At 42.4% G+C, this 71,702-nt stretch overlaps 3 protein-coding genes across 5 annotated transcripts in view; 1 reads left to right on the top strand and 2 right to left on the bottom strand.

The window, feature by feature from the left end:
* Mttp (microsomal triglyceride transfer protein) overlaps positions 1 to 6,040 on the bottom strand; it is a 40,083-nt gene extending 34,043 nt beyond the window's left edge. The window contains exon 1 of the mRNA XM_027395801.2: positions 5,916 to 6,040. Within this exon, the coding sequence (XP_027251602.1) occupies positions 5,916 to 5,976 (61 nt within the window). The 5' untranslated portion in view covers positions 5,977 to 6,040. The remainder of the gene's footprint in view (positions 1 to 5,915) is intronic.
* Positions 6,041 to 17,592: 11,552 nt separating this feature from the next.
* Positions 17,593 to 32,363, top strand: Trmt10a (tRNA methyltransferase 10A). Of its 3 annotated transcripts, none has more exons than XM_027395803.2 (8): positions 17,593 to 17,722; positions 20,566 to 20,769; positions 21,612 to 21,774; positions 22,873 to 22,944; positions 25,259 to 25,333; positions 27,417 to 27,566; positions 29,212 to 29,317; positions 30,704 to 32,363. In XM_027395803.2, exons 2-8 carry the CDS (start codon positions 20,585 to 20,587, stop codon positions 30,958 to 30,960), a joined length of 1,008 nt encoding a protein of 335 aa, XP_027251604.1. In that variant the 5' UTR covers positions 17,593 to 17,722; positions 20,566 to 20,584; the 3' UTR covers positions 30,961 to 32,363. The 3 variants fall into 3 exon arrangements, with proteins under 3 accessions (XP_027251604.1, XP_027251603.1, XP_035306768.1); XM_027395802.2 differs by lacking the exon at positions 17,593 to 17,722 and adding an exon at positions 18,309 to 18,441; XM_035450877.1 differs by lacking the exon at positions 17,593 to 17,722 and adding an exon at positions 18,327 to 18,465.
* A 3,923-nt stretch (positions 32,364 to 36,286) lies between these two features.
* On the bottom strand, positions 36,287 to 54,218 carry CUNH4orf17 (chromosome unknown C4orf17 homolog). Its single transcript, XM_035450731.1, has 8 exons — positions 54,086 to 54,218; positions 49,921 to 50,124; positions 47,067 to 47,131; positions 42,676 to 42,819; positions 41,001 to 41,082; positions 39,172 to 39,379; positions 38,898 to 38,923; positions 36,287 to 36,474 (listed from the first exon to the last, which is right to left on the bottom strand). Exons 1-8 carry the CDS (start codon positions 54,216 to 54,218, stop codon positions 36,287 to 36,289), a joined length of 1,050 nt encoding a protein of 349 aa, XP_035306622.1.
* Between the last annotated feature and the right edge of the window lie 17,484 nt (positions 54,219 to 71,702).

Genomic DNA, 71,702 nt, shown 5'->3' with positions numbered 1-71,702 from the left:
ATTTGTAATTATTTAAATTTTTATGTTTATGGGTGGCTTGCCTGCATTGATGTACACCAAATGCATACAGTGCCCAAGGAGGCCAGAAGAGAGCATTGGATATGCTAGAACTGTAGCTAAATACAGTTGTAAGCTACCATGCGGATGCTGGGAACCAATCCCAGGTCCTCTGGAAGAGCAACAAGTGTTTTTAACCAAAGCACCAATCCATCTTTACCACACCATAATTAATACATTTTTAAATCCAACAGCTGTGTTGAAAAGTGTTAGTCATCAAAAAGAAAGTTCTTTCATTTGTGTACTTGCTGCATTTAAAGAATTTTTTTTCCTTTGTCATTTTCTCTATACGCTTAATTAGCAAACTTGTCCAAAGAACATTCCAGTGGTGGTTGTGGTGGTTCATACCTATATTCCCAGCAGGAATTAAAGGATGTGGAGATGCCCAGGAGTTTGAGAGTAGCCTGGGCTATATAATGATTCCAGGCAAGCCTAAACTACATAGTTGGTTCCATGCCAACTAAGCTACAATGTGAGACTGTGCCTCAAAACCCAAAAGTAAGTAAATAAAAATAAAATAAATCAGTACCCAGGTATATTATTGTGCAGTAATCTTTTTTAAGAAAATTGGAACATTTAAGAGCCACCTATAAATAAGTTTAAATACTGTGCCTGAATAAAAGACAACTAATTACATAAAATCTTAAGATATGCTTTAATTTGGACAGGGGGTTTAATATCAAATAGCATGGAAATCAGTACTGGGAGCCAAAGACCCCACAAAGTAGACATTCACACAGTTTCCAACTCAATTTAACTCGTTTCCAAGACAAACAAAGGGGAAGGATTAAAGTTTTCTTAGAAAAAGAAGTTTATAATCACATAAGCTGAACTTGTATGTTTCCTGTGTCACTCACTGGCTGTAATCAAGAAGGACTCAGTATGTCTGTTCTTCCTTAGAGTCACTGGGATTGATTTGTCAGTGACCTCTAGCAAGGGGTCTTAGCTTACTTTCCCCTTAAGAAGTATGTATGCAAATATCCAGGTGTGGTGGTGCATGCCTTCAATCCCAGCACTTGGGAAATAGAAGCAGGTAAACCTCTGTGAGTTTGAGGCCAGCCTGATCTACATCAGCTTCTGCCCACCCACCCCATGCAACAACTGCATAGTCTCCAGGAAAAAGAGCAACACAATAGCCTCAAGATTATGTGTGCTGACATTCATAAAAATCAAGTAAACTCAGCCTTATTCTGTTGTTTGTCTGTCCATTTTGAGACAGCGTCTCATTATGTAGCCCAGGCTGGCCTAGAACCCTTCTTTCTCTTTCCTTTTGCTCTAGGTGCTTGGATTAGAATGTTGCACCACATCTGGCTCTGAGTTGGGCATTGCTATCCTTCATTAGATAAGATCACACTATTTGCCCAGGGTTACTCAGGTAATTAAACATGGTGACAAGATGGAAACTACAACTATCAGCTCCTAAAGATCACGCTCTTACTTTTACTAAAAACCCCTAAACTTTTAGATTGATTTCTCTTTCATTCTTAGGAAAGGAACCAGGATTCATTCTTTCCTTTAGCAACGATGCTTAGAGAAACTCCTAGGCTATGCGCAAGTTTCTAGAGTCAACTACCATGCCAACAAACAAGAAGACAAATTTTCTCCCCTTATGGAGCTAGTATTTATGTAACAAGAAGCTAGAAAATAGAATATAGGTAAATAAGTGTATGAGGAAATACCACAGAATGGCAGGCATGCAACAGAGACAAATGTAACAGGAAAGCTAATTGGTAGACCTCTGTGAGGCAAGGTCAGCTTTAGACTGGCCATGTGTACATCTGTAGCAAGTCACGCGTCTCTGCTCCTCCCACTCCGTTCTCACAAAGAACAGCAAGTGCAAAGGCCCCGAAGAGGGCTCAGGGAGATCCAAGAGCCACAAGAAATGGAATTGTCTAAGTAAACAACACAGCAGAAGATGCTGAGGTTTAATGGGTGTCTCGGGCATCAGGGAGACTCGGGACAAGTCCATGCACGTGGAGTGTGAGATGAGAAGCTGAAGGAGGTTTTTGACCTAATTCTAGGTTCCATGATCTGGCAAAGGTTCAAAGGGAGGACATGGGTTTCAATAGGAATCCAGAAGAGGCAGGTGACAGATGAGTGTGAGCGGGCCTCACACAAAACTAAGTGCAAACATCAAGTCAGCCAAGACTGAGGCAGGAGATGCGGAAGGAAGATGGAGTTAAGAAGACCTAGAAGGAGACAGTCTAGAACTCTTTCAGCCTCCTCTTTTCCCACTCTTTTGGACTCTAACTGGGTGCTCTGCAGCAGTTCAAACACTACTTTGTGGCCAGGAAGGATATTTTGGACTCGTGTGTGTGTGTGTGTGTGTGTGTGTGTGTGTGTGTGTGTGTTCTATCAAATTACATTTAGGGCACAAAAGTACTGCATGCTGTCTTATCAAATCCTCACAGCAGTTGTGAAAGATAAGCAGTACAGGAGAGCTGACAAAGACTCACTCTAAGTTCAACCCCCACAACCTGCACACAGTGAAGACTCAGAAGTTTAGGTTTTGTGAAAGCTTTCAAAACTATTACACTGATGTTTTCTAGCTTCTACTTTACCAATAACAAGGAATCAAGGGACACATCAGCTCTTGACTACACTGGGCCACTGAAGCTCAGAGCAGGATGGGCCCAGCTCTCCCTCTGCTTCTCCTACCTCTTTCAGCAGGCCTCAAGTGTCTGTCCTTTCCATCAAATGCTCAAAGTTTAAGAGAGTCCAATGGTCTAGACTGTGCTCCAGTGTTACTTGCCACTCTTCCCCAGATCTTTCTCTGTTTTTGTTCAGGGGTCTGGCAACACTGGACATCCAATATATGAGTGACTGTGTTCCTGTTTTAGGCTTGGTCTTTAGAATAGACATAATGGCATTTTTGTTCCAAAAGTTGAGGCAGTGTAATAGCACTGCTAACTGACTTAAGCAAGGAGGCAAACAGAGGTAAGTGAGAGTGAGGCTTCAGGAGATGTTTCAGAGGTAAGGGAAGAGGTAAAAGAGTTCAAGAATCTGGCAGCAAGTATCAGGCAGGAGAGACGGGATGTGATTAATGCAAACAGTCTACAAAGGAAGGTGGGGTCAGGGACTGAGTGAAGACCAGAAATGAAGAAGCCAATATGAAGGATAGAGGTGACAAAACAAACAGAAAGTAAAAGCCCTACATTAAAAAACAAAACAAAAATCCCAAGTCAGCATTGAGAACAGATCCATTATTACCAGCTACAATCAATAACAGCCAGGGGAAACTTGGGCCTTAGAAGTTCACACTCAATAAATCAGACTGACCTCCATATTATCCTTCATCCTAAGGTTAGTAGGAAGGCAGAGCCAGCTCATGTCCTTTGCTGGTTAAATATCAATCGTGAGGGCACAGAATCTACAATGAAATCATGATCCTCTAACACCAAAGGCTACTTACTCCTTGTAGATGGAGAGAACGGAGTCCTGTATTATGTGTTTGTGATATTTAGTATAAGAAAGTCTTCTGAATGAAATGAAGAAACTCATGCAAAAAAGCATAAGCTCTGGGCCCCTCACTTGCCCAGGGTCCTTGTAAGACTTTGGAAGGGAAGAGGGTCTGAGCAACCTGTAGGCAGTCCTTATCTTTTCTCAGTAACCTTTGTAAGCACAAGATATTTTTGTAGTGTTTCAGCAAAGACGGCCTCTCAGTTGCACAAGCTTTCAGTTCTGAAAACCTGGATTTGTCACTGAGCTTGTACACAACAAACTGTCATGTTCTAGGCCACATTTTCCCCATGCGCAGGTGGCATGCCTGTGTACTCCTGCTGCTGATGTGTGTGTGTGTGTGTGTGTGTGTGTGTGTGTGTGTGTTTGCTGTGTTTCCTTTACAGAATGGGAATTTAAAAAGAAGTCACAGTAACTACTATGTCTCCATTATTTTTTTTCAAAAATAATCATGATATGGAGTTCCATAGTCTACTGTTTAAATGATATTAGACAAACAGTAAAACACTGCCTTCTAACAGTTCCAAGTCAGATGTGGTTTACAAGTTTTTGTGTTTCACCAAAGGAAGGGTTGTCTCTTAAACACTACTGATTTTAAAAGTGCTGAAAACAATCCCTCTAGTGTAAGAATCTATTTGCTCAGGTGAAATAACTGAATTGTAGCCCTCTCTATCTTGCTGTAGTAACAGCTGTTCCTCTTCCCTGTAGAAATTTCACACACACACACACACACACACACACACACACACACACACACTCACACACACACATACACACACACACAATACACACACACACATACACACAGACATACACACAGACACACACACTCACACACACACACACACTCACACACACACACATACACACACACTCACACACACACATACACACACACACATACACACAGACATACACACAGACACACACACTCACACACACACACACACTCACACACACACACATACACACATACACACACACTCACACACACACATACACACACACTCACACATACACACACACTCACACACACATACACACACATACACACACTCACACACACACACATACACACACTCACACACACATACACACACTCACACACACACATACACACACACATACACACATACACACACACACATACACACAGACATACACACAGACACACACACTCACACACACACACACTCACACACACACACATACACACACACACTCACACACACATACACACACACTCACACATACACACACACACTCACACACACACACACTCACACACACACATACACACACATACACACACACTCACACACACACTCACACACACACACTCACACACACACACATACACACACACATACACACACACATACACACACACATACACACACACACACAAGCATCTCGAGACAAACTTCACTTTATGATCAAAAGTCACATTTACCCCAAACAAATTTTTACAAGTTTGTGTGTGATTATTTTATGTTACTCAGAGTTCACAATACTCCAAGTTACCCCTACCATAACAGGTTGCCTTTAGATCAATTGGTTTTAACAGTTATCTCTTTATGAACTGTAAAAAGTGACATCTTTATACAAGGCAACAATCAGAAGGCCAAAGAGTTCATAGCTGGTGGATTCATAGATGACCTATCAACACATTTGAAACACCACTTTGAAACCATTCCTTGTGAAAGGCTTTCCTCCATTTTTTTTTCTGATGTTATCAATTCATATGTTTTTAAAGTGAGTTTCATCTTAAAACAGAAACTGGTAACACTATTTTTAAAGATGTTTTATTTCTTAAATCCATATCATATAGCTTTATTTTCTTTAATTCACTGACTTGGATTATTCTATGCCCCTTGAATGCCAATAGAATTCCATACATGCTCTACCATTTCATTCATAATTCTTTGGCAATCAAATGCCTTTTTTTCCCCCAATTGGGTGCGATTCTTCTTGCTGTCCCATTGCTAAGCAACTGGAAGGAAATTTCGGGACTGGGTTTTTAAAATCCCATTTTACAATTCAAATGAAGGCACTGCATTCTGTGTGTCTGTCAGCAGGTAACAATAGCTCAACTCTTTTTCCAGGAATAACAAACCGAAGCTAGAAACACACTTGTCTCGGGTATGGCGGACTGAAACAAAAAGGGACCTCCACTCTCGTAAAACAGAGCCAGAAATTGATGTTTTTTCATTTCCACTTTAGTCACTTACCCCCAAATATTCCAACCTTATATACTTTCAAAAATTGCGTAGTTAGGAACTCTTTACATACACACACACACACACACACACACACAGAGAGAGAGAGAGAGAGAGAGAGAGAGAGAGAGAGAGAGAGAGAGAGAGACTCAAGTTTAGGAAAAGGATACACACACTTACCTTTAACAGAGGCAGAGTATGAGGAAAAGAAGCAGAGGAAAAGCACTGCTAGGAGAATCATGCTGCCCGGCTCCCTTCTGCCACATCCACTTCCCAGGAGTCGCTGAGAAGTGGACTCTTCTGGTGGCAGCCTGCAAGGAAGTGACCCTCTTCAGAATCTGCGACAACAGTGTTTATCTATAGGGGAAAGGTCAGATTCCAAACTCCAAAATCAGGACCTAAGTTCATGGGAGGGCTGACTATTAATGATTAAACATAGGTGGGCTATAGTTTTTGGTCTTTCACTTTTAAGAAATGTGTTTCATTCAATTAGGAAAATCAAGGAAGTTTTCATCTTGAGAGCCAAAGTAAACCAGTCCATAGTCCTACAAAAGCATAAATGCGGAAGCATCAAGGAGCTATGCCAACAAACAAACAAACAAAAAACCTGACTGTGATACTTTTCTGCTCAAGTACAGAATCATCACCAAAGCTAGAACATTAACTGCCTATTAGAATATTTCCCTATTTCTAATAAAAACGTGGTGAAGTACAATTAGCCCCAACCCCACTGAACCTGACTGAACTAGAACAGAACACATCGTTAATAGGGGTTTTTTGTTGTTGTTGTTTGGTTTTTTAAACGGTTTCTCTGTGTAGCCCTAGCTGTCCTGGAACTTACTCTGTAGCCCAGGTTGGCCTGGAACTCACAGAGATCCACCTGCCTCTGCCTCCTGAGTGCTGGGATTAAAGGTGTGTGCCACCATCACCTGACTTATTCTTTAATTTTTATACTGCTCATAAACCATTATAAAAATCACTCAATTTTATAACTTAAACTAAGTCATACTGCTACTGATAAAGATAATATTGTATTAGGTCTTCTATCCTGGAAATGTGGCTGATTGTTCTTAGTATGTGAAACTACAGAGGTTGGAGCAAACCAGAAAGGCCACCATTAATGTGTTAGTAGGCCAACTGAGGCCACCAGAGCAGGTGGCATGGTATGTCTGTGGAGGGGAGGTAGAAGAAGAAACTCTGGTACCAAGGGTTATTGGAAAATACTATGAAAAATACTATGAAAAATACTCATGGCCATGTTTTACGTAGAAAATGGGTTCTCCCCTAACCTGGAGCTTAGGTCTTTCAGACAACTTAGGTAAAAGATAGTAAGCAGTAGGGCTGCAAAAGGAAATGTAAAATTTAAAACTCTCCAAACTGAAGCATTTCATTTAAAGTGTGTTTTCATATGCAAAACTGAAAATTATTTTAATCTCCTCATGAGAGTAGAACTTCATTTGTTATTACCAGTTTTCCTGGGGCTGCACAGAAAAGGGTAGTCTCTCTCTCTCTCTCTCTCTCTCTCTCTCTCTCTCTCTCTCTCTCTTCTCTCTCTCTCTCTCTCTCTCTCTCTCTCTCTCTCACACACACACACACACACACACACACAGCTTTTCAGGAAAAATTTTGTGGATATCAGGTGTCCATATACAATGAAATTGCTTGGTACTTCCTTTTTTCAATCAAGACCTATTTGTAATCTTATTCTGGTGTGTAAGAACTGTCTTGTATTTTCATCTCAGAGTCACAGTTGCACACATTTACAGCAATCGTTAGACTATGTGGTGTGTGATACGTGTCTCTTTGGGTAAAGTTCTAGCCGTTGTCAGGTGGTTGTATCAGAGTCCAACCAATAAAAGGCATATCACTATTACCTAATCAAGGGAGTGCTGTTTCATTTGAGCATTTGATTCCCACTAGAATGCACTACATTTAGTAACCATTCAACACAAGACGTGCAATAGGCTGCTTCTGTTGGTCATAGCATCATCCCTTTATATTTGGCTTATATTTCTCCTTTTACAAAGACATTGGAGAAGACGTCTCGTGGTTGTTTCACTGAGATGAACTAAGAATGGCATCACTTCCATACTCAAGAGAACTGTGTAAGGCACACAGCACTAGCCTTTGTTGCTCTGCCACACAGAGCAAACCGTGTACAGCATATGTGAGAGACGTCTCCTAAACTCGCCACCTGTTTTGCATGGCACATAAAGCAGGAAAGAATGACAGCCCAGAATAAAGTAAAAGCTGGCATCAATACTATAGTTTATATTTGGCCATCACAACAGTCATTTCCTCTTGGCTCAGGTTAATTGATAAAAACTACTTTAAAGAACATAGAAATCTTTGCTTACCTAAAAAACACTAAAGTTGGGATTACACAAGAAATTGAATTTTTGAACGTGGGATGAAATTGGTTTTGTTATTAACTAAAGGGGATGTCCTTTCATAAGACAATGACAATTTAATGTGGAAGTTGATGGAACCCTTGTTTCTGTGATGGGCACTCCAGGCAGACAATACAAGAGATGCTGATCTGCCCTAATCAGCACAAAGGCAGATAATACATTTCAAAACCCCTTTGGTGGTACCCAGCCCTGCCACACTGCCAAGCTGCTTGGCCAGTGCGGAATGAAATTAAAGATGGATGGCTGGTTCCAAAGTACAGGTGTGTTGTGTTGAGTATCATAGGTTGCATAGGTTGTTAGGAGTTAACTTATTTCCCTAGATTAGAAGATAGATGAACTTTAGTCCACTAAAGGTTAGAAGGAAATGAGTTATCCTATTTGATATAGATGTGGCAAGTCAGGATGTGTGATAGCCCTAGGAAGAAAAGCCTATCTGTGTCATCAGAACATTTTGCTCTGTTCTTAAAAAAGAGTGTGATATGGGAGGGAGGGAGGGACGGAGGGAGGGACGGAGGGAGGGGGAGGGAGGAAAATTTAGGACACTTGAAATTACTCCTAAAATCTCATACTGTTTTGCCAGTCAGTGGTGGTGCATGCCTTTAATCCCAGCACTTGGTAGGCAGAGGCAGGAGGATCTCTGTGAGTTCAAGACCAGCCTGGTCTAACAGAGCTGGTTCCAGGACAGCCTCCAAAGCTACACAGAGAAACCCTGTCTCTAAACCACGCCCCCCCCAAAATATCTCATACTGTTTCAGTGTGATGGCATTTTTAATTTAGTAAGGGACTTAGCATTTTGATGGAATCCTGAGAAACATACTTCATTAAGAACATTCTTTCATCCCAAGGCACGCTAGAATATATATATATATATATATATATATATATATATATATATATATTACTAAATAGTGTATATATACATATATATACATATATATACATATATAACTATTTTAACAAATGTTATTGAAGATTTTGTTAAAATAAAGATATATTAAATTACTAACTTCAATGAAAGTAAAATTGAGACTTAAGCATGAGACATTTGGAATCTAAGATTAAAAACATAGTCATTTTCAAAACAGAATTAAGTAAACATACATAAACACATATACACATATTTGTCAATAATCAGAAAAACCTTGTGCATCATGCTAACTTAAGAGGATTCTAATACTACGTCTGGTCACTCAGAACTGGGTTAACAGACAGAAGAGAACTTGTAGAAATGATTTCAACAGATGAGTATAAAGAAGATAAACATTTAATTTTGATAAAACAATAAAGAATAAATAACAATACAATTTCATTGCCCTTTTAAAATGGAAATTTTAAGCCTAAATGTTGAGTATAAGTACAAATTTCTTGTAAAGGTCTACATAATATAATTCAATTACATTTACAGACAAATTATTTATAGAGCTAAACAAATGAATTCATTTACAGCAGAATCAGAAGCCAATAGTTTTGAAGCAACTACCAATGCATAATACTTAAGATATATTACATGTATATAATACTTACGATACATTAAGATATAAAACACTTAAGATGGGTCAAGTGGTGAAGGACAGAGTGCAGGTAAAGGATGATGCCTGAAGACATCCCCCAGGACTTCTAGAGAACCGTGTTAACTCAGTAGCTGTCGTAGAACAATTCTGTCCTCCAGTCCTGGAAGTCGGAGCTTCTCCAAGAGCACCTCTGGGCTGAAATCATGATGTGGCATGGCGTACCGCTTTCCGAAGACTTTAGGGGAGAATTCATTTCCTTGTAGCTTCCAGCTTTTTGGGAGCTGCCTGTGTTCTTTGTCTCAGAGCCCAATCTCTACACCTTCAAAATCAGCAGGAGTGGAGTGAATCCTTCAGGCTCAGATCACTCTGGCCACCTCTTCTGTCTGCTTCTTCCACTGTGTATCAGGCCTATGTGGATAACCCAACACAGTCTTTTTACTTGGGGTCATCTGATTAGTGACCTAAATTAATCTACATTACTAACATGGATGCTTTCTGCTGATTAAGACATGCGCACTTTGGGGGAGCTATTTTTTCTTCCTATCATAGATGCAGACATCAAATAGATTTACGAGGCTCTACAAACTTCAAGCAGAACGATATCACACGCATGCATGCCTGCAGAGCACACTGGCTCAGGAACATCATAATCAAAGTGCAGACTAACAGATATGTGAAGGGCCAGATAAGAAGATAGCTCTCCCTAAAAGGGTAAGATAAACAAACAGACAAACACATAATTATTGACACCACCAATGAAAACCGACCCCTTTGAGGGTCCAATGACCCTTTCACAGGAGATGCAGATCAGATATTTACGTTATCATTCATAACAATAGCAACATTACAGTTATGAAGTAGCAATGAAATAATTTCATGGTTGGAGGGGTCACAACACAAGGAACTGTATTAAAGATTCACAGCACTAGGAAGGCTGAGAACCACTGTCTTAGAATGATGACTTCAATGTGCAGAACAAATAATATTAATCTGCAGTTTACACCTATCACAATTATCAGCATAGTATTCTATACTGTGTAAATAAGCGTTTTAATCCTAAAACAGAAGTAAACATGTTTCCCGAAAAAAGGAAAAAGATCCCTCTAAAAGTTATCTTTAAAAATTTTACTTCAGGCAAGATATGATCGCACCCACCTTTTATCCCAGCTGCTTGGAGGCAGAAGCAGGGGATTGTCTGTGGGTTGAAGGCCAGCTTTGTCTACATAGAAAGCTCTAGGCCAGCCGAGGGTATGCATAGTAAGGCTCTGTCTCAAAAGGAAACAATCTACTTCAGCAGAAGATAGTGACCCTAATCCAAAGTTGGAAACTGAGATGAAAACAAAGAAGTGGCCACTATGGGAGGAAACACACTCTTTAAATATTAATACTTTGTGGAATTGAACTAATCTTAAAGTATATGAAAATAACATACAATATGTCACATCGTGATGGGGTAACTGTCCTTCTGTATGCTGTGAATGTGTTTCTCTTATTGGTCTAATAAAATGCTGACTGGCTAGTAGCCAGGCAGGAAGTATAGGCGGGGCTACCAGACTAGGAGAATGCTGGGAAGAGGGAGGCAGAGAGGAGCCGCTGGAGAGACTCCACCAAGTTGCTGAGGAAGAAAGGGGACCTGGCATCACTGGTAAGTCCAAGACCATGTGGAAATACATAGATTAGTAGAAATGGGTTAATAATTAAGAGAGATTGAGCCAGGAAGAAGCCCAAGTCATTGGCCAAACAGTTTATGATTCATGTAAGGCCCTGTGTGTTTATTTGGGACTAAACGGCTGTGGGACCAGGCAGGACAGAAACTCAGTCTACATCATCATTTTGTGACACAGCAAAATTTCAGATGTTTATTCAATGACAAGAATCAGTTCAATAAATTAAGGTTCATCAATTCAATATGAAGCCATTTAAAAAGCATGCAAGTATGTTCATTCATAGACCTACTGTAGTTTGGAAGTAGATTACTAAATAGCTAATACAGATAATGAGATAATTTCCTGCTTAAATATAGATAGAGATGTGAGCACAAAACGGGTTAAAAGAATATACACCCAAACCAATAATTATTACTAATTATTATAATTATTCATATTTTGTTTTTCATATCTTACCTATATTTTCTTATATTCTGTATATTCTAGTCTATTTTTTGTTAGACTCACAAAATATAACTACAATAGTATATTGATTTCACATATAGGCTGCATCTAATTACATCTAAGGCTAAGGTTTTACATCCATAGGGTAGATCTAATATTAATAATCAAGTCGTTAACTAGAAGCCATACTATTCAGATTCCATTTGTTGTTTTAGATCTCTATTTTATGTATATATGTCTGTGCCTGAGTATAATTGTCTGTACCACGTGTGCAGGAGCCCTCAGAAGTAACTAGAATTAGTCACGAGCTACCTTGTCAGTGCCTGCCTTTGATGATCCTTTCCCCTGTTTCAGTGTCCTATCCAGGGTACATTACATTTGATTGCCATGTCCCCTGGGACTCTTCTTGGCTGTGACAATATTGAGGAATCCTCTTCGGTACTTTGTAAAATTTTCTCCAGTTGGAAACTTTGGAATATTAACTGTGGTTACTCCGGTAGAAGACCACTGCATTCAATGTTTTTATCAGATTGTTTGAGATGATCAATGTGATCTGTCAGTGGTATGGTTAATCCGAGTCCAGGACTGATCACTGCTGACAGAATCCTCCATGTATAATTATGCTTAATTTTTATTCTCATTCTTTATTCTGGACTCTTTGGAAGAAAGTACTATGCTCTAACCCTCTCTATAGAGGGAGCTATATTTCTCCCTAGCAGTGGAGTAGTGACATGAATTATTAGGGTTTCTTCTGGTATGCTACTTGTCTTCTCTTGCCCAATTACTTATTTAATCCTTTTCATTAGAACTCAGATACTTTAGACTTTGAGACATAGCCCAATACTACTTTACTAATCTTGCTTATTTTTTATTCACTCAGAGTAAAATGCTTTTTTTTTTTCTTATTCAGAGTTCTTTCAGGTGATTTAGGAAGATGGCTTAGTCTGTAACATGAGAATTCACATCCCCAGCATCCATGTAAGCAGCCAGGCATCGGAGCACTCAAGTATTTTCGAAAACTCACAAACACCCACACCCACTATACATGTGAATACAACCCTCCACCCGGTCCCATACACACACACACACACATCGTGAGTTCTTTCAATTCCACTGATGTGTTCCTTTGACATAGCCCACATTGATGTGTTAAGGTTTGGATTTTTTTTTTTTTTTTTTTTTTTTTTTTTTTTGGCATTCGTAGGCTACATGGGTGGTAGGTATCCATGTTCTTAGGGTCTTGAATCTCCAGCACATGCGAACATCTCTGAATTTACTTGGATCTTGAGTTTTCCATCAGTCTTTCAGATTTCCTCCTTTAAACTCTTTACAAATTTATTAGGTTTCTATCTATGTCACAAGGTGGGAGTTAGCAGTTTTAATTTCAAGATCAGACTGTACATTGCTGGCTCATAGACCAACTGGATTTTGGGTGTTGACTTCTTGTCCTAAAATTCTGCTATAATTGCTAATTAGTGAAATGAGGATTTGGGAAACTTTTGTTTTGTTTTTTATATAGATAGACAATCATGCCATCTGTAATTTTCTTGTTTTTCCTTTTCCGATTGTATTTCACTGGCTAGGCCTTTGGGCATGCCTTATGCACACACTTTTTAATACTCATTCTTTTCTCAACCACCACTTTCTTCAAATTTCTTTCTCAAAGCAGTCTATTTCTTAATTTTCTGTATTGTTCATGTTTTATCACTTAAAAATGTCTGCATGTTTACTCTGAAATACTGGAGGATAGCTTTATCCCTCTATCTGCGTCATTGTTCATTTTGTATTGCAGCACCTTTAAATGGAACCCAATCATAATCCTTTAGTGTAGTATTCTTACTGTGAGTGAGCCTATGCCATGGACCTGGGTGGAGTCAGAGTGCAACTTTCAGGTGTCAAGTCACCTTCCTCCTGAGGGTCCTGTAGATTGAAGTTAGGTCCTCAGGCTTGCCAGCAAGCATCCTATTCACTAAGCCATCTTACCAGCTGGGCATTATCTGTACTTTTAAGGGGGGGGGGCTTTTATAGTCTCAAGACTACAAATACCTTCTGTCAATTTCGTAAAATGGCACACATGTCCTGGTGTCACCATCTTTATCTCTGCTCTTCCTTCACTTGCATCTGGACTTTTTTCTTCTTCCTGCTGTCTGGTCCTGTTCAGTTGAGACCCGAGCAGTGTCTTTAAGGTGCTGGGCTTAGCTCCAGAGCAGTGCCCCCTATGCAGATTTTACTAATTCCACAGTGGCAACTTCAGAGCTTTTCTGCTGATTCTTTTACACTCACCTCGGATTTGAGCTGCTGGACCACCTGCCAGGCCAGTTTTCTTGTTGGCATCAGGTAGTATCCCTTACTTTGCAGCAAATGCTGGGCAGGTAGTGACCCTCCTGTTCTCGGGGCTTTCAGATTCTTTTCTGCCTAGTTACAGCCGTCAGAGACAGCTGGCCACACTAGATGCTCCTCTTGTTTCTATGAGAAGATTCAGGAAGTCCACAGGTGTTCCTCCCTAGGCATCGTCCCAGCATCTTCAATGTTTATGAATTACAAGGTACTTTAAGATATCTTTTAAATTTTTCCCTATTCTCTAATTCAATCAAAGTGCCAGTTGAAATAAATATAGTTGAGAAGTTATTTCTTCTTTTTAGATACCTTTCAAGGCATGTTTTAGATTTGATTCCATTTGGGCTCTTCAGTCTAAAATTATTCACAAGTGCTACTCTGACCCCCACCTACCACTCCCAACTTGCTGGAGTACTCAGACTTAAAGTCACAACTAGACTGACAAAAAATGAAATTTTTAGTGACTTCCCAATGTGGCCAAACATACTGAGAAGCTCATAACTGCATTTATTACCATGTTTTGTGCCCTAAAATTCTGTTCTCTCTGTAGCCGTCTTCTTACTTGACAATCTGTGGTCCAACTTTAACTGGCTGCCAATTGTCTGAAATTGGTGCACAGATTTGCTCAATATTTACTTGTGATTAACTCACATCAACTCTTTTTTTTCCATAAATGTAATTGCATACATTTAAGGCATACAACATAATGCTATGGGCTAGATATGAATAGTAAAAAGGTTGCTATGGTGAAGCAAATTAACACATCCATCATTTCACAGTTAGCCAACTTGTTTTGTTTCCTTTGTGATAAAAGCAGCTAAAACCACTTCATTAGTATGAAAATAATATACAGAACAACTCCATGGCCAGCAGTCCTCGGGTTACACATTTACTCTCCACTCTTATTTATCTTACCTGTTACGATGACTCGTATCTTACCCCCTCCCCCGCAGAGCTTCCCCTTCCTCCTAACGGCTGCTTTACTCCCCATTTCTGTATACTTGAATATTATTTTCCACACACAAGTGAGAACACAAAATACTTAAGCTTACTTGACAGCACAATGACTTCTAAGCTCATTCATATGGAGGCAGATGGCAAGATCTTGTTTTTCAGGGCTAAGAGTTCATTATATACATTTACCAGTTTCTGAATCCATCCACTTGCTGACTCGGACAGATATCAGATTCCCTATCTTGGTGATGGGGATTGCTACAAGGTACATAGCTGTGCAGGTAGCTAAGAAGCAGGGATATGATTTTCTCAGTTTTATGCATGTAGCACTATTTTTAACTTCTCTAGAAACCTTTCTGTCATGGTTCCTCAGAATTTTACACAGCAAAGCAGTGTCAATACCTCCAAACCAGATTTCACACAAATTCAACTTCTGACTGCTCTTTCAAAACCTAAGGTCTGCTATCACTGGGGCCATATTGCCACCTGGAGCTTGTACTCTGATTAAAAGGGAAACGCCCTCTCAGGCTTCCCTGCAGGTATCTTCTCTCCTTTGTTACACTCCTGATTCCACAGATATAGCAGGCTCATGACCAGTAGAAACCTCTTCTGTGGGCTCAAAGTACAAACACGTACTAGTGGGTTTGAAGTCTTTCTATTTAGATGCCTGCAGATCCCCCACATTCTACATATATTCAAATCCAAGCTTGCTAATTTTTTTTATGTCCAATTTCCTTCTAGTGTTCTCTAAATGGCCCAGTTAATGGAAGTGTTCTACTATCGTTCAAATTAGAAGCTCTTTATAACTACACTGTCTCCTTTCTTCCTTATTCTACCCATTGCTTTTCACTGTGTAAAACTATCAGGGCATTGGTGGCACATGCCTTTAATCCCAGCCCTCGGGAAGTAAAGGCAGGTGTATCTCTGGGAGTTCGAGGCCAGCCTGGTCTCCAGAGTGAGTGCCAAGTTAGGCTCCAAAGCTACAGACAAACCTTGTCTCGAAAAAACAAACAAAACAAAACAAAACACCATCATCACATTTTGGACTTTAGTTTTTCACTGTTCCCAGCATTGTAAATTCTTTACATTTGGAAACTGCTTACTTTCCAAGATGTCGAAAAATTGTAAGATCTCTGAAACCATGTGCTCAAGAACCATGTGCTCACTTGTTCCTTTGTATCGATAGGCATCTTAAATACAGAGTAACTTCTGGAGCCCCAATTCCTTTAGGACAGAAATAATCATTTAGTTATCATTCCATAAAATCCTAAGACAAACTCATGACTGTTAAATAAGTTAAACAGGAGTCTTATAAATCAATGACAGCTTCATACCACATGACCTTATCTTAAACTTTTTATATGTTTCTGTTTTTCTGCAGTTTTTCCTGGTACTTTTTTTTTTTAAAGCATACTTCAGATTGATCCTGCAACTACAAGATCAAGTAGCTAAGTCAAAATTTGCTGACATCATTAAAATGAGGACTTTCTCATAACTTAAAAAAAAAAAAAAACACCTTTTAAATATCGAGGATGCTAGGCATTACCTCTAAAAATGTTTCATTATTTATAAAGCAGATCCCACAGGGGCAACTGAACAGCTGCTGAAAGATTTGGCACACTACTACGCCAGCCTGAATCTAATGACCTACATGTGAAGGGCTCCATATCCAATTACTAATCCTTCCTCAGCTACTCTCTGCCCTGATATGGAGGCAGCTGAAAAAAGATGTCCTATTAACAGATCACAAATGGATCCAGAGTTTGTGCCAAAGCTCAGTTAACAGAAATCCCTCAGACTTGAGAGATCCACAACAGAATCCCGGCTCACATCCCAAGTACAACTGGAGGTTTTAAAGCAAGGCTTCAGTTTTTCCAGGACATTTAGAGATGTCTGAGCCTGTAATCATGTTCAAAGGTCAAGCATCAAGAAAAATCCACAGCACGGTTCTTTCAATTCTGAAAGGTCGGATGACTTCTATTCAAAAATTTGAAAATAGTTTTTAATCTCCAAATTACATCAAAAAGGGCAAATTAATTTTTAAAGAAGTCAAGCTACATAACTGAATATTTTTTCCCCTCGGTTGACTTGGTCTATATTTAGCAAAAAGATTATATAAGGTCAAGTATTACAAGCGATATCCCTGGTGCTTTGCAAAATAGCATATTAAGACTCCCAACGTCAATGCATTTTTATTAAGAACCTCACTTTAAATTTTTTCCACTTAGGAAAAACACAATGTGTTCTTGGTAACTTTTTCCTATGTAAATCAGCAATCATTTGGGCAACAGGTCATCGTCTCCACACCGAGACGAGCATTTCTTCTGTTTCGTATTTTAATTTCTTTAAGTGGGGCTGTCCTCCTTTCCCGATGGGAGCGTAGACGCGAGTACAAACTCAACTCTGGCCAGGTGGTAGCTGCAACCTTCCTAACAAAACCCAGGTCTTGACCCCGCCCCCTAAAAGCCCCTCCTCCCTCCCCAATTTAGGCGTTTGTAATTGGCGCAGGTCGATGACGTAAGCCGCAAGCGCCGTAACCAGGCGTGCAGCCACCGCCTCTGGGAGTTGAAGTTTCTGAAGGAGGACTGGACGCGTGGAGCGGCGGGCACCTCAGCAAAGCTTTCCGACCGCAGCCCGGCGTTCCCCATCGGCCCCGCGGCTCGGTAAATATGGCACTGCGGCTGTCGCGCGCGGCTGCTCCTCCTTGGTATCCTTTCGGATGGATGCTCGAGGAACGCCAAGCACGCCGCCCTCCGCCGCAGTCAGGGCTTCCGGAGGAGAGGGCAGAGCCTGGGAAGTGGTTGCCGGGTCTCCGGGGAAGTGACGTCATGGGGCGCGTCCCCCGCCCCTCCCCGCGGCCTTCCTTGCCGCGGCCTGATTGGTCACCTGGGGCCGCGTTCGCGGACGCACGCACGCACGCACGGCGGGCCTGTGTCTGAGCGTGCGCGTGCCCGGGGCCGCGCGGGCCTCTCGGTTTCGGTTGTCGGTGGGGGTCGGGGCCGGAAGTGGGGCCGGAAGAGGAGTGCGGGGCCCGGGGGCCGCCGCAGGGCTGCCGCGTTGTCAGGGAGCGGGCCAGGTGCCTTCCCCGGGCCGCGTGCCCGGCGGCGGGGGGAGGGAGGGAGGGAGGGGCCCGGGGGCGGCGCCGCAGGTGCGGCCGAGCCTCGCGGTGAGCGGAGGAGGAGGAGGAGGAGGAGGAGGAGGAGGAGGAGGAGGAGCAGCTGAAGATCGGGAGCCGCACGTGTCGCTGAGACGCTCGGTCCCCGGGAAGAGAACCTTCAAGCCGCGCGGGGCTGCCCTGTGTCAGCCGGCGTCGGGACGTTAGGCTGGGCTTTGACGATGTTTGCTCTCGCCACACCAGGCGCCCTGAGCCCTCGCCACTCAGGTCCGCGCTGTGTGACCCCGTCTGGTAACCTATATCCGTGAATTAGCCGTCCTTAAAAGAAAAGAAAAGAAAATGGTGCTACAGTAAAGTTCCACTCGCACGTTGCAGGCTTCCTCTAACATGCTCTTACAGACTTGCTTCACTGGGCTTAGTGAATGAAAGTGTACCCTGGGCAACGCTGCCGGTCGGGGAGACTCGCGCCAAGTGTCCCAAACCCCAAAGTATGCTCGACAGGGCCATGGTCTGCATAACGGATAACTGCCGCAAATTCGCACACAGTGCTGTCTGTTGTACGGTAGACAGTCGGAGAGGAAGCTGTCTTGGTAAAGTCTGGCCAAAATAAGACAGCCGGCCAGTATTTTATCTGCATTTCACGCATACGTGTTTCAGTACGCCTGGCTCGTTTAATTAAAGCGTAGGGAAGTCACCCAGCACCGTGTTTTGAGAATCGCTAAAATAAATTAATATTAGAACTAGGTCGTGTTTCCTTATTTTTGATAGGCTGTTCAGAAATGTCACCATTCTGTGATAGGTCAAATTAAATTTAACTTGAAACGTTTAGATGTGAAAGACAGAGGCTTCCCCCTAGTGGAGGTGAGTCATAAAACGAGGCTTTTGTAAGTCTCACAGTTCAACATGTCCAGATTTTCCAACAATATAGAGAACTACTGAAAAATATTGCCACCGATAAACAGAAATTAAAAATTTGTTTCATAAAACGTTTTCCTTTGAATTTTAGTTTTGTTTTTAAGTTTGCATGTTTAATGAGTCTTGTTTTTCATTATCCCTATACATTTTTGATTTAATGTCTTCAGAGCTGGCTGTCAACAGTGTGCAGTCTGCATGGTCCCTTCAGAACCCCGTCACCCTCAGGGTTTTAGGTTACTAGGAAAAGTTGCTGTTGGAGCTAGGTTTGAGTCATAATGTATTTAGCTTTCCTCTTATCAGCAGGTTCAGTTCTGGCTGGTATGGATAAAGATGCATGTGCTTAGACTTAAATGGAGACTTATTTCAGTCAGCCCTAAGAATTTCACAGACTGATGAATCAATTTTCATATTTTGCTTTTACCCACAAAGTGGATTATAGATATACAGTGACAATTATTAGAGAAAGAAGACTTTGTATCATTAAGTTATCAAATGTCAATGAACAAAAGTTGAAGATGTGTGTGTGCTTTCAAAAATAATTTTATATAATATGAATATTAGTATTTGTTTTGATACTCAGATTTAAAATATAGCCATTTCCATTTATTAATAAGTAATTTTGGAAATAGTATTTTTACTGACCACTTAATATACATAACTGACCTTATAGAGTATATGTAATTGATATTATAGAGGAATCATAATTTATTGACTTTTTGCTGACACTCAAGTAAGTTCTGACTTTTCACAATTAAAAATAATGCTAGAATGAATGCAAATTTTAGTGTATATTTCTGACTCAGGATTCATTCTAAGAAAATAAATTGCTAGATCAGAACGTGTCCCAGTTTTTGCTGTGATAAAACACTGACCAAAAGCAAGGGAAGGAAGGGTGTCTCTGGCTTATGCTTTTAGCTCACATTTCATCACTGATGGAATTCATGATAGGCTCTCAGGCAGACACTGTGGCTTATTCTTAGTTAACATTTTATATGACACAGGACCACTTGCCTAGAGATGGCACTACCCACAGTAGGCTGGCCCCTTCCATATCAATAAACAATCTAGACAATCCTCACAGATATGGCCACAGACCAATATCATCTGGGCAGTCACTCCATTGAGCTGCCTTCATGTAACCCCGGGCTGTCAACGTGGCAGCTCAAGGTAGACAGGACAGTATCGGTGTATTACAACTCTCAAAACATAACTTGCCTTTTGGAAAAACTATACAATGACCCTCAGTAGTACGTGTAAATACCGTTTCTTCAGTCCGTTGCCATTACTGTCAACGAATGGTATTTAATTCATGTACGTGATAGTCAAAGATCTTTGCCATAAATGGAATTTAACGATCTAAATTTGTATTTTTATTACGGATAGAGTTTAACATTTGTAGGCATCTCTTGGCCATTTGGGTTATTTGCTTTGTTTGTAAATAACGTGTTCATGTAAAAAAGAAATGTCACTCTCCAGATTTTCAGAAACAACAAATATGTCATCTGAAATGCTGCCAGTGTCTGTTGAGACTCCTAATGTGGAAAAAGAGCCAGGCGTGAGTGAAGGTGATGAGGAGAGACACAAGCCAAGATTAGATGCAGGGACTGAGCCAATATCTAAGCGACAAATGAAGAAGCTGATGAAGCAAAAGCAGTGGGAAGAGCAGCGAGAACTGCGCAGGTTCGTGCTTCAGAGTGTGCCCTCTGCGTGCTTCGGAGTGCCCTGCACCTTATTCAGGGGTGGGGTCTCGGGGCCTGTTCATAGTTGTCTTCCTCACAACTCAAGTTAGGAAAAAGTAAGATTTCGCATGCGATTAGCTAACAATGAGTGTCTGTTAAAAGCACACATGCTTCAAATTGTGACTTCGCTTTCTGCAATACTGGTAATGTGAGTCTCCGCATCTTTTCTCCCCTAACACTGCCTGAACAGCAGGACACCTGTTAGAACAGCTGAGACAAGGCAGCCGGTATCAGTGTCCTAGATACGGGATAAAACAACAACACAGGAAGGTCAAACGTTGGCCTGACATGGATGTGGCTAAAACAGGTTTACATGAAAGCATTTAGGCTGCAGCCAGGTCTCTTGCCAAAATTTATAAGAGAGTAGAAAAATGTTGGGCTTTTCTTTTTGTTATTTTAGTAAATTTAGTGAAATTTTCTCTTTAATATTTATTCCCAATGATTATTGAGCTAGAAAATCATTTAGTGGATGAGTTATGAAAGTAAAATTCTTCTTAACTCTTTAAGTTTTTCTTGGGCATAATATAGTATCAGTAATGAAACTACTGAATAATATATTCAGTTATTCATTAAAGAAAGCCTTATATTTGCAAAGTCATGTCCTCCACATATAAAGTTATTGCATGGAGTAAATAAAGTTGCTACTATCTGACTCTTTTCTACCCACGGAAGAGAGATGCTTCATAGGACCATGACTTTATAAACATAGTTGGTTTTTTGTTTAATTAGAAGTCTTGTGAATGTCTAAATACACAAATAAAACATTTTGTTTACTAATTTTAGGGAAAAACGAAAAGAAAAGCGCAAGAGAAAGAAATTAGAACGACAACATCAGCTGGAATCCGGTTCAGATGGAAGTGACAGGAAACGCATTCGAAGAGATGGTGTTCATAGCAGCCTCCGCCTTGTCATCGACTGTAGTTTTGATGATTTGATGGTGCTAAAGGTATTATGAGATCTCTGTATGTGAACTAGGTTGAATCAGTCTTATTCTCTTATGTAGTATTACAGATAGTATTAATATATTAAACTACATCTTAAGGCTTTCCAAATCTCTTACTCCCAAATTAAGTGCTGTGTGTGATACATGTATACATACTTATGTATATGTCTGCATGTGCATAGAGACATTTACTCATAATTAGATAGTAAAACTTTGTAACTACATGTTAGTCATAAAGATCTATGGAGTTACATGATACACATGTCTGTAACCCTATTACCCGGGACACTGATGCAGGAGGATCTCAGAGTTTTAGGCCAACCTAGGATATATAGCACATTTGAGGCAAGCCAAGGACTATTTCGTGAGATCTTGTTTTAGAATTTATTTTAAAAAAGTCCGTAGCATGACTGGAGAGATGAGATGGCTCAGCAGTTAAGAGTACTTGCTGGTCATGCAGAGGATCCAGGTTTGGTTCCTAGCACCCATGTGGTGGCACACAACCGTGTGGAACTTCAGTTTCAGTGCTTCTGACCCCCTCTTCTGGTCTGTCCATGGTGCACAGGCACATACCCAGGCACGCAAACACACACAAATTTTGTTTTAAATGTTGCATTTTACCAGTGCCACTGGGGTAAAGTGTAGAAATAGCAAGATCCTAAAAAGAAGGTTTTGTTGTTGTCTGTTAAGACAGTGTTAGCTAGCATTTTGAATCGATAGAGACTTTAAAGGGTAAAAGGCCAGATGAATTATAGAACATTAACTTTACTTACAGTCATTTTGTCAGTATGTAGGAAAGTCAAATGAAAACTATCACAACAGTGATAGTTTGAGACAGGGTTTCTCTGTGTAACAACCTTGTCTATTCTGGAACTCACTCTGTAGACCAGGCTGGCCTTAGACTCACAGAGATCCGCCTGCTTCTGCCTCCCAAGTGCTTGGATTAAAGGCGTGTGTCACAGCCTCTCCAGCTGTCCTTCGATTTTAAAAGAAAGATTTTTGCCTACCTAACCATTCCTTCTGCTTTTTCTATTCCTGTAATACCACAGAATGGCCTTAGGTGATTTTGATAACTGTTTTTTACATTATGCAATTTTATAGGATATTAAGAAACTTCATAAGCAGATTCAACGATGCTATGCAGAAAACCGGCGAGCATCACACCCTGTGCAGGTGTGTATGAAGGGAAACTCAGTTTTCTTGGCCATCCACCATGTTGCCCTTACACGAGAGTCTTAGAGGTTTCTTGTATCATGTTTATGTGATCATTTTTTTTCCTACAAAAATACTTTGAACATGAGTCACCAGTCTTGTACATTTCGGTGTCTGTTCACTGCTGTGTGGTTGAGCATCTTTGTTTTAGGACGTGTGCATGTCTTCACACCAGGTTCTCAGCTCTGACTCCTTCCAGCCACGGGACGTGGGGAGGGAGGGAGGGAGGCTGCCCCTGTACCGATGTGTACAGCAGGGCCTCTTAGCTGTGGGTCTTTTACATTTCCTCTTGAGCCTCTGACAGTTCTGAAAAGGATTTCTTAAACTTAGTTGGGAGTGATTGTGGAGAGTAGTTGACTGCTGCTGTGACTCCTTCCTCAGACATGGAGAACCAAGAACTTCCCGTGTGTACTGTGCTTAGATGTGTTGTCTTACCACATGGAGTAGTATGGACTGTGTTTTCATATAATTCTGTACCTGCCTCAGTAACAGTCTTTATATATACATATACACACATACATAAATATATACATATACACGTATGCACACAATTATACATATATATGTATATATACACACATGTAATTTTTTTTTCCTTTACAAGGCCCTCAGCATCTTTGATTCAGGTGTAAAGTAGGTGTCAGGGAAGGCTTTACAGCAGCAAAACTACCAACAATAATAGTGGCAGCAGCCCCTCCCCCCTGGGGTGGGGTGGGGATAAGAACCTGAGGAAAGGGAGGGAGTTTGCAGCATGATCCTCAATGGCAGACAGATGACAACTTCTGAGCTAAGAAGTGGGAAGAAAATGTGGGTGGGATGCCACAGCCAGTGGGTTAATACAGGCCCTCTCTGCCCCCTAGTTAACACAGCCCTCTCTGCCCCCTAGTTAACACAGGCCCTCTCTGCCCCCTAGTTAACACAGGCCCTCTCTGCCCCCTAGTTAACACAGGCCCTCTCTGCCCCCTAGTTAACACAGGCCCTCTCTGCCCCCTAGTTAACACAGGCCCTCTCTGCCCCCTAGTTAACACAGGCCCTTTCTGCCCCCTAGTTAACACAGGCCCTCTCTGCCCCCTAGTTAACACAGGCCCTCTCTGCCCCCTAGTTAACACAGGCCCTCTCTGCCCCCTAGTTAACACAGGCCCTCTCTGCCCCCTAGTTAACACAGGCCCTCTCTGCCCCCTAGTTAACACAGGCCCTCTCTGCCCCCTAGTTAACACAGGCCCTCTCTGCCCCCTAGTTAACACAGGCCCTCTCTGCCCCCTAGTTAACACAGGCCCTCTCTGCCCCCTAGTTAACACAGGCCCTCTCTGCCCCCTAGTTAACACAGGCCCTCTCTGCCCCCTAGTTAACACAGGCCCTCTCTGCCCCCTAGTTAACACAGGCCCTTTCTGCCCCCTGGTTAACACAGGCCCTCTCTGCCCCCTGGTTAACACAGGCCCTTTCTGCCCCCTGGTTAACATAGGCCCTCTCTGCCCCCTGGTTAACACAGGCCCTTTCTGCCCCCTGGTTAACATAGGCCCTCTCTGCTCCCTAGTTAACACAGGCCCTCTCTGCTCCCTAGTTAACACAGGCCCTCTCTGCTCCCTAGTTAACACAGGCCCTCTCTGCCCCCTAGTTAACACAGGCCCTCTCTGCCCCCTAGTTAACACAGGCCCTCTCTGCCCCCTAGTTAACACAGGCCCTCTCTGCCCCCTAGTTAACACAGGCCCTCTCTGCCCCCTAGTTAACACAGGCCCTCTCTGCCCCCTAGTTAACACAGGCCCTCTCTGCCCCCTAGTTAACACAGGCCCTCTCTGCCCCCTAGTTAACACAGGCCCTCTCTGCCCCCTAGTTAACACAGGCCCTCTCTGCCCCCTAGTTAACACAGGCCCTCTCTGCCCCCTAGTTAACACAGGCCCTCTCTGCCCCCTAGTTAACACAGGCCCTCTCTGCCCCCTAGTTAACACAGGCCCTCTCTGCCCCCTAGTTAACACAGGCCCTCTCTGCCCCCTAGTTAACACAGGCCCTTTCTGCCCCCTAGTTAACACAGGCCCTCTCTGCCCCCTAGTTAACACAGGCCCTCTCTGCCCCCTAGTTAACACAGGCCCTCTCTGCCCCCTGGTTAACACAGGCCCTTTCTGCCACCTAGTCCAGGGTTGCTCAGGGTTGATGACAATTCTTTTTTCTAAATCAGTGACAAATATTTTGTCTTGCACTGGTCATCTGGTGAGTGATGAGGGAAGTAAAATACTGAACTAAACTGATCATTTTCCTTCTTTTTTTCTGCTTACCTCAGTTTTATTTGACAAGCCATGGAGGTCAGCTGAAGCAGAACATGGATGAAAACGACAGAGGATGGGTCAATTGGAAGGTAGACAGCAGCCCCTCTCGTGATGCCTCATCACCTCTAGGCCCTTGAAAGGCCTCTTTGTTTTACCTGAGTTCTCAGTAATGGTGTGTGCCAAACCTCTGTGTCATTGCTCTCATGTCTAGAGGTGTGCGCCAACCCGTGTGTCATTATAGCCATGTCTAGAGGTGTGCGCCAACCCCCTGTGTCATTGCTCCCATGTCTAGAGGTGTGCGCCAACCCCGTGTGTCATTGCTCCCATGTCTAGAGGTGTGCGCCAACCCCGTGTGTCATTATAGCCATGTCTAGAGGTGTGCGCCAACCCCGTGTGTCATTGCTCTCATGTCTAGAGGTGTGCGCCAACCCGTGTGTCATTATAGCCATGTCTAGAGGTGTGCGCCAACCCCGTGTGTCATTATAGCCATGTCTAGAGGTGTGCGCCAACCCCCTGTGTCATTGCTCCCATGTCTAGAGGTGTGCGCCAACCCGTGTGTCATTATAGCCATGTCTAGAGGTGTGCGCCAACCCCCTGTGTCATTGCTCCCATGTCTAGAGGTGTGCGCCAACCCCGTGTGTCATTATAGCCATGTCTAGAGGTGTGCGCCAACCCCCTGTGTCATTGCTCCCATGTCTAGAGGTGTGCGCCAACCCCGTGTGTCATTATAGCCATGTCTAGAGGTGTGCGCCAACCCCGTGTGTCATTGCTCTCATGTCTAGAGGTGTGCGCCAACCCGTGTGTCATTATAGCCATGTCTAGAGGTGTGCGCCAACCCCGTGTGTCATTATAGCCATGTCTAGAGGTGTGCGCCAACCCCCTGTGTCATTATACTCATTTCTAGAGTTACTTGGGGGAGAAGCTGAAGAGCAGAATGAGATGTCTGCTCATTTGTGTTTATTCTCATAAGTCTTGTCTGCTGTTAGAGCCACTTCTTTATAAAAGAAATACCTAAAAGCCTCATTCTAGAATTTGAAAGTGTCTCTATATCTAAATTCGTGCTGTTCATTTTGTGACCAGTAGCCAAACGTGGCTGTAGACTCCTGAGATGTGAGAATCTGGATCATGAATTGGCGTGCTGTAAATGTGAGATGCATGCTGAATTAGAAAGTGGGCGTGAGGACATGACATAGACATAGTATGTTAAAATATTTTAAAGTTAATTTGTCTATTTTTAATTTTTTAGTGTGGCTTCTAGCAGATTTAAAATTATTTGTGATGTATACTTTCCCTGTTTTAGGTATTTATAAAGGTGTGGCCAGTTTGGCTGGGTACTGTTCTGTTCTGAAGGGTGCTATGTTGTGCCTGTACATGTTTGCTTACTGTTTGCGTTAGGCTCTCCCAGTATACAGCTTTCCCCACTGGCGCCTACTGATCTAATAGTTGCTTTCAATGAGAGCAGACATTTGCAAGAAGATTATCCTTAGCAAGTCTTTTAGGTTCATGTCTCTTTTCCTAAGAAATAATGAATATGTTAAACAACCATACTTTATAGTTTGTGTCTTACCAAGCTTATTATTTACACCCTCACTTTTCTAGAGAAATACAGATTCAGTGACTTCCAGTTACTCAGATACCTCTTGAGGCTAAGTATAGGAATCAGATTTATAGCATACTGTTTTCCAGAAAAGAAATTATATTAATCAGTAGCATACAATTTATGTGTCTACTTCACTTGATTTTCTTTAAAATTATTGTATAAAAGTCAGGGACTGAAAAATCATTCAAGCAATTAATGTGACTTGAAAAATCTGGGCTGCCAGCTCTTAGTCTTGTATCCATGAACTGACAAAGAAGCTTCAGACACATTCAATTCATTAAATTGACAAGCAGTTTCCTTTGGATGATTGACATAGGAGGTGTCAATCCAATAATTGGAAAAGGCATTTCTTGTCTGGAGAACAGTGTGACCAGAGATAAAATGAGCAAGATAGACTAGTGCCATATTCAGGAAAGAGTTCTTAAGTTAAGGAGTTTGGAGTTGACTCAGGATTTAGCTTTACTCCAGACAGTTTTGGACAGGTATCTTTTGGGAAAAGAGGATAATCATTTTTAGCCAGCTTTTGCAGTATCCTGCTAATTAATACACGCATTCTCCTTTTGTTTTTAAAGGATATCCACATCAAATCAGAGCACTATAGTGAACTAATAAAAAAAGAAGACCTGGTTTATCTGACGTCAGACTCTCCTAATGTGTTGAAGGACTTAGATGAGTCAAAGGCTTATGTGATTGGAGGGTTGGTGGACCACAACCATCACAAGGTACTGTGCTCTGTGCCCACCTACACCTGTGTCTCAGATAGTGATGACGTCCTCATGCTGGACGGTCTCTCTTGAGCACCTGCCACTGTGCTGGTGACCTTACTTGACCCTCCCTGCAGCTCAGTTGTTTTCTCCATGTCACAGGTGCAGGAATGAAGAAATTAAGCCTAAAGTAACCGTGGTGGGTAGCCAAGCAGATTACTGGAAATGACCAGATTGCTGCAGAGTCTGCGTGTCTGTCTAGGCTGTGCTGTGTTGCCGGGGGCGCTGATGCTAATGCATTGCTAAGCCATTGAAGTTTATACCAATCTTTAAAAAATAGGCTTTAGTTTGTTTTATGTGTTTGAGTGTTTTGCCTGCATGTGTGTCTGGACCTTTGCTTGCCTGATGCCCTTGAAGGTCAGAAAGTGATGTCAAGACCTCAGGAACAGGAGTTACAGACAGTTGTGAGCCACCAGTGGGTGCTGGAAAGTGAGCCCAGTGCTGGAAGAGCAGTGCTGTTAACCACTGAGTCATAGCTCCAGCTCTGTAGCAGTTTTTAAGTATATGATTCTCAAATTACTTTTTCTTTACTCATCTCATGTTTTATACAGATAAAAAGTTACAGAACTGCACTTTCTGAAGAGAACATTTTTGTGTACTTTGCAACATGTTCAGTTCATCCTATTTTTCTGAGGAAAAGGTATTTTTCTCTAAGTAAAGAAATATTGTCAGCACAGTATATGAAGGAATTGTGTATTCTTTTGCAGCAGTGTGCATGTAGAATTTCTGCCATGTCACAGGTGACCACATCTGCCTCACCAGCGGTGGCTGCATGGCTGTGGAGCACCAAGCTGTAATACAGCAGAGAAACTGGATTTTTTTTTTTTTTTTTTTTTTTTATTGTGATGTTGAAGTTGCCAGGTGTGGCTAGCCATTGGCTGAACAACTCTAGGGCAATGAAAGACCTTCTTGTCAACCTTTTTGTTATTCTCAGTGGAAAATTCTAGCTTATATGCACAAACATATTCTCTGCTCAGGTTGTGTCTGTTCCTCTAATAAAACAGCTTTGTCCTAAAGCCCCTGGGCTTCTCTCATCTTGTCTCCCCGATATGCTAAGTACTTGTTGAGAGACTCAGCTTACACTTCCTGGATGGTCTTATGAGAGCTTTCATCTGGGATAGACATAAACTTCAAGCATTTTAAGTTTGAGAAAATATAAAATTTCTATCTGCTTTGTAGTTGATGGGAAGGGAAAAATAAAACAGAAGAACCATTGAAATACTTTTCACTCAGGGTTTCATTTCTTTGCCGTTTTTGTGCCTCAGTGTATGATTGAAACTGAACTTCCTTTATTGATTTTATTCTCACAGAAAGAGTGATGGCATTTCTCTCTGGATTCAGTCGGAGAGTTTAACACTGTGAGAAAGGGGGTTAGGGAAAGAGAATAATCAGAAAACAGATCTGCTGGATTCTTTGTTCTGCCACTGAGAGTTTTCCTAACTGCTGGGAACTTCGTGTCTTCACCTCTGTGGAGGGAGGTGGCTGTACAGGGCTGGAAGTTGTCTCCTGCCGGGACTTGATGTGCACACTGCAGCTAATGTTAGACCTACCCTCTCCTAGACTGTGCACCGTCTAAGTCCCGGTCCGGCATCTTTCTTTTCAGGGACTCACATTTAAGCAAGCGTCCAGTCATGGAATTGAGCATGCCCAGCTCCCTCTTGCAGACTTTGTGAAGATGAACAGTCGAAAAGTCCTGGCAGTTAACCATGGTAAGCTGTGGAGGTGACTGAAGGTGTGCCGGGGTGAACACTGATAGAGACAGTACATTCACATTTGGACAGATAGAAAAGAGAAGTCCTTTGTTTATTAGAAGTGAGAGTGTGTACTCTAGGAAGTTTTGAGAATTACAAAAGTATAAAGACAGCTGTATTCTCATGACTCGCAGAAACTTGTTGCTAACTTATGGGTGAGTTTCCTCCCAGTTCTTCTCCTGTGGCAGGGCACTGTCAGCATTACGAATCTGGGGACCCATCTTTCTCATCTTGTCATAGTTTCCATGGGATTGATTATTAGTGACCATGTCGTAGTCCAGCCCCGTCATTTAATCATTCACTCATTGTTGAATATTTTACTTTTGTATTTTTTTTTTTGCTGTCATGAATAACATTGTGATATACCACTGCTTAGATATAATTCATTTTCTTAAGTTTGTTTAAATTATAACTAAAAAAATCCTTTAAGACAGGGTTTTGTTATGTAGATTAGGCTGGCCTTGAATAGAGAAATCCACCTGCCTCTGCTTCCATCCTGAATATTGCGATAAAAGGAGTGGGCCACCAAGCCACCCAGCTTTAAAATTTTTAAGATTTGTTTTTACTCACTGTGAATGAGTATTTTCCCTGCATGTATGTATGTATGTGTACCAAGTACATCTCTGGTGCCTGTGGAGGCCAGAAGAGGGAATTGGATCCCCTGGAACTGGAGTTATAGGCTGTTATAAACAGCTGTGTGGGTTTTAGGAACTGAACCCCAGTCCTCTGTAAGCAGCCAGTGTCTTAACCACTGAACAAGCTCTCTAGCCCCTTTATTTAATTTTTTTTAAGGAACAATTTTAGTCAGTATGCTACAACTTATAGCAGTCTTTCTGGGGTTAGAGAAATTAGATTACTTATTTAAGGAACAAATTTCTTTGAAAACCTTTGATACCTTGTGGAAGTTACTTTTCTACAAAATTATCTCAAAAGCCCTCCCATAGTGTGGTGACCCCAGGGACAGTATGGTTTCCTTTCTACTAACATGAAAGCAAGAGCGGAAAGTGGCAGAAAGCTCCTTGGAGTGATTCTTTATAGGGAAGATAGAGGAAATGAGGCCGAATGCTACGTCTGTGTTCTAGCTATGTGTTGGTACACAGAGAAGAATAAGTGACCCTGATGAAGAGTAGGATGGGACTTCAGGTGGGGCTTAGGAGGAGAAACTGAAAGAACGTAAAGACTGAGAGCCATGGGGCAGTTTGTCCCTGATAGCCCAAAGGAGGAGGCGGTAAGGACTTTGCAGTCGTTAGGGCAAATAAGCACAGGGGTCACAGTATAAGGAAGGCAGTGTGCAGCATCGTGGTGACCCAAGTAAGGAGTGCCTGCCATTTGTCCTTGTCACAGTGTTTGAAATTATCCTGGAGTTCTTGGAAACAAGAGACTGGCAAGAGGCATTTTTTACAATCTTACCCCAACGGAAAGGAGCTGTTCCTGCACACAAAGCCTATGAAAACTCTTCTCAGGACCAGCAGCCCCGGCCAGAAGGATGGGACAGTTCCAGCGAGGGAGAGAACTGCAGGAATGACCCCGCCTCACCACAGAAAGAAGAGCAGGGTCCGCAGAGCAGCCCGGTGTCCTCAGTGAGTTCTGTCCCACAGTGACCAACCTTCCTAGCTGCCCTTCCAGGAGAACCTAGAGAGCGTGGCACTTCACAGGATACTCAGACTACAAGAAAGTTGATTTTCTCTCATCTCTGTTGTGGAATTTTAAATCTTGTCACAAATTAAATGATAATGAAAAACCCTTTAAGCACCAAGAAAGGATTGTTTGGTTTTGTGTAAGAAGACTTAAAGGTATGATTTCAGAGTTGTTCTAACCCTCAAATCAGAGTCATGGAGAATGTTACATATTAGTGTGCCTTCATTCTCCTCCATTCCGGGAGTCTATTCTTCAGGGTGTGCCTTCTGACCTCTTAGCTTTGCTCTTTTGTGTTCCTCTCAGTGTCTTTTTGGTCTGATCCTGTTTGGTAGAGCAGATGTTCATGAACGTTTTGTGCGGCTACTAGAATGTTGAACTTGGGAGGCGGCCCTTCTATCTGAAGCTTTTGTGTTCAGTTGAGTTCTTTTCTAAGAAACACATTATTCTGTAAGGAATAGCAGTTGTTTTGATGGACATAGTAATTCTGTCCTTGTGGACAGTGGAGCCCATTCCTGTGCCTCCCTTGAGGTATCTTCTCATACTTCTGAAACAATCACAAGAATAATCTTAATCCCTTAATGACAATAATTAATTTAATTACAAAATTAAAGTTTTGCTGGCTAGATTATTTCACAATGTTATTCTTGAAGGATCAATTTGTCTTTACCGCAGTCTAAAGTAAAACATCTATTCTTTCTTTCTTCTTTCTATTCTATATTTTTCATATATGTTACATATATTGCCTTATATGTTAGCTTTTAATGTGAATATTGTACATCTCCCTTCTACTATAATAACCCAACTCATGTAAATGTGTGTTTCTGTAAATAACATAGGCATGTAGGAAAGTGTGCACGTAAGAATGTTTACATGTAGGAAAATGTGCACGTAAGAATGTTTACATGTGTCCACATCTCATTTAGCTCTCACGTTTTAGTTCACGGTTACAGGTCTGATGTGTATTTTTTGTGGAATGATTATGTTGACTGCACTAACGCCCAAATCCAAAATTAAACCATAGTTTATAAGCTGACAAGGGAAGATGGAGCAGAGGGAAGGGAGCTGTTCAGCTTCTGCATGGTAATTGCAGAGAAGTTTATGCAGATCAAATGCCCTTGGCACCAGTGCCGTGGGCTCCAGGAGCTCCTACTGCACTGTGACAAAATCTGTTTATTATATAATGTCTATGTATGCTGACATCACACTTAGATGGAAGCTTATGAAATTTAATATTAACGTTCACCGTCTCTTTTTGTTGCTTTATTCTTAGTTACCTATTGTAACTAGTTATTTCAAAGTTTATAAGCAGTGGATGTAAATAGCCACACTACAGTTCCAAAAGAATAAAGTTCATGTTGTTGCTGTACTTGTCCAAGGTTCACATTTTTGTGAGGTGTTCCCCATATGCCCGTGTTTGAACACTTGGTCTCCAGCTGATGGCTGTTTTGGAGGTTGTGGGAACTTTGGGAGGTGAAGCCTTGCTGGAGGAAGCATGTCACTGGTGGGTGGGCTTTGAGGGTTTATAGCCAATTCTGCTTGTTCTGTTTCTTTTGTGCAGGTAAAATGTGATCAGTGCTTCCTAACTGCTAGGCCTGTTAGGCCTGCTCTTCCCTTGCTTTTTGTCAAGGCCTTGTGTTTAGGGAGACACCATAACCACGCCTCCTAACGGCTAGCTACAGGTGTGCCTGACCACGCCCATCAGGGGTTGTCAAGGTGGTGTCAGGGTGACATGGGAGAGGTTTAAAGGGATAGACAAGGCACATGGTAGCTCTCTTTCCTTGCTACTTTGGCGCTCTGTCTTCCTGTTGGTTGGCGTTTACCTATTAAAAGATATCCTGACCTTCTGGGCCAGGCATTAGTCAGTCACTGTAATAATTGTGTCATGCAGCAACAGAAAAGTAACCAATACAGTGCCTTCCACTTATTTATTTGGAATAGAGCCCTATTTAATTATGGAAGTGAAGGAAATTATTTCAATTACTGTAGTGATATTTATGATTTATGAAAGCTTGCCTGAGGGTTCAGAAAGCAAAGTCAGCACACACCTTTAATCCCAGCAGCCAGAAGCTAGGAGGTGGTGGTATACACCTAATCCTAGGACTCAGGATTAAGAAATAGATGGATCTCTGTGAATCCAATATCTACACAGATCTACACAGAGTGAATCAGCCTAAAAGATAATTATAGCTCACACCTTTTACCCCAACATTAGGGAAGTAGCTAAGACAGAAGCAAGGTCTCATAGAGGCATTCGTTCTCCAGCCATGCTGAGAAAAGGCAGCAGTTTGAGATTCGGTGAAGAGCTCATGCGTGGATCAGCCCTTTCAGCCTGAGCTAGAGGTGAGAGTTAGTGGCTGGCTGCTTTGCTTTTCTGATATTCAGCTTGAAGCTTGAACCCCAATATCAGTCTCTGGGTCATTTATTTTTTTGTGTTACAAATTACCACATGATTTAATTTGCATTACTTGCAAAAGCTCTGTATTGGTTTCCTAGCTGTGCTGAAAGATATCCCCATAGACTGAGTGGGCCAAAATGACCACAACTTATTTTCTACAGTTTCAGAGGTTGCCAGTTCAGAATCAAGCAGCAGGTAAGAAAGGAAAGGAGAGAAGGATAGGTAAAGATGAATTAATGGGCACAGAGGGCTAAAGTCGCCAGTGAGTGAGCCCATGGAGGTATTTGTCCCTCTTTCTCCAGCTCACTGGGAGGCTTGTGCAATGAGCTTAACATATTCCCAAGAGTCCTTGGCAGGCTCACAAGATGGGATCCTTGCTGGGAAGATCAGAGACTTGTATCAGGTTTAAGCCTTGGCACTCTTACGTTTTCATTGTGAAACCGCACATGCTAGCAAACTCAGTATCCTTATTTAGAATGTGACCGTTACCAATCGTTTGTCAGGATGAACAAACGATTGCTTGTGAAATAAGCAATGGGAACATGGTGATGCCTCTCACACTGCCTTTCTTCATCTCCCTCATTTTTCACTCTTCTCCCTTGACCTTGCCTGTCTAAAATAGCAATATACCAGCTGCAGGCTCGTTCCTTTGGAGTACAAGCCTTGACAAGATTTTTAAAATGTACTTTCTACCAGAACAAATATTTACAGGGCAGAAAAAAAATGTATAATTTAGGGGAGCCTTTATTAGAACAGTAAAAACAATGCTAACATAAAACACAACCATGAAAGATCTCATCTTTGTGTCCTGTCAGCAATATTAATGCTCTAAAATGTCTCAGATTGGACAAAATCATGGCCACTTTTAAAATAATAATAATGAAATTTTAAAACAAGGAAAAGGGCATACCAAGCTAATGAAAAAGATAAGTCTTAACATTTGGTAAATTTAGCACTTTGCACACAGAATGGTAAAGGGGCTGTTCTGGTGAAGACAGTAGTTCCTAGTTCCTTCCATCACAACCATCACTGCTCTGCATTACAGCACAAATTGAGAGACAACTTTGAGGATTGTATGAAATAGAAACACATAGTATAAAGAAATTTTAAATCATGTTCCCTGAGCCATGACAATGCAAATGCATAAAAGGTAAATATGTGGGAAATGGGAACACTGCATATAATTAATAACAGTGTGTCTAGATCAAGATCCATATGTTGAAAATAAAAACAAAATTTAATTTGTTGTCCATCTGTGGAACATTTCTAAAAGTGATTATATTGTACTATCAAGAAGGAAAATAAAAACTTAAACCCTAAAAGCAGTTTCTCTGATTGTAACTACACGTTTAAGTGAAAAACAAAACTTTGAGTCTGGAGAGATGGATCAATGGGTAAAAGTGTTTGTCATGCAAGCATGAGGACCTGAGTTCAAATCCCTAGAACCCATGTGAAAAGCAAGACACATTAGTTTGAACAACTACATCCTAGCATTCCTACTGGGAGACTAAAGATGGAGACGAGTCCCTGGGAACTTGCAGGGCAGGTAGCATGGCTTACGAAGGAGATCAACAGACACACGACTTACAGAGGTACACCAGGACTGTCACCTCTGCATGTGCAGAATACACATACATGAATGCACACACACACTGTCCATACAAGTATGTGCATATGTGTGCATGCACACACAGACACAGAAAACTGTTGAGATAAGAGAAAAGCCCCACTAGCTATAAAAAAAGAAAAAAAAAAAAAAAAAAAAGCAGCTGGAACCAGGAAATCAAACCTGAAAGTAGCACTTTCCCCACGGAGCCTTCTTTCCAGACCCCAGTGGGATGATCATTATTAGTCTAGAGAACAGGCCCGGTGTGATCTCGAGAGTCTTTAAAAGAAACAGGCAAAAGAGTGAACAACTTGATTAGCTAATGTTCTCTTTCAAGACAGAAGAGAGCCACAGATGAAGGGGTGTGGAGCATCTGTAGAAGAAGAACCAGACTCTCCCCAGAGGAAAATGACTTCATTTCCATTTTAGACCATTCCACATCTCTGCCAGAATTGTAATAGAATAAAATTGTGTGGCATTAAGGTTGTTATACTGTGTTGCAGCAACAGTAGAAAATGTAGTACTTTTCTCTGGTCTAATTTTCTTCTACCTTCTGGGTAAAATTGGCAGTGATACCCTCAATGATAGTTGAGCCACAAGGTGGAAGGATCCGGGGCCTCTCACTCAACAAGCAATGCAAAGGTATCCACTGAGTATGAACACAAGCCCTGAACTCTTATGCAAGAAATAAACCCTGTTATGGTTGAACCGCAACGTGTTACAAACTTACACTTAAAGAATAATAGCTGGGTCCCAAGAATAGTTAATTTAAAAAACACAAAATATTCTATACTAATTATTACCATCCACCATTAGCACTGAGTGGAAATAAACTCTCTGGTTTATAAACTCAGGATAATTTTTTTTTTTTGAAGAGGAGATGAGAATTTTTCCATTACAGTCCCCAAACATGGAAATATTGTAGGTCACCAAAATTGGCTCAGATGTTAAAATTATTGAGCTGTTTCCCGCCAACTGGATTTAGGTTCAGCACTCAATTATGATTATGAATGGCTTTCTGGTATCGGCACTATGCTCAGGTATTAATACCATTAGTACAGGACAGGAAATGACATTTAAATAAGCATGTTTCTTTTAGGTGTATTAAACTAACTACAAATAGAAATAATGTCTTCATTAATATTTATTTCTAGCATTATATACAATGTAGTTTTGAGACTTACATGTGCCACCATATAGAGGACCATTTTGGTTATTTTTAAAAGTATTTTTGATGTTCTGTCAGTGTGAAGTTCTTCTTTGTGAAAGAACTGGCCAGTGTTCATTTCTATTTTTGGTGTGTTAAAGGATAGCTTGCTCTTTGAGGACTGTATTCTTGCACACTCCTTGCTGACATTAGTTTTGCTGACCCACTCTCCTGAGTGTTGAGCCTGAGAGGAGACTTTGGTTTGCTGAAATATTCTGTAACAGGTATTTTCATGTTGTTTTTTCTTATAATCATTGAGGTCTCAGGCCCTGAAATAGAAAAAAATGTAAATAAGACTATAATTGAAAGACTGAATATAGCTTCAGCCTTGTTTTATTAGTGAGTGGTGTGGGGTTAAAAGCAAAACAGACATGAAGGGTAATTAATCAAAAACACTCAACAGTCATAACAGAATCGATTGGTTTTTACCGTGTTCACCTTCAATGAGATATTTGTGCCAGCATACATGATCTGTTTTCTCGGTCTTAGAGGTGATGGTGGGATGGTTTAGAGTTGTTGATGTGTGAGGGTGTTGGGGCAGGGACTGGGCCAGTGAGATAAGGATCTGTTATCCCGACGGGTAAAGCAAGAGAACAGACACACATCTTGGCACAATTTAACTGCACACCTCAGACCTTTTCAAAGCCCACATGGTCACTCTTAGCCAGGAGCAGGTTTGGAGATGCTTGAATGTCAACTGTGGAGAGAAGCAGTGTGATCTGGAGATCGCTGTTTTTAAAAGTCTGGGCATCTTGGCAGGGCCATCAGCAAGACTCATGGGTGAATAGAACTCTCATGTACTAACTGTCCCCCTAGAGTGAGGCATCTGGTGGGAGAGGCCAGGTGGAGAGGCCCCCTCCTTGGAGCAAGAGGCAGGATATGCTTTCCGATCCCAGGCACACTGACTGCTTGTTAACATACAGAGCCACTTTGGGTTTAGTGGACTCCATGGGAAAGTGACACTATCTAACGGGACCCCAAGGAATTCTATTTGATGAACCCCTCATTTCTGGTTAAGGGCAATGTGGAGAAACAAGATAGATTTTGTATTTGAGGCATACAGATATACTTGACAATTGCCCTGAAGTCATTGATGCAGTTCTTGTTTTAATGCTGGGAGCTGCAAGCCTGCAGAGTGGCTACTGTTGGACTATCCAGGACCAGTGTGGGCTTTCTACAATGATCGAGTCTTTCTGGTACTGGGCTTCTGATTGGGGCACACTAGTTTGCAGCTGCCTCATAGGACACCTGTTTGTGACTGTTTCAATTGTATTCTGTTCTGCTTGGTGTTCTTTACAGTAGAATCATTTAGGTCCATGACAGTTAAGCTGAGCAGAGTAAACCAGGGAAGTCACTGTCTCTGTGTGCATCAGCATCCTTTACAATGAATGGGAGTGACTGCAGCCCCTACTGTCTGACTGTTGCTTTTCAGAGTGTTTGGTCCCAAAGACAGAGTTTTTTCAGATTTATCTTACACAAAATTGAGCAGATATGCTTTAGAGGAGTGGGGCTGAAAGCCACTCCTAAACCTCAGGGATTGCCCTTCGAAAGCCAAGATCCTTAGCACCCAGGCCCCTAAGTAGTCAGTACCTACTGATTTCCTTATATCACCTGAAAATCACCACAAACTGTACTTAACCTTGTGATACTGCCTTATTGCCTTCGGGTCCTTGACTTGACATTCTAAATCAATTGGAGAAAGAAAAAGAATTTGAGCTATAGCAGCAGACAGGGAAGGCATCAGCAAGCTAATAGCGTCTATCTTAAATGTGCTAGCCCATCCTTGGCATAAATTACTTACCAGTGACTACTTACTTTGAGCAAATATCTAACAGGCCTATCATAAGCCACTCACTGAAGAGGAGGTCAGCTCTTACTAGGTCCTACTTTCTGACTTCACAGAAACTTAATGGTGCAGACAGAATGTATACTTTTTAAAGTGGCATTGTTTTTTTTTTTTAATCACATTATTTCTGTGACTTTGCATTTAACCCAACTTTTAATTTTAAACCAACAGAATTTTCTCTCCCAGCCTAACACTCATTCCTTAAACATGTTACACATAAATATATGTGTGTTTCTTTTGTTTGTTTTGCTTTTGAGACAAGGTCTTGCTGTGTAGTCCAGGATACCTTTAAATTTTAAATTATTTACTGTAAATTTGCAAAACTCCTGCTTTAGTTTCCTCAGTGTTGAGATTACAGATATCTATTTACCACCACACCCAGCTGTTCTGTTAAAATTGTGTGATTTAAGAAATACTGCTTCTAAAACAATTTCCAAATGGCTTAGTGATTTATTCTTGTCTCCGTTGCTTTACATTAAAATCCATACCTCTATAATACTAGCATTTAACAAAATATGTGGAACACTAATAATAGTTTCAGTCTCCTTTATGGTTTGCATGTTTAAACTTTTTAAAGCCCTTGGGACTAGAAAGATGGCTCAATGGTTAAGAAAACTTACAGTTCTTGTAGAGAACCCAAGTTTGGTTCTCAAGCTAACAACTTCCCATGAATCTGCTATAGGGTTATCTGATGCCCTCTTCTGGCTTCTGTGGGCACTGCACTCTTTTACACACACACACACACACACACACACACACACACACACACACACAATTAAAAATAACCTTAAAAAACCCTGTTTTAGATCCTTATATTTTCTTAGATCTCTAGATGTCTAGTCTTACTTTGCCAGTAGTGGAAAGGGAATTTGCTTCAAAAGAAAAAGGTTATTTATTAGCTAAAGAACATAGCCTCTGCCAAAATGTTCTGAACAGTGGAACTGAGAATATCTTTGTTATTATGTATGAAAATGAAAGAAACAATTACATAACGTGCAGTCACTCACTAGATAGAGTTGAGACCTAAAACCTCAGCATGATTAGCAGTTGAAAGAGGAAACAAGAAAGTGTGACATCTTTATGCACAGAGGAACCCTGGGTGGCCTCCATATTTAATCACCTGGGTGGCTGATGTCCTTCTCTGGCTCTGCTCAGCACTTTAGATTTTGCCGGTGAAGTTTGCATTGCTTTGGGTGTGGCTGGTGTTACAGCCTTGGATGGCTTCCTGGGCTCTGCCACTGGTTCTGCTGGGGTATTTCTTTCTGGACAAGTCAGCAGGTTAATTTCAGCTATTTCAGAATGAACCATAGCCGACACCCACTCCTTTTCTGATTGGGAAAAAGGTTGAGAGCATGAAAGTTACTATTGTCATATTGACTAGAAATGCAGATTTGTCCCTTTTTAAGTTAGTAATGGGTTTCATTATGGCATCGTCAGACATTTATAGCATTTCAATTTGTTCTTTTTCACTCCCTTTCCCCTCCCATCTCTCCTGCGTGCCTTCTGCTGGTCCACTGTGTGCTAGCTTAGATGTACTGTGTCCACACCCCCCCACACACACAAATATACACACATATGTACATTTACAAAAAGAAGATGATATTACTTGGATAATTTGTTAAATGTCACATTCTTTTATTCCTTCCATAGAAAATTGCTCCCAAGCACTTTGCAATTATAAAGTAGTTTTGAACTCTATGGCAGGGTACTAGTTTTCCAAAGTGCTCCTCATTCTCAGAGAGTGCTCCCCAGACCAAAGTCACCCATCAGCACATACCAGGGACAGCCCAAGAGATAGCAGGCATTAGCTAAGATTAAATCATCATAGCTATTGGGAGTCTGAAACATGGAAGGCCATGCTGCCACTATCCACTTGAAAGGAAAGAAGCAAGTATATGTTCAGATTTCACAACAGGCTAGAGGATGTGGTCATGGAGAGCCCTGGTGTAAGAAGCATGGTGGAAGGCTGGTGAAACCCACAGAAACAGCTGAGCTGAACAACAAGGAGCTCTTGGTTCCCAAACTGATAGCTGGGAAACCAGCATGGGACTGATCCAGACCCCAGGAATTCGGGTGTCAATGAGGAGACCTCGGAAATCTACGGGGCCTCCTGTAGTAGATCAGTACTTATCCCTAGCATAGGTGTGGACTTTGGGAGCCCCTTCCCCATAGAGGGATATTCCCTAAGCGAAGACACACGGGCTTGGGCCTAGGCCCTATCCCAAAGGATATGATAGATCTGATGACACCCCATGGAAGGCCTCACCCTCCTTGGGGAGCAGAAAGGGTACATGATAGAGGTAGGGTTTTGGTTAGCGGGGAGGTGGTAGGGGAGGGAGAGGGAACTGGGATTGACATGTAAAACAATCTTGTTTCTAATTCAAATTTAAAAAAGGAAAAAAGAAGCTGGGCGTTGGTGGTGCACGCCTTTAATCCCAGCACTTGGGAGGCAGAGGCAGGCGGATCTCTGTGAGTTCGAGACCAGCCTGGTCTACAAGAGCGAGTACCAGGACAGCCTCCAAAGCCACAGAGAAACCCTGTCTCGAAAAACCAAAAAAAAGAAAAAAGAAAAAAGAAGAAGAAGAAGAAGAAGAAGAAGAAGAAGAAGAAGAAGAAGAAGAAGAAGAAGCAGCAGGAGCAGGAGCAGCAGGAGCAGGAGCAGCAGGGTGGAGATGCAGAAACCATCCTTAGCTGAGAATACCTGTTTCCTGTTACCGTGATGAGTTCAGTTTGAGATACACTGCACTGTTGATTATCTGAATGGCCAGCACGCATGCAGGTAGGTGTACAGGCTTACAGGGGACTCTGGTAAGGAACTCTGGGCAAACAATTTTGCACTATTTATTTGCAGACCCCAGGTAGGAAGCTTCAGTTTGGCACACTCATCGTCTCCTTCGATATCCGACGATAACCCTTGGTCAGTGCCTGCAAAGCTCCTTTTAACCTCACCTTTGTTACTTGCATGAACCAGCCACTGCAGGACCTCTGCCAGCGAATCGGTATGTAAGATTTCACAGAGCTTTGCCAGGATCTGACGGGGAACACATAGTGAGGAAGTAAATGGCACCGGACTCACAAGCTTTTCCTGCCTCTCTTTAGAAAGTCACTCTGGGTACATGATACTTGGGTCGTTTGGGATCTGGTTTGAGGGCTACCTTCCAAACAGTGCAGAATCTAGTCAGTGAAAACATGGCCAGTTCAAGCAATGTTTATTGTTTGTCATGCTGTGTCTATTCGATTCTAACATGTTAGGAGCAACTTACTTCAGGAAATGGACCCCTGATGCAGGCTTCTGAGGGTTGAAAGAGGAAACTGCTAGTCACAGAAGTCATCCATCTGACTGCTGCTCTCCTTAGTGTGGCTAAGAAGGATGTCACTTGAGCTGGATGGTGTCTCAATTTTTTGACTACAGTGTTGAGCCCACTGAGACAGGAACCTAAATCTCTTCCGTCAGTGAGAATCCATACTTGAGGTTGTGGGAGGGGATTTTGTGTGTTTGCTGTTTTTTGTTTGTTTGGTTTGGTTTGGTTTGTTTTTTGCCTTTTTGCCTCCTGAAGCTACAGGCCTTTCCTTCGGACATTGTCCGTCCCTTTTGAAGAACCACTGTAAGATGAGAGCCTTTGCCCTTTAAACACTTTACAGATAGTGTTCCATTGTTGTGGGTTGTGCAGTTTTCTGCTAGGAAGTCGTTAGTCATCATAGTTTTCAGCAGCTGGGTTTTGATTCTTAGAAGCAATTTACTGTGAGTTTATCTTTCTTAGGTTTAAGTTTCTGTCAACTTTAGAAGAATGTTAGCTTCCATCTCTCCCCATGATTTCTGTGCTCTAATCTTTACTACTTCTGAGACCCCTATTTTCTCATAGGCCAATAGGCTTGTTTATATTTTTATATCTACTTTAGGTAGTTTTATTGCTCTGGATTTAAATTTGTTAATATTTATGTATCTGGTGTGTGTATATGTATATATGCAAGCATGTGTGCACATATGTGCACAAGCATGTGAAGCCAGAGGTTGACATTGGGTGTTTCCCTCAGTCACTCTCCCCAGCTGTAGGATCATGGTAACTCCATTCTTCAGGTATGAAATTTCTGGCTCTCATCTGAGCTAGCAAGGGTTAACATTGCACCTAAGACTCAGTGGGACCCTGTGCATGTTCCTGGAGCTTGAAGAAGATTTTTCTTCATCTTCCTACTTTGCAAATTCCAGCTGCCTCAGCATCCCCAAACGCCAAACTGTTCCCTGTAGAGAAGCCCACTGCACTGTGGTTGTCACTTCTGTAGACCATGGTTAGGAAAGTGCCCTAGCAGAAGCCTGAGATGAATGTAGTAATCACCCAGATTCACAGTCATGAAGCTGTACTGTCTGTTACCAAATACCTAAAAACAGCTTTTTAATGCTTATTTATTGCTTATTTTAATGCTTATTATTATATATTCGTAAATCCTAAGTGAATCTATCATTTTATCATCTATTATCTGTCAGTGTCACACACCTGTGACATTGCTGCTCACTATCGTGTGTGTGTGTGTGTGTGTGTGTGTGTGTGTGTGTGTGTGTGTGTGTGTGTGCTTGCGCGCACGCCTGCTGTTTCTGAGCTATGGATTTAATAAAGCTGCCTCTTACTTTTATCTCCTGATTCAGATAGTTTGGTATGCACACGGTATTTTCATTCCCATCAGTCTTGGTGTTCATCCCTTCTGAGAACTGGGAGCCAGCAGCAGAGCACATCCGTGAAGGCACTAGTGACTTTTTGGCTTTTGATTCATCCTAAATCAAAGATATAGTATGATTGGCATGCATTTTTGCACATGTAGTTTCTATATAAATTAAATGTAAAATTAATGAGAAGCATTTACCTTTGCTTACATTTTAATTAAACTCTCCTCTCTCTCTCTCTCTCTCTCTCTCTCTCTCTCTCTCTCTCTCTCTCTCGTCTCTCTCTATCGTGTGTGTGTGTGTGTGTGTGTGTGTGTGTGTGTGTGTGTGTGTGTGTGTGTGTGTTTGTGTGTGTTGCCATGCACATGAGCATAGCATGGTGCATGTGTGGTCCCAGGCCAACTTTCAGGATTCGGTTTGCGCTAAGCTTACACCACGTGAGTCCTGGGGGTCCACCACACGTCACTAGGCTTGGCAGCAAGGGCTTTTACATGTAGACCCATCTCACAGGCCAGAGAAACAGTTATCTTTAATAAGCGAACCATACAAGCAAAACCGATGTTAATAATTTTAAATCTGTTTAAAGTGTCCTTTAAACTCTACCAAGCATTTGGAGACAAAGCAGATAGTGACATATAATTGACTGTTGTTGAAATCATTTAAAGCCCTTGATGAACTAAAGATAATAATATAAATGCTGAATGGGAAGTTGCTGTTCCAGGCAGCAATCAGCTCCTCCCTCGTGAGCTTTGTGTTGCCTTGGGGAAGATTCCCCTTTATCACCAGGAAGGTAGGTGAGAAGATTTGTGTTTTGTCTGCAAAGGAACTTCATTGTGTGAGCTGTGCTATCTTGCTCTGCTAAAAGCTGGGGATTTGGAATTGGGAACTAATTTTCTTCTCTTTATTAGCTGAGTAGGAAATAAAAAGGCCTGTGGTGGGGTGGCCTGGAGGTACAGTCTGTAGTGCAAGCAGCAGCAACAACAACAAAAGACTATGGAGACTTTGTGTCCAAAGAGCTAGAAGCTTTGGTTCTCAGTGCCTGTTCCCTCAGCTGTTGCTTGACCCACACAGCAAGCTAATGAGGAAATGAATCCACCTGGACTTGAGACACCCAGAAGGACAGAAGAGCAGTTAACTGCCGGCAGTGGTGACAGCAGAGCTGAACATATGCAGATTCATTCGCTTTGAAAAGTTCTCATGCATACACTAACTGTTTTGCTCCAACTCCTCTCATTGAACATAACTGAAATATCTGATTGACATTTTAAAAATAAATAGAAGAATCAGAATGTATAGGACAATAAGGAATTAACAGGTCAAAAGTAAAGGGGAAGTAAGAAGCAAAAATTCATTAAATGTAGCAGATATTTTTGCCTTGAGATCATTGTATGGTAATGGCAATAAGAACTTTTTCTTTTGACAACCTGAAACTGTCTGAAAGACAGATCTCAAAGCTCAAGGACAGCCACCTGAGAACATGTCTCCAAGAGGAAGGTGACCTAGTCCTGCAACAGTCCTTGAATAAGATCAATGAGACAGGAACAAAACCAAAACACTGATGATGACTGATGAAGTTAAATATTTATTCTTAGGGAAGATGAACAGAACTTGTAAGCCATTGTGCTGGCTAGTTTTATGTCAACTTGATGCAAGCTATACTTATCTGAAAGGACCAAATCTCAATTAAGAAAATGCCTCCATAAGATCCAGCTATAAGGCATTTTCATAATAAGTGATTTATGGGGGAGGGCCCAGCCCACTGTGGGTGGGGCCAGCCCTAGGCTGGTGGTTCTGGGGTCTCTGAGAAAGCAGGGTGAGCAAGCCACGAGGAGCAAGGCAATAAACTGCCCCCGCCATGGCCTCTGCATCAGCTCCTGCGCCTCCAGCTTCCTGCCCTGTTTGAGTTCCTGCCCTCAGTGCTTTTAATGATGAACTGTTATATGGAACTGTGAGTGAAATAAGCCCTTTCTTCCCCAAGTTGCTTTTGGTCATGGTGTTCATCACAGCAAAGATAATCCTATGATACACATCAAAGATGGAAAAACAAGAAGTGCCAGTATTAGGGATGAGAAGACAATTATGCAGATGTAAAGTCATAGAAAAGTACTTTTTAAACAAATGTGTCAGTAAATCTTAAAAGTAAAATGAAATAAATTTCTTGAAAAAAATGCAAGCTGCCTAAGTTCACTAAAGAAACAAACAACATATAAGTCAATCTTCTATCTATGAGAAAATGTTGAATTCTTACTTTAAACTTTTAACTGGAGGGAAACTTCAAGCCTAGATGACTTTACTTAAAGATTCTAGCCATTAACTCTGTATAAAATTCTCTAGAATATTAGAGTTCCCAACTTATTATATTGTGCCCACATTGCCCTGAAAGCAAACCTGAAAAAGATATTATAAGAAAATGTTTTATAATATTATATAAGTATATAATACGATACAACAAATTTGCATATACTATATATTATATTAGTAAATATTAATATAATTATATCATAATATATTACAAATGTTTCTTACAAACAAGGACACACAAATATTAAACAGTATTTTATAAAATGTAGTAGTGAAAAGAATAACACAGTAGAGACTTTAACCAAGAATGCAAGGATGGTTTAATACTGGAAAATGAACCTATGTAATTCACTGTATTAGTAACCTGAAAAAAAATCATAGGATCATCTCAAATGCAGAAAAATTGCTTGGCAAAATTCATCTTCCATGTCTGATAAAGCACTGGAAATAGAAGGAAGCTGCCTCAGTTACGTATGGGCATCTGAGCAGAGAGCACCAACACTGTGCTTCTGGATGAAAGTCTGGATGCTCCCTCTTATAAGTATCAAGGCTGCCAACTCTCCTGTTTCTAGTTAACACTGCACCAGAGGTTTGGCCATCCCAGAAAAGTAAACCAGACACAGGCAGCGTGCAAATTTGAAAACATAATAGGAACATTAGAAATTAAGGCCTTACCCAAAATAACTTTTTTTTCTTTTGAGGAAACCTTGAAACAAAAAAGCAATGTTCAGATTTAAAGAAAACACCTGCAAAACACACGTAGCAAAAGATTTATATAGACTATGCAGGAAGCTCTCATGTCACAATTACAAAAAAGCCAACAACTCAACAGGCCATAAAAGGTCACATAGATGACAGGGGGGACGCAGGAAGAAGGGGGAAGCAGCCGTCTGATGGGAGATGTTATTCTGTATATGTTTCTCTTACTGGTTGATGAATAAAACACTGATTGGTCAGACAGGAAGATAGGCGGGGCTAGGAAAGAGAGGAGAATTCCGGGAAGTGTAGGCAGAGAGGAGTCTTGATGTGAGCCCGGGAAGAGAGGACACCAAGGCTCCGGTGAGCCAAGACCATATAGAAATACATAGATTAGTAGTTATGGGTTAATGGTTAAGACAGAATTAGTCAATAAGAAGCCCAAGCAACCGGCCAGCAGTTTCATAATTAATATAAATCTTTGTGTGATTATTTGGGGCCGACATGGCTGTGGGACCAGTCCAACAGGAAAGAGTGCTCGTTACAGTCATCTTCATCAGTTGTGAGAAAAAAGTCAAAACTAAAACCACACCAGGAACACACAACTAGACCCCTGCGTTAGCCTTGTTGGTTTGTTTGAAGACAGTAGTCACACTTCAGCCTCCTTTATGCTAGGAACAACACTTCACTTCTATTAGCTAAAAACTAAACCAATCATTTACATTTCAGGAAGTGAAGAAAAGGAAAGTGGAAAACAACTTGGCCATTCCTTTAAGATGCGGACACAAAACCACTGTAAGCATCAGTTGTTGTACATGCAGGGATTGACTGGGAGGGAAGCCAAGTGTGGCGGTACACTTGGTGTGAGTGTTCATCTTAGCTTTGTGAAGAGGCGGACATGACCGATGCCCTTCGACAGCCAGCTGGGTTCACAACTGTGAGAAGAGCAAGCCTGAGTCCCTTGGCGTTAAGAAGAATCAACATGGCAACATGGGTGGGTCTTGGAATACTCTGCCCTGCTGAGTGAAAGCAGACTTTGAAAGTGAACTTGCATGGGGCCTCATTTACTTAAAAGTTAGAAGTCTGTGCCACTTTAGTGACACAAAGCAGATCAGGAATCCCAGGGAGCTGGTAGACGCGTGCTTGCTCCAGACTTTGGTATTGCTTCACCAGGGGTTGCAGATGTACTTGTCAAGGTCCATCAAATTGTGCATGAGGGCTGGGTGATAAAAACACCTTATATCAAAAGCTATACTTCAATAAAGCTGTGACAATATTGTGAAAGAGACTGCTCAGAAGGATTGTAAAACAGAGCAAGTGCTAGAAGTCAGAGAGCCAGCTGTAGGAAGCTGTTCGTTTACCTTCTTAATCACTAAGGGATTGTCTCGGGAAGTCTTGAGGTAGTCATTGTTATTTTTACATGACTCTGAAAGAAATTGGGGGAATATATTGAAATTAAATCAAAGAAATCTCAATACATGTTTCATGTATTAGAAGCTGAAATAAACTAGTCTATTCAGACTTAAGGTCAGCTCAGACCTATGTGTGCAAATGCGGAAACTTGTGACAGAAAACTGGAGTATAATAGCATTATACAAGTGCATTTATGCTTTTTGAAAACACTAATTCTAGTCCCAGCATGATAAAATGAAGACATACTGCAAACTAGCTTGCTTGCCTGTCTGCCTCCCTCCCCTCCCCTCATCCCTCTCCTCTCCCCTCCCCTTCCTCCTTCCCTCCCTCCTTCTCTCCCTCCCTTCCTCCCTTCCTTCCCCCTCTCCAATCTCACACCACTACCCAGGCTGGCCTGTGATCCCCTGGTTCAGCTTCCCAAGAAAGCAGGATTAGAACTCTCTTCCAGCAGCCCTGGCTACTTCACTTTCTTGATCCAGTTAACCTGGTTGTAAAAGCAGAATCTTACCATATGTTTCTTATCCATGTGTCTGTCACTTCCGTATAGTAGACAATTTGTATGTTTTGTTTGCCCCAAAGACAGAAGATTTGCACTGAGTTGCAATTGTATTTTTTTGTTTTATTTGTCTTCTCAGCCTTAAATGCTCTTGGGCTGACATCATCCACAGCTTTGCTTGGCTTCCTCTCTATTTAATGAAGGTATGTCCTCTCGAAGCTATGTTCCTTTCCCAAAGCCATTCTTTTCTAGTAAACGTGTGTGTGTGTGTGTGTGTGTGTGTGTGTGTGTGTGTGTGTGTGTGTGTGTGTGTGTGTGCAGAATCCCCATAGAAGCTAATTCATCAGTTCTGCCTGAAGAAAGATTGTTACCTTCTGGTAATGAACACGGTGTTATGGCCAGTGACCACATTCAGTTAGTGGTACCATGCTGGGAAGAGAAACTAGTCTATTTTAAGAAAAAAACAATAGGAAACTGAGCGGGTGTAATTGCACTGGGAGGACTGGGGTGTGAACATCTGTCTTGAGGTCTAGAAATCAGTGGCAGCCTGATTCAACCTAGAGTCACCTAGGAAGAGGCTCTCAATGAGGAATCGTCTAAATCAGGCTGGCCTGTGGACGTGTCTGTGAGGGACTGTCTTCTCTGACTTCATTGGTGTGGGAAGTCCCAGCCTGAAAGTGGGAAGACCCCTTCCCTGTTTGGGTCACTGAAGTCTTCATAGTAAAGTCGTCTAGCTGAGCACTAGCTATGCATTCTCTTTGCTCTTGACTCTGGGAGTGATGGGACCCGCTGTCTCAAGCTCTTGCTGCCTCGATTGCCCCATAGTGACGGAATGTAACCAAGAACTGTGACCTAAAACCAACTCTTTCTCCCCCTAAGCTGCTTTTTATCGGAGAATTTCCTCACAGCAATAAACTAAAACTAGGACAGGAATTGGCACCAAGGGAGTGAGGTCAAAACTCTGTTGGGGGATAGAGAGATGATGGCTCTGTGGATAAGAGCCCTAGATGCTCTTGAAGAGGCCCTGGGCCAGTCCCAGCATGCACCTAGTGGTTTATAGCCACCTGTAATTCCAGTTTCAGAGGATTTGATGCCCTCTCTTGATGCCTTCTGGCACCAGGCACACATGTGATGCACATATATGCCTGCAGGCAAAACATACATACAAACAAAATAAAATAAATCTGAAAACGAAAGTTTAAATGGAGTGTTGCTTTTATGCTTTTGGACTACCTTGTTGTAAGGATGTGAAAACTTTTACTATATTGATGATCTAGAGGAGGGGAGGGGAAGAGAGGGGAGAGGAGGGGAGGGGAATGGAGGGGAGGGAGGGGAGGGGGGGAGGGGAGGGGGGAGGGGAGGGGAGGGGAGGGGAGGGAGGCAGACAGGCAAGCAAGCTAGTTTGCAATATGTCTTCATTTTATCATGCTGGGACTAGAATTAGTGTCTTTAGTTGCATGCTACAGTTTTCTGGGTCGATCAATCTAGTGGGACCTTGGAAGACAGTAAGCATCTATTAATTTTAGTCAAGTACTAAAGACCAGACACCACATGTGGGTCACAGGGGAAAGTAAGAGCGTTGTGAGCACAGAAGGCAATGCCGTTGGGCTTGAACTTCTGGAGGTGAGGTCCTATGGGAAGGACGGAAGGACATACACACACTTCCATCCCCATTGTGTTTCTGGGACCTGCCTTTTGTCTGTTGTCTCCTAGCCACTCACACCTGATATCTCTTAGCATGTTTGTTGTTTTTCTCCTCACAAATACCTGCCAGGAGCACATTAGATGGGAAAGATTGATTGCGGCTCATGTTTGAGGGTGTGCAGTCCACCTTTGTAAGGAAGGCTTGGCAGTGGGAGAACCAGATAGCTGGGAGTCAGGAAGCAGAGGGGATGGGTGTCCGAGCTCAGCTGGCTTCTTTCTTCTTTTCCTCTTTTTGTTCAGTCTGGGACCTCTAGTGTGTGAACGGTGCCACCCACACTCCCTGCTCATCCCCCTTCTCCAGAAACATCTTGCTCAACATATCCAGAGTTGCATCTCCAGGCTACTTTCAATGCAATGGAGAGCTGACGTTTGAAATCTGTTATCACTCATGCTTTTCTATGGATTGGACAGGACACCAAATATATCATATAACAGTAGTGTTTGCCAACAGTGTCTTTCTGAATTGTGGTTAGAGGAATGTAAATTGTCTGTAGTGAATAAGCCTATCAGACCAGTCACTGCAGCGCTTTAAGAAATCTGAGTTCTTCCCAATTATTTGCAAGAGGCCTAAGAACATATTCCATTTCTTTATAGGGACTCACCAGTCTGAGGTCTTGTAGAAACTTTGTTTGGGACCGGTGACAGTCCTTGGGCGGGCCTCTCCAGGGCTGCGGTGAGGGGCGGGATACTGTATTTGGCTGAAGGTGTTTCGTTCCTCTCTAAGAGGCTCATGGGGCCAGGGCCGTACAACATACTAAATGGCACCTCATCATCATTCACAGTGCAGATCGGGATGTTGTTCAAACCTGGAAGAATAAGGACCACCATTTACTTGTTTGCTTGTTTGCTGACCAGCCTGTCTGGAACACCCATCACTCACCGTCTTCTAATGCTCTTAGGCTTCTCACAGCACTTACTATGAGTCTTACTAAATATTTGTAAACTGCTGTCAGATCTGGGCTAGGATATGAGCCTTGTGGATGGGGGTTTTGCTCATTTTGTTTACTGTCTCTTGCTAGTACCCACTTAGGTGCCTAGCAGAAAGCCGGCAAGCTTTGATGATTGAATGAATGAATGGCTGGATAATACAACCAAATACAAGGCTTTTATTTGGTTAAATACTTCACACTTTACTAACAGTAACTTTCTATATAGAAATGAGGATTCTTAAAGACACTATCAGATGTTATCATTATGCTTTAAACCCTAGAGTAGTGATTGCCCCAGGTACATAGGAAAGAATTGCATAGCAAACTAAATGTGGGCAACCTTACAAATAAGCGTATTGAAAGTCCTAATTTCTCTTTTAATTAGGTTTTTAGAAAGACAGCGTGTGGTATATGTATTGTGTGTGTTGGAGGACGTCATAGGAGAACAGACCGCTCCATTCTTACCTTGTTTCCTTATTATTGCTTCACTCTTTCCCAGTATTCACGTACAAATGTATACATGAGGTAATCTCATACCAGACAGAAATAAGAGGGAAGAATTCAGAGCCTGTCTGTTCAAGAGTTAGGTAAGAACTACTTTTCAAAGGGGTAAAGCAACCAATGCAGCAGTGTGATAGTTGTTTGAAAGTCCAACGAGACGTGACATGACTGACCGCTTGTCCATGAGAGGAGGATTCCATCTAGCCTTGAAAGAAGATTTGTCCTCCAGTCCAGTAAAGGCTTCAGGGATGGAGCTGGGCTCCTGAGAGACCAGTGCCCACTCTGGGGAGCTAAGTTTCTGCTGCTGAAGTTAAAAGGGTTCCCTTATCTGAGAGCCAAAGGCTCTGTCCTCAAGGCCCTTAGTCTTTGATTGATATTCCATCTCAGTTTGAGAGGAGAGTGGTTGGTTGGTTGCTTGCTTGCTTTCTTGCTTGCTTTCTTGCTTGCTTTGTGTTCATTTTGTCCGGGGTAACTGTTTCCTTAGTGGATGACTGTCCTTTCACAGTTAGGAAGGTTAAAATTACAGAGATGATTAACTAAGAAAATGCCTACTATTTATCCTAGTTTGCTTTTCTGTTGCTGTAGTAAAAATGCTACAACTGGAAACTTGGGGGAGGAGAGGTTTGTTTGGCTGACATACCCATGTCACGGTGCATCACGAAGGGGAGTTGAGCAGGAGCTCAAGGAAGGAATCTGAGACAGGAACTGAAGCAGAGGCCATCTCTCCCACTGCCGCGAGTCTCTACCATTGATACCTATATCGACTGTTGATACTTACGACTCTGTCTGGGAATAATGCGCCTTTAGCTGAAGGGTGCTCACATGTACAGCAGGGCACTACTACCCAATGTCTGGCAGATGGAAGTCACCATGGCTGAGTCTTAATCTGCAACTGAGGACCCTGCAAAAGGCCACCCAGTCCTACTCTCTCTCCCTTGTGTGCTCTGTGACATCGGTGTGGCACTTTACTTTCTCCTCCTTGCTTAATTCTGCTTCCTTCATTTCACGAAGCATGACCAAACAGAGCTTCTTGACACAATTTTCTAGCTTAGTGTCCTCCGAACCTAACTTAAGAAAACATCTCTAGAGGAAAACATAGGGTACTGTGGCAAAATATCATGGCAAAATATCACATGAGCATCTAGATTGAGGATGTGGGGCCTAGAGCATCTCTCTGAAGTGACGGAGGTGATGTTTAAACCAATATCTGGAAGATGAGAGATATCAATTAATGGTGTTTTCTGAATAGAGAAAGTGAGTATGAAAGCCCAGAACTTGCAAAAGGCTTGTTACACCTTCAAGAAACATGGACACGTCGATAAGGTGTGTGAATATGTGGTGGATATGTTAGAGGACACGCCCAGAAGGTGTGAGCTTATATGGGTGGATATGTGAGATGAGTTATAAAAGAGTGCCGTCATATCACAGGACTAGACGATATTATCATCACTGCCTCTGAGAGAACTGAGCAAGATGTTTAAATAACCAAATTCACATTTTAAGTATGATTTTTGTGGTGGTTTCATGGAGAATTGATTGGATGAGGGTAACTGATTTTTCTGGGATTTTTTTTTTTTTTTCATCAGGACCATCTCGATTATGTTTGTCAGGTTCGTCAAAATAAGGATAGTGGTAGCATTAGCAAGGAAGGTTTGCCTGAGGTGTTGAGGCAGCCAGAATACGGTAGGCTGAAGAGTGGCTCAGAGAAAAGGATGTGAGAACCCTGAGTACACACGTCTCCCCAGCTGTGATGTCATGTATGCTTCATAGCATGATACGCAGGACTTCCTAAATATGCTCAGCAGCCAAGTGACCCCTTTCCTCCTCCCCAAGCTCTAAACTTGGTGTGTCTCCCTTCTGCGCCATGTCCTGGTGCTCTGCTCCGTGTTGGCGCCTTTCCCCTCATCTCCCATGTTCATAAACTTAACCACCACACAGTAGCCTTGTTGGCAGGCTCTGCCTGTGTGGTCACAGCAAGTCAATGTTTGTTAATACTTACCGAGGAAGCAAGGTGACTCTAATAAGAACTGAGTCTCCAGGGATGGGTATGAAGAACTAGCAATTAGCCCACCAGCTGAGGCGGCTTTTGTGGGTGGAGTTGTCCCGCAGTTACCCCATCTGGGCTGAACTGACTGGCACTCTGTCTAGTGCCAACCGTCCTGTTGGTTTTCCATGTACTTTGTAGTCTTGAGAAATCTACCTCCTAAAGCCCCATCTCTCTCTGGAGCCCAGATATATATGGGGAGTGTATAAGCTGAGAGAATACACTAGCAATGTCTGGTTTCCAAGGGAATTGCTACAGGAAGATGAGGAAATGGCAAAGGGAGGCAGGTAAGGAGGGAGAGAAGAGAGGAGGGAAGGAAGGAGATAAAATACATGCCCTTCAGAATGACGTAGTCAGTAGTAGAGTGGCTGCCTGTCATGAGCAGGACCCTGGGCTCCAGACCCAGCATGTACGCCCATATATGCACATAAATACACTTCACTAGGCTGATGTTTATATCCTGGCATGAGTGTTGTGATGGCTATTCTTGTCTGTCAACTTGACTACATCTGAAATGAACTAAAACTCAAAAATGGCTAGGCACTCCCATAAGGGATTTTTTTTTTTTTTACTTAATTGGATCATTTGAGGTGGGATCTGCGAAGGAAGAAGACATACTTTTAATTCAGATCTTTTGAGGTGAGAAGACCCACCTCTGATCTGGGCCATGCCTTCTGCTGGAAGCTATATAAAGGATATGGAAGAAGGAAGCTCTCTCTTTCTGCCTGCTTCTTCCCACCCTTGCTAGCAAGTCCATTCCTTCACTGGCAGTAGAGCTTATTTCTTTGGGAGTCTGGCATATACCAAAGATTAGGTGAACAATTACTGGATTCTTGGACCTCCCATTAGTAGAGACCCATTGTTAGATTCGCTTGACCACAGACTGTAAATCATTCTAACAAATCCCCTTTAGCTGGATGGATGGATGGATGGATGGATGGATGGATGGATAGGTAGACAGACAGCTAGATTCTTTAAGTTCTGTTACTCTAGAGAACCCTGACTAATACAGGTGTGAAGTAGTTAAGATTTTAAAATATGTTTAAACCAATTGGTGAATACCACCTTGAGGTCCCCAAATGACTTCCTACCTCTGAGTACTTTGGTCCTCAGGTCCCTGTCCCAATCTATGGGCTAAGTCTGGCAGAGAAGGTACCCATAGACGTCTATAGGCACTAGGACCTGGCTTCTAGTATCTTAGCACCTGCTTTTACCAGTGGCTAAATACTTTAAGCAAAGATTACAGGTTGTGCATAGAGGAGAAAAATATCTGACTAGCCAAAGTCCCATCACCTTTGATGTGGCAGACTCTTCTGGGATGAGGCGTGTGCCTGACTATGAAGCAGCTTTCGTTCCTCGACAACAGGTGGCTGCTTTTGCCCTCCGAGTGAAGAGAAGATGCTGGGGATTTGAGGGTCGGGTTCATGGCCTGTCGGTTTTCCTCTCCACAGTTGGCACAAGAGTTCTTGGGATCTAACTTGATTGACTTTACTCAGATGAGCTGAGACCTTGAAATAACAGAACACAGTCATCCCGAGAAGAGATCCTAGACTGTCTATTGTCTATCAAATATTTTCCATCTTTGCATTAAAACAGCAAACAAACAAATAAAAAAGAACAAGGGAGGGGGCTTTTCTACTGTCAAATCAAACTTTTATAAACTTCCCAGGCCTGAATAGAACATAAATTCCCCTGAAAAAACAAGTATTTGTGAAAGTGTCCCGTATTTTACTTCTAATTGTATTTAAGATCACTGTGGTCTTTTTTATTTTTTTTTTATTTTTGTTTTTTGAGACAGGGTTTCTCTGTGGCTTTAGAGGCTGTCCTGGAACTAGCTCTTGTAGACCAGGCTGGTCTTGAACTCACAGAGATCCCCCTGCCTCTGCCTCCCAAGTGCTGGGATTAAAGGTGTACGTCACCATCGCCCGGCCACTGTGGTTATTTCTTTAAATGAAGTTATTTCTTCTAATGAATTGTGCTTTAAAATAGCTGCAAAAATGCTATACATTAAATTAGCCTTATATAAGGAACTTTCATGCTGCATCTTTAAGAATCTAGATTTTCAAGTTTATATCATCGCCCAAACAGATAATGACACCCAAGAGAGTAAAAGGATGAGGGAATGACACTGGACGTTCAGCTGGTGAGCTGGATAACATTTGCTAAGTTGTTTGCAACACCCAGTGATAGTTAATGTTCTTTCAATCATGGATTAACACCAATTACACACCACAGATCTAGAACTTTAAAGATGTTATTGTTCTTGATTAACTCACAACCAAATTGTGGGGGAGGGTAGTCCAGAACATTCCGAAAATAGCATGGTATTCTTGGAGCTGGAAAGATGGCTCAGAGGTTAAGAGCACTAGCAGCTCTTTCAGAGGATCAGGGTTTGACTCCCAGCACCCACATGGTGGCTCAAAAACTATCTGTAATCCAGTCTCTGGGGATCTGATGCCCTCTGCAGGACTCCTCAGGGACTGCATTACATGGCACACAGACATAAACCCAAGGAAAACACCCATACATATTAAATAAATAAATAAATAAATAAATACATGTGATTTTTAAAAACGACATGACATACCGCTCTTGAAATCTAAGAAAGACACTTTTGATAGATGTAGTATAAGAAAGCTAGCTAAACGTGAGTGTTTTTCTTTGGATTTCTATCTCCGTGATAAGACACCATGACTAAAACAACTTGGGGAGAAAAGGTTTTATTTTAGTTTACAATTCTCAGGTCATACTCCTTCATGAGGGTAGTCAAAAAGCAGTAACTAAAGCAGGAGAGGAAACTGGAGGCAGGAACTGAAACAGAGGCAGAGGAGGAACACTACTGATAGGCTTGCTCTTCCAGGCTTACTCAGCCTGCTTTTTATACATCCCAGGACCACCTACCTGCCCAGGGGTGGTCCTGCCCAGAGTGAATGGGCTCCCCCATATCACTTATTAAGAAAACACCCTACGGAGGCATTTTCTCAATTGGGGTTTCCTTCTCTCAGATGACTCTAAAACAGTCTAGCACAACAGGTCTGTGAGCAAGCCAATAAACAACGTCTTCCATGGTTTCTGTTATGCTCATTTTGCCTAGGAAGCGAGTTCCTTGATTGGAGGCAATGCTGTATAATGACAAGCAGGCCTGTCTCCAAGTCCCTGCTTGAGTTCTTGGTCTGGCTTCCCTCAATGGCAGACTCTGAGCTAGAAGCGGAAACAAACTTGCCCTTCTCCTAAATTGCTTTTGGCCATGGGATTTGTCGAAGCAATAGGATGAAACTAGAATGGCATTCTAAAATTATTCTAGGTTAAATAAATTATACTTAAACATTGAATTTAGAAAGAACATAACTTAACAAGTGGTATATTTTGTTATTACCCTTTAGGAATAGCACAAGGAAAATTAATTCTAATCTGTTTGTATAGTCAAACTATAATACTTTTATTCCTGATTGATTGATTTTTGAGATAAAGCCTCACTTCTAGCTCAGGCTGGCCTGGAACTTGCAATCCTCCTGAGCCCTCTAAGTGTTGGGATCATGTCTCCCACACCAGGCTTATAATCAATCTTTACATTTACTAAAGCAGGTTTTCTTTTAAGCCACCAACCAGCCTTAACTTAACTCCCCCCTCTTCCTCTCCCTCTCCCCCTCCTCCTTTACTCCCTGCCTCTCTCCTCCCCCCCCTCTCAGGCATGTCCTTTTCTTTCTCCATCTTTCTCTTTTCTTGAGCCTAGATTTCTCCCCCAACTTAGTCTTTCTACTTGCCAGTCCCGTCTAGCCCTCTCCTGCCTAGCTATTGGCTGTTCAGCTTTCATTAGACCAATCAGGTGCCTCAGGGAGGCAAGGTAAAACAAATGTAACACATCTTTGCATTGTTAACAAAGGAAGCAGAAACAAATGCAACACACTTTTACACAGTTAAAGTAATATTCCACAGCATAAACAAATGTAACCTGTCTTTGCCTAGTTAAAATAATATTCCACAACAATTTAGTCTTCCTGTGTGGGTCCTTTGCTTCAGACAAGCAAATAAGTTCATGTTTAATTTACAAAACAGAAGAGGTATACAAGCTGGGTAACAGGAAGGGCAGTAACCTGGAATGAAAATTGAAATCAACACAGACTAGCTGGTAGATTTCCTAGTTCTTATTTGTTCTCTATAGCCTGCTGGAAGAGATTTAAATGTCAGCTGGGATATCTAGTTTTTCCCCCACGTGAGCCCTCTTAGATAAGTCCTGAAGGATTGTGATCCAGGGGGTTAGGACGTCACAGGCAAACCGGAAGGCGAAGCAGCTGCCTTTCTTCTCTTCAGAAGAACCTCAGGCGGGTCTGGGATTCATCCCACACATTCTAAAGAGATGCTGTATGCTTGGTGTAAGAAAGTTTGGTCAGATGTCATGTTATGTGTGCTGAGTGTTTAGAGAGTAAAGTCAGCATGTAAATATTTGTTCAGATGTACCACTAAAAGTTTGCAAAATCTAAGCTGTCCGTGGAACTTTTGTGCCCACAAAATGATTCTGTTGGTGTCTAGTCATCAACATGGTAATATCAGGAGATGGAACCTTTGGAAGGCATTGGGGTCCAGAAGATGGAAGTCTTAAAGAACGAGGTTAGTTAGTGCCCTATAAGACAAGGTCCCAGGAGCCACCGTATCATGTGAGGAGGGTACACTGAGATGTGATCCGTAAGTCGGGGAATTGGCTCTCACCGGCCTGTGAATCTGCTCATAGTAGACTTCTCTGCCTCCGGAAGCATTAGAAAATTATTTTCCGTTGTTTATAACCTTTCCTGCCTATGGTATTTTGTTGTATCAACTTAAATGGATTAGGACAGTGTTCTTTGAAGTTTCAATTTAGATTTGCCTTTAAAAAAAAACAAATGCAGTTGATTGAGTAATAATTTGTGCTTTAGATCATTTAGCAAGTGAACTAGTGAAAAAAAAATCAAATCAGCTTAAACCAGAAGCAAAGCAAAACCATGGTCATTTGCTCTAATAGTGGCCCCCACTTTTCTCCCTGGTCTTGGTGCCCATTCACAGCAGTGGAAGCCCTAACTAAGACAGTGCTTATACCCAAGAGATTTCCTGAGAGAAGATAGTCGAGTTCCGTTTGCACTCCACTGTGTGATTCTCCTGCCGTTGTCACTTGGAAAGGGGACGTGAAGACTATGTGAGAGAAATTTAACCGCACTTCACGCCCTTCCTTCCAAAAACTACAGCTGGGGAGAAGACTCAGATATCAAGAGCTCTCTCTGCTCTTGCTGAGGACACAGAGTATTCCCAGGACCTATATTTGGCATCTCAGAACCGTTTCTAACTCCAGCTTCATGTTATCTAAAACCACAGTGCTGTATGCTTGGGACGCACACCTCTAAATCTGGGCAAAAGTCATACCTCAGATGAGTCAATAACGACATTTCAAAGCTACTTAGGAAAAGGAAGTTTCCTTTCTTGTAGTCTCTCGAATCTAGCTATACGTTAGTAAAATTGTTGAATTTTATTTGGAATAAGGGAATTCCAATCCTCCAAAGGGATGGATGGAAAAGAACAGTTAATGTTATTCATAAAAATGCCCCCCAATTTGCATAAAATATTGACAGTCTTAAGTTCAAAATAGTACATGCGTAAAACGTGGGCTTACAAAGAGCGCTCAAGGCGTGATGAGCCGTTGAAAGTTACTCGAGGAGGCCACCTTGCTCGGCTGTTCCTCGAGAATGAACACCTCACTCCCACCCCTCTACCCAGAATGCACACCCATTGGCTTCTTTCCTTTCTGGATTAATTTCTCTCGGTAGGCACTTTGTCCAAAAGGCATCCTAACCCCCTCCTTGTAGTAGTTCCCATGGTCACCCCAGCCTACGTCACTCTCTCTTTTCTTCTTTAAATCATTCTGCATAGCACCTAACCCCCACACCCTGCTTTTTGTCGTTAACGTTCACTTCTTCCCTGCTTTCAGTAGGGTGTCATCGTCAGACATGCCTTGATCCAGCCTGGTTTTTCATCGTTGTTTCCCTCTGTGCGCACATACCTGCTACATACTCAGTAATTGTCATTCAATGTGCTGGTTATTTTTCCACAGAATAGATGTCTCTAGTCTATTACCAGTGCAGTGTTATTACTATGATCCCCTCAAAAATAAGTGACTGACTTTAAAAGATAGCATCCTTTTCCTCAAAATTGCTTACTTAGTTTTTGTACACCTTAAAAAGCATATTTGAAGGTTATGAGTAAAACGTACCTAAGATGTTAGCAAATTATTCTAATGAATAGAAAATTATACCTGAGGACAGTTTTTAAAGCAGACAAATCAGGTCTGTTGATGCCCTTCCAGCCTCATACTGGGTCTAGACTGAATATTTGTTATTTCCGTAAATCTCAGATTTCACTGGTGGCAACAGATGCCTAGCTGATGCCTTCAAAAGAACACAGCTGTGTCCCCCAAGTTTCTCCCAACTCTCACTCCAAAGAGCCGAGACACCTCCCTGATTATTATGTGATAGCACACAGCTTAGCAACTGAATAGCATTCTGGGGAAATCAGAGTTCCAGAACCTTGTCCCCAGCATCATTCTGGGTCCTCTAGTTACCACAGTTTCGTTAGCATAGCAAAGAGCATCTCTTTCGGTTTTAGACACATGGTGGAGGAGCTACGGACCTAAGAAAAGATAAAGAACGTACAGTCACACTGCTGAACGAGTCCCACAGTTCTGTTTAATGCATGCTATGTGACACAAACAGCTCGCTGAACAGTGATGGCACAATGGTGGGGACAATGGGAAACCCTCTCCATCATTGTGCATAAAGAATACTATTGATATTCTGAGGGAAAGGAAGGTCTTAAGGAGGGTTGAGAGAAAGAGCAGGAAAGGAAGAGGAGGACTGTTTGAGGAAGGACAGGTGACAGCGTGGAGTGGAGAGAAGGTGGGAAAAGCAAGATGGAAAACATAAACAAAAACAAGGTTTGTCTAAAACCTGCACAGTGACATTTGTTGCCTTGTGTGCATAATTAAAAATAATCAAGGAGAGAAAAGCAGATCGAGAAACTGAGTATGGTGACCCATGCCTCTAATCCCAATATTTGGGAGACTTACAGGGATTGTTGTGAGTTCAAAGCCAGCCTGGGCTACAGAGTAAGCCCCTATCTTGAAAACCAAAACAACAACCCAAACAGGCAGAATTTCCAGAATGTCTAATAAATTTATTAGTAGTGATTAGTGGATTTTAAAAATTATCTGGGACAAATAAAGGCAAGAAACGCAGCTTGTGGTCCCTGAGTTCTTCAGAAGCTTCATTTCAGCGCTCTTTACTGGTTACTGTCTTGCAGTATGCGCTCTCTTTCTTACCCCTCTAACCAGCTCCATCATCGTTGTAGTGACATTTGCCATGAGCTTTTCATAGAATTGGCAACGTACGTAACAATCAACCTCCAAAACCATGAACTAAACTCACCTCTTTATTTGTAGGTTAGTTTGTCTCTCACATTTTATTATAGCAACAGGAAAATGATGCAGAAAATACCTTAAGAACATTTATGTTTGTGACACAAACAACTCAGTAGTGTTGTGGCATTCACCAGAGAAGACTGCTCGAACATAGATTTAAGCCAATAGAAACTCGTTAGCGAGCTGGCAGCTACACCAGGTGTTCAGGATCCCAGTGTAGCCCAGAGCCTTTCTCAGGGTGGGCTTTTAAGCAGGTAAACAAAAACAAAACAAGAAGAAAAAAAAACCAGCAAACAAAAAAATCATGTCCTGGCTTGACACACTTCAGCAACAAGAACAACTAGCTAGAAGTAGAACTATGGAAGCCCCAAAGCAAGCTTAGTACATTTAGAGACTTTCCCAGAACTATGAGCTTTCATGGATTGGGTCTTTGCTTTAGTTTTGGCAAATGGTGCTTGCTGTCTGTGTGCTGCATTTTACTGCCTGAATGGTACCGCCAACATGGAGTCTGCTGTGCTAAGGTTTGGGGGCCCTGTTAAATAGGAAAACAGAAGTTATGAATAGGAGTTTTACAGAAGCAGGATTAAGAAAATGAATAGAAACAGGTATTCACCAACAATGGGCAAACTAAAACTCTCTGGGAACACCAAGAATTCAGGAGTATGTGTAGGAATCCACATCCACTGTTACAGAATTGTAAATTGACACAGTCACTTCTGAATCAAACTTGATGTTTGGATGTAGCCGAAAGCCCAGATGCTCCACCTTAGCTCCCACGCTGACACTCAGACACAGTTATTCATGTAAGAAAACTCATAGACACAATCTTTCCCTAACAGGCAAGTCTATCACAGGATACATAGCCATAAGGCACTATAAACTACACCAGCGACATGTTTGACATGAATGCATTTGAAACAAACTATGTGGAAAATAAGTTGAGAGCTTATAAGAATTTCAAAAGAACTGCAGTAATCTGTTTGTAAAATTATTTGCAAACACATACACGTTAGTGAATCTACTGAGAAAAACACTAAATTCAGGGAAATGATTCCCTGGGAGGGGGAGAAAGCAGTGGGGTCAGAGTCTGGAGTGCCAATCTGGGACACTGAAAACAAGACAAACAAGACACAATCTATATAGACATATTTTTCTCATGGATTTTTGCCATAAAATTACTTTTGTGGAAGTTCTTCTATTTGGAATATCCCATTTTATTAATATTTTAGTTGACATAATTTGATGTCTTTATAGGACACACGGTGCTGCTTTGATACACTGTGAAAACAGACCGACAGTGTCAGGGCAATTAACATACCTACCAGCTCAAAATCATTATTGCATTTATTGGATTATTCGATTTGTGCAAGTGTGTGTACATGTGTGTAGACAGAAAATAACTGAAGGAGTCAGTTCTTTCTTTCTCCCAGGTGAGTCCCAGGGATCAAACTCAGGTCCTCAGGCTTGGTGGCAAGCATACTTAGCTGCCATCTAGTCAGTGTGTGTGCACGAGTTGTGTGTGTGTGTGTGGGGGCATGGTATGTACTCGCACAAGCATGCATATGTACACGATAGGGCTAATCTTGAAATCTCTTTTTAGTGTTACTAATCTAAACCCAGAAAACATGAGCAGGTACTCCAGAGTCATACAGCGAGGGGCTGGCCCTGGCTGGAGCCAAGGGGTAGGCTATATTGCCAGCCCAGGAACTCTGATGGCCTCTCAAAATCCAGACTGACTGAGTGATCATGTTTCTCACCTGAGCAAAAGGAGTCACGTGAGAAAAGTGTTAAGAACCCACCATGACTGGGAAAGGGAGAGAATGCATCTACAGACCTCCAGTCCAGCTTGTCCAGCCAATGGCCGCCGACTCCCACCAGGCAGCGTCCCCCACCCCGCTCCCAAGGACAAGCTTCCAGTTAGCTTGTTAGGACTCAATATGGAGCATTTCTGCACAGTTCATCTCATTCTAAGAAGGGTTTTCCTTCCCTGGGAGAAGAGCTGTTGTGTATGTGTTGATTTAATCAACTTTCTCCTTCACTGTACATCCATACGAGACTCTTCACAGAAACTGAGGAATTAAAGTCAGTGTTTGGTCACTTATGTATGATGTGGCTAGGGAGAGAGGGCCGGGAGATGTCTCTGTGGGTACAGTGCTTGGCACACAAGCATGAGGACATGGGTTCAGCTGCTCAGGAGCCTGCCTGTATCCCAGTGCTAGCTGTAGAAGGGAGAATCCGGGTTTAGCTGGCCAGACAATCTAGACAATCTATGAGCTCTGGTTCCTGTGAGACCTTGTGTCCAAACAGAAAGTGGCGAACTTTCAGACTGTATTCTTTCATGCCCACTACAAGGCGCCGGCATAGCAGGTGCAACCCCAGACGGCACCACCTGGGCAAGGACTGGGGAGCGTGGTGGTGTCTGCACAGGCATTGGCCATGAGTCTTCCGGTCATCCCCTCTGTCTTTAGACGGCATGTTTGGAGCAAGTACACCCATTTGTCCATTTGCCACATACGTATTTTGGCTGCGTGGGTCTGCCACGCAGAAGAAAAGAAAAAATATAGCTTGGACCAAAGTAGAGTGATTTTTCTGTCCCTGATTTTACCGGGAACTATTTAAGAACTGACTTAGAGGAATCTTTTTGTTTGTTTCCTTTATTATAACTGATACATAAAAGTGGAGAGTGATGAGGACGATGCCCACCATTGACCTCTGCCCTCGACACGTGTGAGCCCACCTCCCTGTGAAATGCGCGTCCCCCTCCAGTGCACACGCAGAAGTGCACATGCGCACAGGGAGGAAATGTGTGACTAGAGAAAGAGGAACAGCCAACTGCTACTCATGCCTATTAAATAACTGCTTTCAAAGATGCTGCCCATCTTAGCTTCATGGCTGCAAGTGTCAAATGCGCCACTAGGTGGCAGCAAGGGGCTGTAGTATGTGGGGCAGCACTGTCCCAGACCAGGGCAGAGAGGAGGCAGATCCATTCAGTTCCCTAAGTGATGCACCTCTCAGAGACGAAGGCGTCCATGAGGGCTTGTGTACAAGCCTCCCAGTAAGCTGCTGGGTCGCCGGAGTTGATGGCCTCCGCTAGTGGACAGACGTTTAAACGGAACGTGGATGGCCTTTACTTGGAATTTTCCTCCACGCTGTTTGGTTCCCTCTTTGTAGAGGTTGGGCTGTGAATGTTCACTAGCTGCAGCTCAGGAGGAGCAGAGTGAACACTTAGTTCCCACGAAAATGCCCGACAGACCCACAAGTGCTAGAGAAATCTGAGCTGACCTGTGACAGCTCAGATTGGGAACCCTGGCAAGGGCGAGGCTCAGTTCTGGGTGTAACAGGGGTCACTTAGAGTCAGCTCTTTTTAATGGGAGATTCTACAGATAAATGGGTGGAATTCACTCCCTGTGACAACTCCATAGCTCCTGAATGAGTGAGTAGATGGAGGCATAGATGAATGGGTGGATGGATGAATCACAGGACACGGGTGGAACAGTGAGGTGGGGTCAGGAAATGCTGACTGGAGCAGGGAGAGGCATGGGGCTCAGGGATTTTCCAGGCGGTGACCAACACTGCGTATCCAGCTCTCTTGGAGCCCGAGCCGCTGTAGCAGCCCTGAGTCCTGCCTGACACTACAGACCACGTGCAGGAGTCGGTGCAGGGAGCATTTCCCAGGGAGGACGGGTTACTCACACCTGCAGGCAGGACTCCGGAGCAGGTTGACACTACTCCCACTTCCAGGCTATGGCTGACAGCCCTGCCTTGGTGAGAAGTGTTAGCTTACTGATTCCAACTACTTGCTGTCTTTGAAAGTTGATATAATTGATCCGCTCCTGTCTGTGGACCCGAGAAAAGTTACACGGTAGAGCCAGGCCCCAGGGTGGGTTCAGTGCTTGGCCCAATGTCTGGCTCAGGCTGTGTAGTAATGGTGCCCAAGAAGCTTCCCCAAACTCCCATGGACTCTAAAGGCCAAGAAGAGTAACTGTAGCTCTGGCCTCCAGCAGAGACTCGCTTCCCAGGTAAATAAATGGCTCTGACGGCTCTATATGCAGCCACCCTGTGCTGTCTCATGCTGGGCTCATACAATGTTTGACCTTCCCGTGCTTCCACGTAGCCTGATACACACGGCCCTGTGAAGACAGATTTCACAACCAAGCTGTCCATGTGTGGTCAGGTGGATGGGCATTATTTTCTGTCTCTTGGCATAACAATATTGTGTCCATGTTCCTCTGTGTGTGTATATGTGTATTTGTATGTGTGTGTGTGTTTGTGTGTATATATGTGTATATGTATGTATATTTGTATGTGTGTGTATATGTGTGTATGTGTGTGTATGTGTATGTATGCATTTATGTGTGTGTGTTTGTGTGTGTATGTATGTACACATGCACACACTCATGCATATAGAAGTCAAAGGTTGACTGTGTGTTGTTTCTCCAGTGCTATTCACCTTGCTTAGTTTTTTTCTTTTTTCTTTGAGATAGGGTCTCTCTATGGCTTGGAGCCTATCAATTTGGCTAGACTGGCATTCGAGTGAGCCCCAGGGACCCACCTCCTCAGCGTTCATGTTACAAGCACAGACTGCCAGGCTTAGCTTTTTTATGTAGGTACTAGGGCATCAAACACAAGTCCTTACACTTGCTCAGCAAGCATTTTATCCACCAAGTGAGTCTTCTTTCAAGTTCCTTGGCTTAACATTATTGTAATGTTAATTGAACAGTTTGTATGCATGTATTCCCTTTACCTACCCCAAGCATCCTGGGAGCCTGGGACAACTCTAGCCTTATTTTATAGGTAAGGAGTTGACAACCAGAGTCACAGAGGATTACAGTTAGGACCCAAACCCAGCGTTGTTTGAAACTAAGGTTCCTTCCTATGTAGTCATACCTTCTCCAGAACCCATGCTCGTGTTGGCTGTGGTGGAAAGCCCACAGGCAGATTTGATTAATATAAGATCCTTACTTTACTAATAAAGCAAACTGGACCAAGTTTAGGAACCACTGCGGGAATGTGGTGATTTGTGTCATGTTTAGTTTTAGCTGGAAATAAACGGCATCTTCACGCTGAGACCTTAAGAAATTGGTAGTTTATTAACAAGTCTCTGAACAAGACTTTAAGGGCCAGAGCAGGTGAGGTAGTGGCCTTAGAGAGCACAAAGGTGAAGGAAAATGGGATTCATATTTTAAATAAACTGTTAATTTTTATAACATGATAATACATACATTAAAATGTTTATATTCAATCTCTGTTTTTTCCTTAAAAAGAGCCATGTATGGAATGTGGTCCTGCTCACACACTGCTCACCAGTGGGGCGTTTTTCTTGCCCGTGCCCTCTATCCTCTGTAACTGCATATGCATGTTGTCTACTGAACAGGAAGTGGTTGTCTCACTCAAGTGGCAGTCTAGGGCTGCACAGGTAGCCCCGTTCTCATGGAAGTCACAAGGGGACTTGACTAGGGTACTGTCTGGGGGACTGTGTCTTCTAAAAAGAAAGCAGGGGGTAAGCCCTGACACTCTGCCTTTCTTGATTTATATGCTGGGGGAAGATGAGGTAGCTTCATGTTGGCAGCCATCTCACTAGCAGAAGCAGGGCAACAGGTAATCCCACCCCCTCGCCATGCTAGGGCCCAAGGCTGAGTCTCTAGTCACCAGCCTCTGCAAGCTTTGCTAGGTGGGATTAAAATACATAGCCATTCTTGGTTTCAAGTATCCTGGTAGGAAAACAGCTTTCTACCTGACATAAAGCTTCTGAAGGTAGTTCTCAATTGCATGCTTCAGGGATTATAGGCCAATGTGCCCAGCTGTCACTCTGGGCCAGCACGGTGTCTTCCTGAGCATCTGTCATAACCTTATGTTATTCTCAATGGATCCCTTAGGGAATTCCCTTTACAGAAGCTTAGGTCAAGTGGGAGGTAGAAGTCACTATGGTCAGCCAGAATCCCAACTCAGGCCTGTTAGACTGTGTGCCAGACTTCCCAGGACTGATTTCCCAGGACTAACTTCCCAGGACTGACCCAGGGCTAACTTCCCAGGACTAACTTCCCAGTACTAACCCAGGACTAAGTTCCCAGGCCTGACCTGGTTGAAGGCATCCCACTCTACAAATAATAGTGTAGAGTGTAGTAGCCACTCTCACCCCTGCCTTTATCTCTGGCCCATTTCCCTGTTTGTAACCATGGCTTGAAATTATTAATGAAGTAATTCCTAAAATAAGCCAGTTAAGTAGTTTCTCTGCCCTTTGCCTCCTGCCAGCTGTGGAGAGAGGTAACCCATGCCAGAGTAGCTTCACACTTTCGGCTGCTTGTTTGATTTGCTGTCTGTTGAGTATATCTGTTTAAATTTGGCAAGAACATTTCTCAGGAAATGCCAAATTGAGGTCTTGGTAGGGTATACCAGCTTCATTTAAATGAACAAAAGATATCATAAAAATAAAAACAAATAAACAAAAGAATAGTTTTCCCGGGAGGCTATCCCTTGATTAAAACTGTAAGAATCCAAGGCTGGTGCATCGGAGAACATTTTTAATGCCAGGGATTGGGAGGGTGAGGCAGGAAGGTTGAAAATTCAAGATTAGAGATCCTGTCTGCAAACAAACAAGGCATCAAACTTAACACTGGTTGATACACTCTTGTTTAAGACTGTCACTTAAACTCCGTGTTGTCTTTAGAAGATAAGGTAGTGAACAGCTTTTGGCTACACGCTTAAAGAGTTTGTGAGTGTTGTCTTGGGGTCTCCAGTCCCTAAATCTGTCATGGGTAACTCTTGAATTTGGACAGTCAAATCTCTAATGATTCAGCGTGACTGTGCTTCAGGGCACCTATGTCCCTCGACACCCACTCCAGACATTATGGGACCCTAGACACCTGCTCTTATGTTGTCTCCTGGAAAGTACATCCTGAGGATTTTATCTGGACACCTTTGGTACCCACACATGAACGCAGTAGCAGGCATGCTTGCTTTGTTTTCGTTCAGGCACGTCCCTCTCACTTCTGACTTCTTGAAGTACCCCAGCATCAATCAACCCTGTGGGCTTTTGAGGTTCTCCCTTTTTCTTTCTTCAAGGCAGATTCTCTTTTGTCCTGTTCTGACTTTCTCCTTCACTTAGTCTCATGGGTGCAGCCTCTAGTCTACTCCTGCATATACAAGTCCTCATGTGGCACCTGCAAGTTCTCACATGGCCTTACAAAGACACTGATTGTTGAGTTTAGGCCCACACTGGATCAAATATGACTCCACCTTAATGTCTTACATCATGTATAGAAAAAATATTTTCTAACAATATCACAGTCTGGCATGTGGGTGATATGAATAGGAAGGTTGACTCTATTACCCCTTTCTTTCAAGAGAGTTCTCAAAACAAAACAAAGCCATGAGACAGCATGAGACAGCATTCAACTTTTGGGATGTTGTTTCTTTTTAATTTTAAGCCCATACTCCGAGCTTCTACTTCTGTGTGTCGCAGCCTCATCTTTTCTATTGAGAAGAGAATGACAACTTAACTTTGCATCACTTGTAAACACATTTAAAGTCACAGTTCAAAAAGAATCATGTGACCAGAAATCATCCATGACACCAGGTGATGTTCAGTAAGCCCATGCTTGGAAGTGACTGCGCCAACTGCAGTAATGAAGCTAACACCTGCCGATCATTCACCATTTGTCAGGGAGTATGTCCAGTGTCCCATAGGTTGTATTTTCTCAGTTCTTCTCACAATGCTATGAGCTATGTTTTTTAACCTTCTTTATATAGATGAGGGAATGAGGCTTGCAGAAATCAGGTAATACATCAAAACTTAGTGTTTTTAAATAGGTGTCAGAGTCCAGAGACTGAACTCTTAAGCACTCAGTATTCTCTGGATAATAAGATGAATCCTCTCCATTTGAAGATGATAAAAAAGTGCAGAGAACAAGAGATCATTTTCCTGGTCTCACACCCAGTGAATCTGAAATGAAAATCCTGGTTGATTTTATGTAAACCTAAATTCCTTTTATGGCACCTGTTGGTTTGGCTCAACAGGGCCCCAAATGAAGATAGAAAGGAGGGAAAGAGGGTGTTTGGCCCTTTGAAGATACAGCAGCTCACAGGAGGAGGAGGAGGGGGAGGAGGAGGATGAGGAGGAGGAGGGGGAGGTAGAACTGTGAAGAAAGGCGTGCCCTTTTTGTACATGCTCGAGAAACCCCTGTCATCCTGACTGTGCCGAGCTGCACAGAACGATTCACTTGGTGACGTGAATGGCCAGGAGGACCCTGGCTTCACATTTGTGTCCCTTGGGTGTGGCATTTCAGGGATTTTCATCAGGGGCTTTGTGCATTGACAGGATTTGTCTTAGGGCTCAGCACACCTCTCTATGCACAGCCGTTCATTTCCTCCCCCACTTTCCATCTTACTTGATTTTCTTTCTCTTCTGTTCTCCTCCTCTGTTTTGCTTAAGCTATTTTATAAGCATTTCTACAGCCCACTCATGCCCCAGGTCCTTCCAGTAGCTTATCACTCCTTTTCGAGATTACCTCTGAAGCTGTTTTTCAGTCTCTCATCTTCAAAATAAACAACAATATTACTTGGCTTGTAAAGGCTTAATGATTAAGTTAGACAATAACTTAATGATCCAGTAAGCATTACGTATAGTTGGTTGAAGGAAAATTCACTCAGTCATAAAGAGAAAATTTTGGCTTGACTGAGGTTATTTTCAACAAATTACTCCAGATGTAAGAAAGTCATCTCCCCTCTTTACACACTGCAGAAATTTGGGCCTAATTTTCTTGCCATTTCCGCCACAAAGCATTGAAATATCTCAGAAATCCCTACAGATGAATGTCCAAATAAATATTTCCAAGACTAGGTATCAACTGTGGGAATGGGGCTACCACCAGCAATAAACCCTAACCCTATCAGACTGTGCATTGACTGTTTCTATCTCATTCATCATTCTTCCATTCATTCAGTTTGTAGCCTTGGATAGCCTGGAGTCCAGAACAGGCTAGCCTCAAACTTTAGGCCCTTCTTCTGCCTCTGCCTCACTAGTATAGTGGGTGAGCTCCGCCACGCCAGGCATGCTTCTAATGAGAAAAACAGATTTCACACAGCTTAGGCGGTTAAACCATGTCTGTTGGAACTTGAAGTTTTCTGTTTTGAAATAATCGAGAGCAGACCGCAGACTTGTCCTCAACTAGACCTCTCTAATAGGATTACACCTCAGGTCCCAGCTTGTCTCTTGCTCTCTGGTTAGATAACAGCAGATCCCGCCCTCAGTGAAAACTGTTGTATTGTTCACAACAAGCTTGGGGATTACCTCGGGTCCTTTGGTAAGGTGACTACTTAAGTTAGAGGACTTTCCTAATCACAAAGTAGACATCAGAGAGAGGGGTAAGAGCTCTTTGGTAAAATAATTCCAGCAACAGGATGGTATAGCTTACCAAGGGAACTGACTGAAAAGGTGTGGTGACTATTTAGGGTTTTATTGAAGGGTAGGGTGGATCAGGCTCTTCCAACTTGTGGACTTGAAAAATTCACCCACTAGGGCCTGGGGAGATGGTTTAGGCAGAGAAGCATTTGCCTAGCAAGCTGAACCCGGTATGGGAGTTTGTATTATCAGCATCCACATAAATGCTTAGAGGGCAGGGTGGCCCCTAGCATGCAGGAAGCAGAGACGGGAGAGCCCTGGAGCCCGCTCACAGGCTAGCCCAAACATGAACTTCATGGGTTCAGTAAGTGACCTTGTCTCAATATATAGCTGGAGAGTGACCATGTAAAACCTCAGCATCAGCTTTCAGCCCTCACATATGTGCACTGAAAACATAGAGCCCCCTACAGTGGAGTTCTCTACCCACCCTTTTGTTGCAACTGGTGTGTCCTACAAAGAGGCCCTTGGCCCATTTAACACCTTCAAAGAGAGATGTTTGAGATACAACTCTTTTCTATTTTTCTCAAAGCCAGTCTCCAAAAAATTCATTTCCTTCCACTTAATTTCTATCTCCCAGTTTCTTGGTGGAGTGATCACATGAACCTTAGATTGTGGTCACAGCACCGTGAGACTAGAGTTAGTATTGTTTCCCATAGTGACTTCTCATGGAATCAATTGGAAAACTTTTCCATACTTTGTTTTTAACTGAAAGAAAGGTATGTAAGAATTGGTTTTGTGTGTTCTAACAGCTTTTCTGGTCTTTCTAGGATGCACCAAAGTTAAGAAATACTGCTTTAGAATATAATACATTGATGTTATTGAGACATCTCTTTCCAAGTACTAACAGCAGAACTGCTTCAATAGCCATCAACAGAATTTAGTCATTTCAGCCCAATGTAGACAAAATAAAGATCTAGTCTTTTTTTTTTAGAGACCCTCTTGGTGTTCACAAGGAAAATGTACAGAATTTTCTGAAGAAATAACTATAGCTTTTGCCTTTATATCAATAAGAGCGATTGCCTGATCTAAATTTGTTTCCTGTATGAATTTACAGAGACAGTAATTGTATATTATGGTACAAATGAAAGGTTTATAAAACCAAATTCTACATTTCATTACCTATAGGACCAAAAGCAAGATGTCTAAAATGCCCTTTTTAGTGCCTGTGAGACCAACGAGAAGCTATCAAGGGTCTCAGAACCATGGCCTCTTAAGTGTCTGCTCTGGTCGATCCTTGTGAATTCTCAATGTATAAATAGCCCACAAAATTGATTATTTATGACTTTGCTAGTATATAGTGATAGTTTTTAACTATCAGCATGATATAATTTAGAAAACACCTGGAAAAGGAATCTTTTTTTTCTTTCTCTCTCTCTTTTGGTTTTTCGAGACAGGGTTTCTCTGTATTGTTTTGGAGCCTGTCCTGGAACTCACTTGGTAGACCAGGCTGGCCTTGAACTCACAGAGATCTGCCTGTCTCTGCATCCCCAGTGCTGTGATTAAAGGTGTGCGCCACCAGTGCCCGGCATGGAAAAGGAATCTTCATTGAAGAACTGTCTGAATCAAGTTGGCCTGATGAAATGTCTGTTGAAGATTATCTTGATAGATAATTGATGCAAGAAGACCCAGTCCACTGTGGGTGGCACCATTCCCCAGGCAGAGAATCCTGAACTGTGCAAGAAAGGAGAAATTGAGCAGACTTGAATGCATTTGTTTTTCTCTGCTCTTGCCTGTGGATGTGAAATGACTAGCTATCTCAAGCTCCTGTTGCTGTGACTTCTCCATGGTCTACAAATTCTCTGTTAACAATCTGGGCTCCTACTCAGCATTTCATTGAGATGAGCCCTGAGGCGACACTGGAAACAGCTGTAAAGAGAGAACACATTATGAACTTGACTTGTTGGCATGGTGGATATTTCCCAGGACTACCAACGACTTCTTCTGGACCATGTCTCCTGCTGTCGGGCTCTTAGGCAGGCTTCTCTCTTAGCTGTTCAGGTTTATTCACACCAGTTTTTCTCTGCAAGGAGCAGCTTCCAGGCTCAGTCTTTGAAATAACATGTCTTAGCAAG

Source organism: Cricetulus griseus (assembly GCF_003668045.3).
Source record: "Cricetulus griseus strain 17A/GY chromosome 1 unlocalized genomic scaffold, alternate assembly CriGri-PICRH-1.0 chr1_0, whole genome shotgun sequence".
NCBI lineage: Eukaryota > Metazoa > Chordata > Mammalia > Rodentia > Cricetidae > Cricetulus > Cricetulus griseus.
This window is presented reverse-complemented; position numbering and strand designations above follow the sequence as displayed.

Coding starts and splice junctions, on each gene's coding strand:
- Trmt10a (XM_027395803.2), top strand. CDS start 20,585: ATGTCATCTGAAATGCTGCCAGTGTCTGTTGAGACTCCTAATGTGGAA. Junction 20,770..21,611: donor GAGCAGCGAGAACTGCGCAG/GTTCGTGCTTCA, acceptor TACTAATTTTAG/GGAAAAACGAAAAGAAAAGC. Junction 22,945..25,258: donor GAGCATCACACCCTGTGCAG/GTGTGTATGAAG, acceptor TGCTTACCTCAG/TTTTATTTGACAAGCCATGG.
- CUNH4orf17 (XM_035450731.1), bottom strand. CDS start 54,218: ATGAACCCGACCCTCAAATCCCCAGCATCTTCTCTTCACTCGGAGGGC. Junction 41,083..42,675: donor ATCTGAATCAGGAGATAAAA/GTAAGAGGCAGC, acceptor GTTCCCCGTCAG/ATCCTGGCAAAGCTCTGTGA. Junction 39,380..41,000: donor GGTTCATGCAAGTAACAAAG/GTGAGGTTAAAA, acceptor TTTCCCAATCAG/AAAAGGAGTGGGTGTCGGCT.